This window comes from Anas acuta, chromosome 1, assembly GCF_963932015.1.
Source record: "Anas acuta chromosome 1, bAnaAcu1.1, whole genome shotgun sequence".
NCBI lineage: Eukaryota > Metazoa > Chordata > Aves > Anseriformes > Anatidae > Anas > Anas acuta.
The window spans coordinates 143,747,171-143,819,259 of NC_088979.1; the positions used below are offsets into that span (position 1 = coordinate 143,747,171).

The 72,089-nt window shown below is 38.3% G+C and overlaps 1 protein-coding gene across 1 annotated transcript; it reads right to left on the reverse strand.

The window, feature by feature from the left end:
- Positions 1-5,318: 5,318 nt before the first annotated feature.
- Positions 5,319-48,157, reverse strand: MTPN (myotrophin). The gene is made up of 4 exons (XM_068662653.1): positions 47,782-48,157; positions 22,722-22,835; positions 21,498-21,581; positions 5,319-8,574 (listed from the first exon to the last, which is right to left on the reverse strand). Exons 1-4 carry the CDS (start codon positions 47,851-47,853, stop codon positions 8,488-8,490), a joined length of 357 nt encoding a protein of 118 aa, XP_068518754.1. The 5' UTR covers positions 47,854-48,157; the 3' UTR covers positions 5,319-8,487.
- Between the last annotated feature and the right edge of the window lie 23,932 nt (positions 48,158-72,089).

The window sequence follows — 72,089 nt, forward strand, 5'->3', positions numbered from 1 at the left end:
CCTGTTGAAAGGTGTATACTGGGAAGTCTACAATACAGAAACTGAGTCAGGTAATAACTCCACTCAGAACTTTGTCCTAAATAACCTTCTTCCTCTGCCTTGCACTATAATGGACTGTAGCATGAAGCTCAATTAGGTCACACTATAAAACTCCAGGGCATTGTTCAGGTGATATCCCAGACATATCACAATTCTAAGCAGAAAACAGGCTGAGTCCTAATGATCTGGTTTGGTGGCTGTACTGATGAGTTTGGGAGAAAAACAAACAAACAAACAAAAAACAGCTTCAGTAGAGTCAACTTTGAATATAGCTGTTGGTTTTCCTACTGAAGATGAAGACAAATGGGTGGTTGGATTTTTGCCACAGTATTCTGCCTCTTTTAAAATTAACGGCTATATTTCTAAAAAAAAAAAAAAAAAAAAGGCTATTTTAAAGAGGAAGTGTTTCACTTTGTTTCCATGAACAGCTACATAATTTTCAAGACTTCCCACCTCCAAAACACTTTTGAAGCAAAATAGTTAAACATTGATATGAACTAGAAAGTGGTTTCTTTTATTTTGAAACAAAAACTTTGGTGAACAGACAAGTTTCTGATAAATGTACTGAGAAAATATTTTCAGTTAGAGGAAGTTTATGAGAAACATATATGAAGGAATGTTTTGAAGGCAAGCAATTTTTATACATACAGCAAACTTGAATTTATTGTAGCACAATAAATTTGTGTTTAGCTTGAGATTTTTTCTTCTTTTTAATTGTAAATTTGTTAGATGAATTGAGATATGCTACCTAGTGGTTTTGACTCATTGTCCTGACTCTCAACTTTGTAATATCAAGGAATATCCCCTTGAATAAAAGCCCCAAAATGCTAATGCATACATGTCCCTCCCATCCTGACTTGTCAAAAGCAGGTCCTATTATCAGTGGCATTATTTCTTCAATTAATGACTTCAAGTAATTCTAGAGAAGCTGCTTTTATACATGGTGCATCACTGGAAACACTCCAGATAATCAAAGTTTATGCTTCTATGAGACTGCCCTTTAATATCAAACTGTCTTATCAAGTAATCATATAAAGCTTTAGGGTCTTTAAATTAGAAGGACAAGATCAGTATCTTCACTCAGTTCACAGCCACTAGAGCAGTGATTTAATCTGTTATTATTAGAGGAAATCAATTCATATATATTTTTTACACTAATTCTTTACTTTGTACTTTAATCACACAGGTTACGTGGATTGATTTTCCATTGTTTGTGGACATTCCCTGTTGGTGGTGGATTCCACTGGTGCAGAACTCCTGGGTTTTAAATTCAGATTAACCTATTTAGACAACACTGATTCTCATTTCCTTCTCCAAAATTTACCTTCTCAACAGAACAAAGACTTTGCTGGAAAGGCTTTTTTCCAAAAAAAGGTTTTGCAAATATTTTTTTTTTTAAAGCATTATTCATGACCAGCAAACAAAGATAGCAAAAAAGTGATGAATATTTCAAGGTAGAAGCAGAGCTTCTTCATCTTTTACTTACATCATAATAATAGATAACACAAAGCACTAAACAGAGATGGGGCCTTACTTTCTTTTAAAAATCTTCCTGTTCTCAGCTTCAGCATTTCAGAAGAATCACAGTCTTATATAAATACACATCACACACACTATACGTACATATGCATTCACTACCATTACTACTCTTCTCATTCAGCTCTTAGATTCATCTCATCAGTAAAGCAGGAAAACCAAACCCCACAAAACTATAAATCCTAAGCTGGTAGTTCTCAATTTAGGTGAAACTGAAGTCCCCTGAAACTTTAAATGACAAATTTGGCAATTAAAAACAATAATTCTCTCTCTAAATATCTTTACACAGCTTTAATGAGAACTACCTACCTAATTATAGTTTAGAAAACTGAAGCTTTTTTTACTTACCATCTTAGAGCATTTTTTTATTACTTTTATTTTTATTTTTTAAATTTAGCTCTCTTCTCAAGTAATAGCTAGCACTGTGATACTGATGCACGTTGTTTCCCTTTACATCCACATTTATTGGTAAATACTGCATTCCTTTATCAAACTAGATCTTTGCTCTTAGAATTAACTTTATTCTTAGAGAAAACCTTTAAGTGGAAACAGCTTACCCTCCTCAAACCCCGATATAAAAGCAGATTAAAACCTAACTTTTCCCCTCAGGAAAGTTTTCACCATATTGAAGGAAGCAAGTATTACCAGAAAAGCAAATTCAGGTTGTTTCTTTAAAAGTTTGGAAACATTGTGTGTGTGCAACTGCTGACAGCTGCAAAAAGCTGCCATGAAAGCTAAATGAAATAATGCAAGCACTCAACAGCCTGGTCATCAGAGACACTGTGGAAGCTGTGGTCAGCAGCATGCCCACTATTCCTGACTGAGCTAAAATATGCCTGTAACTTTCCTTCATCTACACATTATTGATCTGATAATTCCTTCTATTCTGTACATTTAAAAACATGCTAACTTTGTCTGGTGAAGACAAACTGTCTACAGTTAAAACCTCAGCACATTTCTCAGCTATATAGGGATAGTTATCTTTATGAAAGCACATCCCGTTTATATCTATTTACTGAAGACTAGTTTTTACCTTCAGGCTTGGGAAAATGCAAACCCTTCATAGTCATCGTTGATTCCTCCTCTACTACTTCCTGAAGTTTCTCTAATGCAGTTTTCATACTATTTTCACGTTATTGTTTGATTTTGCAGTACTAGCAAAACACTAGAAGTAGTGGATGGAGCTTATGGAACTTTTTTTTTTTATTTAAATTGCCTGTAGTGACGATATTTGGTTTAATGTCACTCTACAAAAGACTAAAATTCATGGTACTCTGTTACTAATGTGCAGAAAGGAGCTCCTGCAAAATTTACTTATATCTATATATAAACATGTTCCTAGATAGTGCTGACAACAGGAATGAAATACTGCTGTTTCACACATTTAGATTTAGCAAAGCATCCCCTTATTCTGAAGACTTGGAACACATCTATTTTTAAGTAGTGCTGACCTTTCCTGTAGAGCTCTGTCAGTTTTTTTTTTTTTTTTTCTTTAATACGAAGGACACACTGCAACCTATATTTTACATAGTCATTAGGATTCATTAGGCTCCTTTAAAGGGTAGCTTGAATGAAGTCTTAGAGAAAAACTAAATAACTGTTCTTACTAGAAAAGAGACTTGCTTTTAAGGACAGATTTTTCTAAAAAGTTGTGATAAAACTGAAACTTTCTTCACCAAAAAATACCTATGATCCATATTATGGGTGGTTCTCCTCAAAAATCTTAAATACCTATAAAAAGCATCAACATGTGTTAAGTATATAGTCAAATGAGCAGCATGAATTGATCTGGTATTAAGACTGAAGCGCTCTTCCTCTTACAAGGACATGTATACACACACACACACACATATATACAGTTGGGGTAAAGAATAGAGAACACTTCTGTTTTTATTTCAAATTGGTGTTACTTTCTACTATTTAAGATACTGAACTACTGAAGGCAAAATGAATTGTTTAAAAACATTTGGTTATACTGCTTTTACATCTTTTTTTAAAAAAAAAGTTTATATTTGCTATGTAACAACTATAGAGCTAGATGTGAATATTATTTGTAATTACCTTTAATTTCCTTTCATCTGCTGATCTCCCTCACATCACATGATATCATAGATAACAATGATTTAGAAACAGATTAAGTGTCTGCAGAGCAGCCATCTCCACCAAATCAGTGTCTAGGTAACAGAATCACAGCCCAGTAAGAGAGGCATAGTTAGAGTGAAGAAGTTTAATCTGCACAGTCATGCTTACCACTGTGTGGGACATCAGCTAGACAGACACACTTCCTTTTTCAAAATCATCTCTTTACTTCAAGACTAGTAGCTGTGTATTCTCTAGCAGGAGAATAGAGGTATGCATACAGGTGCTCTCCAGGTACAATCTGAAGAGCAAAGATTCCAGGACTTATCCTATTTAAAGAAGGGCTTTCAGACATTAACATTCGATCACAACAGCCAACTACAGTATTTCATTGGATTTTTTTTTTTTTTTTAATGGTTTTGAGTTACTAGAAATAGTGTTTTGACTGCTGAGGCAGGGAGAAAGAAAGTGCTACTCCTAGGAATTATCAGTCACTTCCCAAGTGGGGTAATACTGTATGCTTTTGAAGCCTTTCAAAGTACTAAAGAAACAAAGTGCTTTCCAATCAATGCAGGTTTTTATGTCTCAAAGTTTACAGAATAACAGTTATAAACTGGCATCTTGGAACAGCTTTCGAGTAAAACAAAAATATTTTGAGGAGAGCTTTGAGGAGAATATACTGTTCTCAAAACAGAGAAACAATCAAGTCATCCAATTGAAAAAAATTGCTTTTTCAGGCCAACTTCCTTTTGCGCTAAGAAATCCATTTTTTCTGGAAGATTGGACAAACAAATATGAAGATAAGTGCTTACACGTATAGATGAATTTGGTTAGCCAGAAAAAAATGAAGGAAATCTACCTTCTAAAGCTTAGCTTGTACTTTGTCCTGCAGAAAAGCTATCTATCCATCAAAAACAAACAATAAAACAGGATGGACACAGGAATCCAAGCACAAATCAGTTGCCACCTGCTATCACTTATTTGAACTGCTTTGGAAAACTATTTATGATGAACACAACCCCCTCTTCTGTTTTCCAATGTCGACTGAAAGGTTGCGCATACAGCATTAAGTCCCTGTTTCCAAAATTTTGCACAGATACTAATTTTCTTTAGAAATACTCACTTTTTTCATATTCATACAATTTTCCCACTTCAATACTTTTTTTTTTAATTCAAAAGTTTGTATTTTAGAAATAAACCATATCAAACAATTGGATATAAATCACTACTGCACGTAGCCCTGATGAGTCAGGAAGCATAACAAATATACATTTGAATATAATTTTATTTACATATCATCTGTGTTCTCTGTAAACAACTGGTTTACTTTCTGTGATAAAGACTAAAGTAATTCATAGTCTCCCTAACAGGTAATAAGAGGGACATCCCTCCACTACAGAATGTCTCTTAAAATTTAAGATGAATAACAGATCTTTAATATTATGCATTACCATTTAACTGAGAAATGCAGACTACAAGACCACAGAATTAATCAAAAGCTTTATATACTTAGTTCTCAAGGGAGCTTCTATTCCACATTTAAATCTTAAGTACCTGAGTATTTTAATCACTGTAAAAGGGAGATGAAGCTTAAATGCCTTTTAAGCAAATACAAAGTTGTAGCCAGATTAATAAAACAGAAGCAAAAGAAGTAAGACTCCAGATTCCCATATCGCACAATTCAAGTTTATTCCATTCATTCTTGCAACACAAACTTAAAAATACAGTATCATTTAGCATTCTGATGTCTATGAACCATGATAATGAACCCAACTGTGTCAAAACAGTTAACGATGGTGAAAAGAGGAAGTCAAATATCAAAATGCACAGAGCACTATTCTTCCATCACTGCGTAGAAAGATGATTGTTTATCCATTTACAAAATATAATTAAGACAAGTTCATTTTGAAATTTTGCATGCAACACTGCAATTGCTTGACCTAGGACACTCCACTCTTGCCAGCCTCTTCTACTAATAATTCAATGTTATATTCAAGGATAAGTTCCATTTAACTATTACATTACTTTTCCAATTTGCTTCCCCCTAACAAAGGAGGGTACAAAATTCAAAATACACTTCAGGTTATAAGTTATTCAGCACAAGTTTCAAAGGAAAAGGTTTAAGAACAGAGTGGATTTCCAAGTGTGTGTGATTCCAGTCTGATAAAGTATTTAAATGTTCTTTAAAGAATGTAAAATAATTTACAGTTTGGTATTTTCATCTAGTTAGGACCTACTCAAAGATACAGGCACCCACCCATTACTTTTTCCCCACAACATAGTTATCAAGAAGGGAATGAATGAACAAGCCCAGTTTCTAGAGAATTACAAAAGAATTTAGCTTTTTTTTTTTTTAATTCTGAACAAAACGATCAATCACCTCTCATGTAGTGCAAAAAGCAAAAAAGAAAAAAAAAAGAGTATTTCTTCTTTACAAATCAAACATTAAATGCCATCTTTTAACGAACTGGAAAGGCAGCTTGGGTGTATATTACAGCCAAATTAATACTTGTCTCACTGAAGTTTGTTTGCATTTTTTCCCCTCAAGTGAAGTAAGAAAAAAAAGATAAGGTGTTCACGTAACTGTAGAAAAAGGGAGGCAAAATTACCTCAGTGAATCACCACAAGGGTTAGTACAAAGATGATGTTTCTTTACTATTATAATGCTCACTGAAGCTAGTTTAAGGGAAGTGCAGTAAAGAATACAGGGAGAAAAAAAAACAAACACTATGGCCAGACAACTTGACACTAATCAATACAAACTTGAATAATCAAATTTTCCACATAAAAACAGATTGCAGTTTTCTAGACTAGTACTTTAATAGCTAAGAGTTGACTAGCATAATATGGAGGTAAATTTATGCCAAAAATGGTTACTTTTATAGCTGAATAGAGTTAAACCTATAGTCTGTGTTCAAACACTATTACAATGACATGACAATTCAGCACTGATCAGAGATAAGATTAAAGAGTTCTCTTTAAATAGTCATTAAACACACTGTTCACCAAACATGCTTCATCTTTTATCAGCAGCTCACCAATTGATTTATCACTGATTTCCAATCTTTCTGCTCTTCCTCGACACCCATATCCAAGAAGCAAGAAGTAATTGCACTGTACTGTTGATGGCCAGAGTTGATTGTTTGCTCCATTGCATTCTTTATGGGATATAGATGTACATGTATGTGTAAATCAGTCTGTTCTCATTTTACAATCTAAATGCAAGGCTTTTTATAGTTGAAACATTCAATAATAATATGCAACATGATTCAAGTAAAACTAAGTCTCCATTAAATATTTATGAGTTGTAGTCACCAACCTATTTCTACATATCCTCTCAATTTCAACAGTGATATCAAAGTAGTATCGGCTACTTTAATGAATTCAGCATGAGATACTATATACATTGTTTTCTGTATTCTGTATATGTTATCAGAAAGTGTGAAATCTGTTAAAAAAAAGAAAATATTTATAGTTTGCGGTACTCAATTCTGTTCAATAAAACCTGTTGTTCAGTCTTGGGTGAATCAGCATTCTAATGAAAATTCTCAAGATGAAAGCCAGAAGCTCAGGCATTCCTGAGGACTATAGGATGTGACAGGAATCTCTAACAATTTCTTAAGTACCTTCTCATGAGTTGTCAAGGCTTTCAATAGCACTGCCATATTTACTGGTACAAAAAGTCATATCTAGAATTCAATGGTTAATGTGGTTTGGTTGTAGTGGGAACTTTCAGAACAAGCCCCATGCTTTAGTAACGAAATTTAAGAGATTTGTTCAGCCAATAATGAAGCACCAAATCAAGGATACCCACAATTACTTTGCCTTCTCTAGCAATAAGAGCAAGTGAAGCTTTCAACTTTTAAGTCTTTCTGTTCTTAACATCTCAACTTAGAGAACTCCCAAGTACTTAAATTACCAGAGAAGTTTAGCAACTATATTCACCTGACATTTATGTCTAAATAATTACTGTTCATTTTGCACGACTTGATTATCTTTGCATACAAAACAGCCTGGAGCTTTCACATGTGGATTAATTTTATGCTGACATGGTGAATAAAGAATAAATTCTATCTTACAATCATTTTTAGAAATAAGTGCAATGATGTTTTTAACTTTCTCAGAAACAGTTGTTTTAAACCTGTCTTGGACTAACATGCAAAGGAAAAAAATATTCAAGCATCCAAAACTATGTTGGCAGATATTCTGGAGTGTAACACCATGCCTCAACTCATCTTTTCTGGTTTACTCAAGAGTCAGAAAAAAATATTAGTGTGACATCCAATTAGTCAATAAAAAGACCAGCTCCAATAACTAGTATCAAAAGTCCTCAAAACTGCAACGTAAGCTTTAGGCAGAGGAAGAATAAAGCTACCCACAGAGAAATGAGAGAAAAGCAACCCAGCCACCTATATTACTACACTTCAGATTATAGCAGACACTAAGAGCATGGGACTATTGTCCCCTTCACAATTAGTTTCAGGTACATAGCACAGTACTTTCCATCTAAAGGAATCTTCCAACAAAAATCTTAGTACTAACCTAGAAGGTTTGCAAGCCAAAAATTCAAGATCATGGTCTCTCTTCTTCTGTTTTCACTAGAAATGGGAAGAGATTGTGCACTGAAAAGAAGTCCTAGAGGGACACTGCTCATAATTGTTTTCAACCCTCTCCAAACAGGTTATCTTCGATACCGGCCCCTAACTAGTCTGATTCATAAAGAATTTCCCTCCCCCCAAAGTATTTAGCTGAAGAAGCTGGAAGATGCAAAGAGTGACAGACAGGCAGCAGTGTGAGGCCACAGGAGAGACATTTAAGATATCAGTCCATCCGTCACTGAAGAAGAGTTTTGATTGCCTGGTTGTCAGTGGCTTCAAAGGCAGTTAGTCCATCTGGGCCTTTCACAGTCTTATCAGCACCCTGTAAAGACATTGAGAAGGACTGTCAATTCATAAAGTTAGGCTGTGGAAGTATCAAGAACATCACAACACTTAACTTGGATAATTACACTGATTAAATTACACCTTTTCAGTCCAGTGCATGTTTTCATTTAGGAAATGAACAGGCCACATTTATTTATCAAGCTATTCAGCATGCAGCTAAACTTCAAACTTTATAGCTAGAAAAAAAAAGCCAAGTAACCTGTCACAGAGCAAATTTCAAGATCAACAATTTATCAATTAACGTAGAACAGAACTATAAGGATTTGTATTCAGTAACTATTCATATGAATGTAAAAATTCAGTCCCATACATTTCTATGAAATCTATGGTGCAGCATCTTTTTCCACATTCTAAATTAGTTAATAAGATCTTTCAGAGCTTACATGAAATGTTTTCTTTTTCTATATCATAACAGATTACATCCATCTAGCATTCTGCTTCTCTTCCATTTTGGAAGGAAAAAAACCTTATTACTACATGGAAAAAAAAATGAAGTCATTCTAAATGAAAAATTGAACAACCTTTCTGAATAAGTTTCTGAATAAGCTAAGCCTACCTTAAAAATAACAAAACAGAACAGGGAGGCATTTTATTTACAGATATGGCATTACTTCACAGATGATAACAAATATATCAAATGGGCAGTAGGGTACCAAATGGGCAGTAGGAGAATAGTAACCACAGAAGCAGCCCCAGTGCCAGAAATATAGAAGAAGAAAAAAACCACAAAAGCAAAGAGTGATTAGTCATGTTTGTTTTGAGCACTGGTCATATATATGTAAAAATAAAAACCCAGAGTAGATCATAAATAGGGTAGTTAAATAAATTAAATAAATTAAATAAAAGGATAAAAGTTAGAGAACATAGAACTACAGAAATCAAGACCAAGATGTTTCCTGAAAATAAGTTAGATTCCAAAATAACTCCTCATGAAAACATGTTCAATTCTCACTTTAAAATGCCTGTATTAGCTCAATCAAATGACAGGAAGAACACTGTGGGTACAGACATGCTTTGGCAAGAACATGTAAGAGTTCTGCCTTGAGTTTCATGTATAATCTGTCTATAAAATACGAATTTATTTTCCAGTACATTAAAGGGAAGAAAGTGCATAGATTAATCGTAAAGGACACACAATAATTTTCTAAGAACATACTGAATCTAGAATTTCAAGGGCTTCTTTATTGAAAAAAGGTTACACACACGAAAACCAGTTGAACTTCTACATGTAATACCTTGTTTGTTCCCAAGACAACCCTTGCCACTATACTTCCCACTGTAATTGTTCCTCGTACTTCGGATCTCACCTTACTGTAACTTGCTGCCAAAGAAGGAAATATTCTACCTGCCATTCTAAGGAGATGTCTTTGCAGTACTTTTAAAACACACTAGTGCTCATCCTGTAGTCCACTGGCCAAACTGACCCTGCTTACAGCCATTTACCTCCTTTGCAGCCCCTACAGACCCTTAACACAAGACATCAACTGAACAGACTGGTGGCAGTCAGCTGTTGGGCAGGGAGACAGGTTTCTGGTATCAGAGAAAGAGCCTGTGAAAATAAAATTGTCTTGAACTCCAGCATAGAATTCCATGGAGGTTACTAATAATTGCAGTAACTCTTTTGATGCTGCTAATGTTCTCCACACTTTTCAGACTGTAGAATGCAGGCATATGTTTTGTACGTAAGCAATAAATCACTGCAGTGACAAGAGTGATAACATTTACCTTTCTCCTCTTGCTATGCAACATCCTTGGACAGAATGGTACACTCTATCTGCTGCAGTATCACTGTTCTTTTGGGTCTGAACGTAAGCTGACTTAGTCATTTTCTGGGGACAGACCATTTGGTCAACACAAATACACCCTTTGGCTGAAATCATTGAAACCCAATGTTTGTGAAAGATTTTCCACTAAAAACACCAACTCTCCACCAGTGTACAGCATTTATAGCATAAAAGACAACTTAACTGAAGTAACTTTTAACAGAACTTTAGTATAGACTTAGGACTGCTTTTCTCCCACAGGTACGTTTGTACTTCAGAACAGCTAGACGTGGTAGACTTGAATTTCTAAAGCAGCTTTACTGAATGTAGGATAAAGAAGGTCACGATCACCTAAGAATGATGTGGTTTAATAAAGTTTAGATTTAATAAAGTTTAATAAAGTCAGTGTTCATAAATTAGGAGAACAGTGTTCAGAAACACACTAGAGTCAATGTTCATAAATTGGGAGAACAGCTCTTCACTATGCAGAAAGATTCCTGCCTGCATTCAATAATAAGAAAATAATAAAGTTCAGGTCAAGAGGACTTCAATTTTCAGAAGTACAACACTGCCAGGAAGCAAATTTAATGAAAAATTCATACAAGAAAGTGATTCCACAGCATTCTCTACTTCCCCAAAGTAAAAAGGTATTAACATCTGTTTTATGTTCTCTTGCTTATGTTTCCTTACTTATACACATTAAAATATACACACACAGACACACACTCTCTTTGGCACCGTGAAACAGAGCTAACATTCTTGTTTGTTGTTAAGACACTATCCAAAGCAGAAGCGTTAAAAATGCTCTGAAGGGAGCAGAATAGTTACTATAGTACAGTTGCAGTTCAGAAGAATCTTGAAGGTGACAGGTAGTCAATGCAGAGCTCTTTAAACCCTGTGAAACTTGAACTGGTAATGCTTGATGAACCTAGCTAATAGAAAACTGGTTTACACAGCAAGCAGTGGACTTTCAGAATCAGTTTCCCGTTGAAGTTACAGAGACAGACGTCAGCTGGTTCAAAAAGGATGCAAGTGAATTCTTGGAGAATGTTTTTGGAAGTGACTTCAGAAGACTTCTGAACCTCTAAAGAGGCTTGCAAGCCTCTAAAATCCCCAATACGAAAGGAATAAATGAGCAAATTTGGTCAAGCCCACAACTTTTTCAAATGGCATTGATCCTGCCAGTGTCAGAGAAAAAAGGTGCTAAATTAAAAGTATGCTATTGAATTAGGTGACACATTTTTAGTAGTAAGCAAAGATCAAGTTGTATTAGGTATTTTACAAAAACGGTAGAGGTATTCTAAAAGAACTGTGCCACAAATGGCAACCTCTATTAGAAGTAGTCAAAACTGATCAAATAACATCTATTGTAACACGAAACTTTTATCTTTTGTAATGTAGAAGAAAAGCATGAAACAATTTTTATAAATTTCTGCTTTTTAAATAAATACCTCTGCTATCTTGGCAAAAACTAAAAGCAAACCGAAGCACAATGACTTATGTTAGCTATTAGTGCACATTATATCTGTTATTTTGTTTGTAGAATGCTTGCATCTTTACCTCATAAACTAAATTCTTGGTACTTAATACAATTCATTTCCAACTTCGTCAAAAACTACTGATAATTCACTTTGCTAAGAGTAGAACATCCTTAATCTTATTTAACATTAATAATACTGAAAAGGCAGAAGTGATAGGACTGAACACAATATATAACAGCTCTACTTCAGAATCACTATATGCTGCAAACCACTCCACTGTTTAAAATGACCAGGAATATTTTTAAAAGTCCTGAAAGAAATATGTTAAAATTAATAATAAAAAAGCTACTGTTAAGGTAGCATCAAGCACTATCTTAGAATCAAAAACAAATTGCTCTTTAGACTAAAACTAATTACTTTCATGTTGCTTTGCTCTCATTTACTGTAGTATATTTTGGGCAAACTCAGATCAGTTTCTGGTATCACTCTACAAACCTCTACAGGTCTGTTCTTCAGCAGGTCTATGGAATGATATTCCACCGTTTTTCATGAACTTCAAAATCATAGAATCATAGAATATCCTGAGTTGGAAGGGACCCTTAAGGATCATCAAGTCCAACTCTTGACACCGCACAGGTCTACCCAAAAGTTCAGACCATGTGACTAAGTGCACAGTCCAATCGCTTCTTAAATTCAGACAGGCTCGGTGCAGTGACCACTTCCCTGGGGAGCCTGTTCCAGTGTGCAACCACTCTCTCTGTGAAGAACCCCCTCCTGATGTCAAGCCTAAACTTCCCCTGCCTCAGCTTAACCCCGTTCCCGCGGGTCCTGTCGCTGGTGTTAATGGAGAAAAGGTCTCCTGCCTCTCGACACCCCCTTACGAGGAAGTTGTAGACTGCGATGAGGTCTCCCCTCAGCCTCCTCTTCTCCAGGCTGAACAGGCCCAGTGACCTCAGCCGTTCCTCGTACGTCTTCCCCTCCAGGCCTTTCACCATCTTCATAGCCCTCCTCTGGACACTCTCCAACAGTTTCATGTCCTTTTTATACTGTGGTGCCCAGAACTGCACACAGTACTCGAGGTGAGGCCGCACCAGCGCAGAGTAGAGCGGGACAATCACCTCCCTCGACCTACTAGCAATGCCATGCTTGATGCACCCCAGGACACGGTTGGCCCTCCTGGCTGCCAGGGCACACTGCTGGCTCATATTCAACTTGCTGTCGAGTTTCAAAGATATACCAAGAATTCCCCAAACTGGTTTTGGGCTACATACATACTGTATAACTGAGGCTTAATAGTTCAGAAGTGATTGATTATACAAAAGAGCAGTTTTGTGGGAATCTGATAAATGGATTCATCAAAAAGCACCTTTTAGGGATATATCAGAGGTCAAAATACTGTAACCAAAATAAGTGATTGTTAGAAAAGCGTGTCTCAGTTCTGACCTAGAAGGTTTATGCTACTGCTGACAAATTTAAAAATTAACTTAGAAATTAACTCTTAAAGATTAACTCATTTACTTTAGTAAATTCAACCATCCCTTACTGAGGGCAACAAAACCCTGCTTTATGAATTGTGTATTTCAGTGCTTGGAGTCTTTCAAACTTGAGAATCAATGATACTGTACATGTACTATTAGCTACCAGTAACAGTAGGTTAATTAAGCTTTTTGTAGGCTTATCAAGCATACATGTAGCAGCAATTTAGAGAACAAACATTAAACTCTTGTTCCCAAATGGAAGATAAAGTCCTTTCTAATGTACAGAAAAGTTTCAAGTACAATACATTCCCTCCATGCACATGTACTTAAGTACATTTTACAGTTCTATGATTAAATGATGATTTCAGACTAGCATTAGAGCTTTAATCCTTAAATGTCTGGAAGGATGACACTATTTGAATATTGTATACATGTTAACAAAAACATTTATCTTTAAGTTTGAATTACCATATTATCAATGTTTTGGTTTAACTGATATTGGACAAGCTTAAACCATCAAAGGCCACAACTGTGCTCTGGTAAAAAACAATTAACTAATCCAATCCATCTAAATCATCACAGTAATTGATTATGGCTGATCACTACAATTAGCACAACAGCAGAGCTTGAACACACTCAAACACTATCTTCAGTTTTGAAGCTTTCAAACTGTATTTAAGTTTCTTATAGTATAATTTAAACTGAGTGCTCAAGATTCCAAAATCAAAGCATCTGAACAAGGTATCAGGAAGTCCTCACTGAAACAATAACTTCAGAATACTGTATGTAAACACAGGCACTTTCGAGGAAGTACCTGTAGATTAGTATAATACATCTACCCTCAAGCCATGTTAGGTATTTACCAGTACCATATATATGCATGTATATACTACACATGCACTGCAATTGTGAGAGCAAAGTCAGGTAACTTTTTTGTTTTAAACAATGCAAGTCATGTTGTTTATACAAAATAACCATATGTTGGCTATATCTGATTTCTCATATAGGAAAAAATGTCTGAATTTGAATATCAACATCAATTACGGTAATGTGTGAAGCTACAGTTCAAAGTAGATTCATCATAAAAGAACAACCTAATAATGTTTTTGCTGTTTCACGAGTAGAAGAAAACACTATAAAAATAAAATGGTGGTGGTTAAGCATATTAAACCATCACATCAGAACAAAGCTTGAAAAAAATCAATCCTTGTAATCAACTTCAGTACTGAACAAAGGATTTACCAAAGGGTAGAATCATAGAATATCCTGAGTTGGAAGGGACCCTTAAGGATCAAGTCCAACTCTTGACACCGCACAGGTCTACCCAAAAGTTCAGACCATGTGACTAAGTGCACAGTCCAATCTCTTCTTAAATTCAGACAGGCTCGGTGCAGTGACCACTTCCCTGGGGAGCCTGTTCCAGTGTGCAACCACCCTCTCTGTGAAGAACCCCCTCCTGATGTCAAGCCTAAATTTCCCCTACCTCAGCTTAACCCCGTTCCCGCGGGTCTTGTCACTGGTAAAAGCAGTTTATAGAGTTGTGGCTTTCTGAAGCTGAAAAAATTACTGTGACAACCTGCTAGAGTAGTCATTTGTAACCACTAATTAATATTGAATCACATTTCAAATACTTCCTATAAAATCTACCAGGAAATTCCATTGCATGATTTCTCCTTATAGTACACTTCACTGCTTTTGATGATTGTTCTTTCCAAGGTCAAATCAAATGTTATGGGGTTACCCCACTTTCACAGATCACCACTCTTTAAATTCTTCAAGGGATTCTAAGAAGAAACTTGGAGCTATATTTCTGGGTTTAGGCAGCCCTTAATACCCTTCCAAAGACAGGAAGGAATTTGAATACTTTTATCCTTCAATCATCCTACAATTTCTGAAGTGTCTGCGTATACAATGGTTACATGGCAAGGTTTTGGTAGCAGGGAGGCTGCAAGGGTGGACTGTGAGAGTGCGGCCCAGCTGCCTTATGTCAGGTAAGTGCTAGTTCCAGCCAGCTTCAAAAGGGACCTGCTACTGGCCATAGCTTAGCCATGAGTGGCATCAGTTGTACCTCTGGGAGAGGCAGATTTAAGAAAGGGAAAAAAACCTGCTGTGCAACAGCAGCTGAGAGACTGAATGATAAGAAACAGCCTGAGAATCAGCCTCACAGAACCCAAGGTGTGTGCAGCAGGAGGTGCTCTAGGCACAGAGCAGAAGTTCCCCTGTGGCCTGTGGAGCAGGCTGTCCCCCTGCACCCATGGGTCCCACATGAAGCAGATCTCCACGCTGCAGCCTACAGAGGAACCCCCGGTGGAGCAGGTGGATGTGGCCTGGAGGAGGCTGCAGCCCATGGAGGGCCCCCACAGGAGCATGCCCCGGGCCAGAGCTGCAGCCCGTGGAGAGGAGCCCACGCAGGAGCAGGAGGTCTGGGGGGAGCTGCCGCCCACCTGTGGGGGACCTGTGCTGGAACAGTTTGCTTCTGAAGTATTGACCATTTGGTATGGACCAATACTGAAACAGTTCTTGAAGAGTTTCAATCTGTGAGAAGTCCATGCAGGACATCCAGTTCGGGAAGGACAGCATCCAATGGGAGGGACCCGACACTGGAGTAGGGGCAGAGATTAAATTTTATGGACTGACTGCAACCCTCATAACCCTGCTCTAATGGAAGAGGTAGAAAAGGGTGGATTGAGAGTGAAGGTGCTTTTAGTTTCTCACTGCTCTAGTATGTTACCAGTAAGCAATAGATTACATTACACTCCTTTATGCTGAGTCTGTTTTACCCATAACAGTAACTGGCAAAGAATTATAACACACAAGATTAAGGAAGGAGCTCTACGCTGCAGTTTTCATAATATTCCAGTTCTAGTATATAACAGAGTGCTGCAGGCAGGACCTCAAGGTAGTTATGAAAATGTTAGCTATTTCATAACTTGAAGTTGTGGCTGACAAAACAACTTAATGCATTTGTAATAGGAAGGAAGAGGCAGGAAAAACAATCTAGGAATTGTAAATTTATCCAGAAGCAATCAGTTTGAGTTTCCTGAAACGGTACTAGAAGAGAGGTAGCAGCATGGCATACTGTGTTTTTAGCAGGAAGATTCTAGACTTTTTCCTACCAGTGAAATCCCCTCCCATTGAGCATGCAGCTACAGCTTCTTTAAGTATCTATTTCACTTTTCACCTCCTTGAAGTCTCAACCCACACAATATTACAACTGTTACTTCCTATACAAAGGCCAAAAACTTGTTATTAACCCAAATTATTGTATATTTGGATTATTTCTGCCTACCCTACTTTTTCATAAAGATTTTCAATATACATTTTTTTTTTATTTTCTTTGCTAAAATGAAGCGATCAGAAGCTTTCTTACTGTTAAAAGATGTAAATATTTCAATGCAAGTTCAATACCCAGGCAATGAGACCGTATATCCAAACAGCATGATTTCCTGTGATCAGGTACTTCCAGAGTCCTCCCTACATAAGCTGCTAGCCAAACGTAAATCTTATACCGCACAGTCAAGAAGCAGATTAATACAAAAACAAAAAAAAAATACAGGTGTGTCAAAAAACATGCAAGGGATAAGTAACCTTTAGCCTTAAGTAACTTTTTTTTTCTTAGAACAGATGCATCACTCTTCAGACATGGAAAAACAGCAAGAGCTCTGTTTTATACACGTTACCAAAACTAATAACATTTTCCACATAGTTCTTCAAGAATAAATATGAATAGTGGCAACAGACAGAACTTGAGCCACTGTAAGTGATAGGATGAGGCAAGTATGGGTATAAAATATACTAATGAGCCAGCTAGACAGTCTATAGCTTCATTCCTCTCATCTGTTCCACATCTCCTATTCTCAAGTTTCAGCTAGAAAAACACATAGACAACTAAGTAAGCAGTTAGTATATGACAACAAGCAAACATCTGCCACTTTTACAAGGCAACGCAGATACAAGGTGAGCAGTAAGACAAAAAAATGGGTTCTGTTGCACATTTGCAACGACTGCAACAAAACCCAGAAGGCCACCCTCTGGAACAGGTATGCCACCATCACAAGACCACTGAAAATGCAACAGAATTGAAACAGAAGGTATTTCCATTCCATCTTGATTTGGCATCAGTGTTTCCCTAATCCCATGAACTAATGCAAGGAACTAAATTTAGAACAACAAATTTGGAAACCTCAATTTGCAGAAAACTAACTACAGGAAATTAACTTGCAGTACAGAAAAATGAAGAGTGTCGATGCCAGGGCTACTGTAAGGAAGCAGTTAGAATACACAAGTAATAATATTACATGACTAAACAGGATCACCTGTTCTGCTGGTAACTAATATTTACATTGGCTGAGCTGTAACACAGGACTGCAGCTTCACCTTCAATGGTGAATGCTGGTAGACATTATTCCCTCGTTATTCTTTGCTAAAATGAAGCAATCAAAAGCTTTCTTACTGTTAAAAGATGTAAATATTTCAATGCAAGTTCAATACCCAGGCAATGAGACTGTATATCCAAACAAGCTCGTTATTCCCTCTTACCCTTTAGAAGAGATATTATGCCATGAAAAGAAACATACAAACATTCCTTCAATCTCATGTGACTGAAACTACTACAGGACATCAAAAATTGAACATCTAAATACGACTTAGTTATCTGGTTGTGCAAAATGTGACTTAATTTTAGCTGTATGCTACAATACATTCCGTAACAATACCTGCTTAGTCAGTTCTTTTTTTTCATCTCTCCCCATCTCCACAGACCCATATTGATCCTGACAAGGCTACCAATTAGGCTGCATTTTGTAAGATCTGGCTGGATTCTTCGTCCATTTCTAAATGCTACCATGTAAAATAATTCTACTGATCTACTGAAATAATTCTACTGTTGGTGATAGTGCAGACTGCTTATGCAACTCAATGTTTTCCCTTGTCATACTATATTCCAATATGTTTCAAATTCTGAGCTGTGTGGAGCCAGCAGTCTAACTGAATATGGGCTGCTAATGATTCCTGGGTAAACAACCAGATTTCACTAATCAAAGAAATCATTTGCATTTTAGAACGTCTCACACATTCAGCTTACATATGTGCAATAAGTATTAACTAAGAACACCAAAACAGCCCTTACTAAGGAATAAAAATAGTAACAAACAGTGCTTTATCACAGGAAAGCCTTTTTGAAAATGACTTGCAATTCCACAAAACTGCTTCTTTAAAGGACAACAGTTAATGCAGTGACTTCAACTATTAGCACTGTCTACAGGAAGTTGTGTTACTGGTAAGTGACACATACATTAAAAACTTTTGTGGAAACTGAGCTAACAAATTCAGAGTCAGTGTAGGTCCCCCATTACTTCTTAGATTAAGTTCTTAGTAGTGTAAACGGTTTCTATTAAGAGCTTAGCAGCCTGAATAAATTCCTTGTAGAACTGCATGATCACAAGATTCAACAACAAGCAGTACATGTTTGAAGCAACCTTGAAGCAACCCAGGCTACGTCAGCTTAAAATCAAGAGGCCACTCAAACCATGCCAATTTGAGAGGTGGTGATAAAAGATCAAAAATATAAATACTTCATCAGCCAGTCCATGTCAATGGAAACTAGCAGATCTAGGCCTCCATGAAGAAATATGAAAACTAATACAAGCTTTCCCAAGCTATTTAGTTTCAATAGCATTTTTCTAATTTCTCGTCCTAGACTAAGTTCACGTTCTGCATATCTTTCTATGATTACCTCGTATTTATGACCATTGGACTTCACCAATTCCAATCAATTTACAGCAATGATAGAGATCAATACATTCTCAAAAACTGTGTGGGGAAAAAAAAAAAAAGGCTGATTCAGGAAGGACTTTAATGCCATCACTAACTGCAATCCATGCATAATTGTTATTAGATGCCAGAAAATTCATGCGTGAACTCAAATTTTGAGGCATTCACAGGAAACAAGTTCAGAGCAACTTTAGAATGCAAAGCACTTCAAAACAGAAATGGCAATAAATACACTGTATGATAGAGGAGATCTTTTGTAATGCATATATGTCAATAATATGAGTAGATATATAAATAACATTTTTAAAAATCTCAAAATTTAGGATTAGCCCTACCCTCAAGGCCTGTATTTCCAATTTCATCACAAGATACAATCACAGAGAGCCACATGAACACTGCTGCAAATCCAATTTTGTATTAAACCATACAGTAAACAAAAACAACATAGAAATCATGAGGTAAACTCACTGACACTAAGATATCCTTTAAAATAAAACCTCTTGGCTCTCTAAAAACTTGGCAAGTTCATCTTAACTCCGGGAATTACTGTCACAGTAGATTAATCAACAAGTAAAAACAGTCACGGGAATATTAGCTATTAACTTCATTAACGGTTAAAAAGCAGTGGTCACAGTAACGTACTGTATCTGACAATACCATACAAAGAATTTAAGTTTTATATATTGAAAAACTTCACCTCTAGAAGCGCTCTCATAATACACTCTCCCTGAATCAGAACTTTTTAGTACTGTACCAAGCGTGTTTAACTGAATCACTAGATGTTACTTTATGTTAGCAGTTTATTGCTCATAGAGGCATGGTACCAAATCTGTAAGTCACCCTAGAGGCATGGTACCAAATCTGTAAGTCACCCTAGGCTGTAAGATGGAGATAGTATTACAGCAATATGCAGAAAATTAAACATTTGTCTTGGCCACTGGCATATAAGGCAGAGAAAAAGTTACTGTCTTTGATTTGGACTCGTTCTGTCTTGAAGAATGAAGGATTTACATGGTAGATGCACTTCCAAGACATTAAAATCTTTCTAGTTATGGACCACATGTGGCAATCTGTTGCAAGTAACAACAGATTTTTACATTTGAGAATATCTCAAAGGAAGTCCTCACTACAAAATATAAAAATAAGCTTTCTAAGCTAGCAATATGTCCAACATCATAGAAAAAAATATCAAAACTGAAAATTTACAAGTGTGCTTCTGAACAAACTAAATTCCCAGAACTGAACTTGTATCAGAAATTACATTGAATCAGACAACAGGACATAAGGACAATAGTCTGTATTTAAGCAAGCATTATATACCACAGTTCTGAACTGTGTAAGAATAGCAGCTCAGAAAACAAGAGCCTAAGTCCCTCTCTTAAATTATTATATACTTCTCCAGTAAAATAAACTAAAATTCCCATACATGCCACGAAGACAAATGTTGAGAAATGTAAGAATTCTACACTAGTTACAAAAAAATTATTTTCTGTACATATGTTTAGTTTATTTAGTCCTAAATGAGGGACCAGTCCTTTCAACAGATGTAAAAGACCAATATACCACTTGAGTCCTAAATTAAAGAGTCACAGCATTTCTTCACTTCTCTGACTCAGTCTGATGTTAGGTATCTTTCTGTGAAGTAGAGATAAAATCCATGCAGTGCTAAGGCAGTTAAGGAAAGCCGTTTTACCTTGGAAACTAATGTTATGCATAGCAGGAAATATATATTCCTTTGTCTGAATAATTTAAGTGGGTTGATGTACTGCAAATTCACTGTTAATCTTCTCTCTTCAAAGGAAATGAGGTATAACAAGAAGGAGCACTTACAGAGACAAAACACTGCTTGAATTAACTACTGCTTTGTAAAATTGATCGCCTTTGCAATATAAATCAAAAGGAGACCAAAATTAGGTAAGTTTATTCTGCTCTGGACAAAATTTACAAGCTCTATAGAAGAGAAAGCTTGCCACCTTCCTACTTTTATTGCCCTCAATCTATATTTCTTAACCCTGATGGGTTTTCATTCATCTCAGAGAAACAGAGGGAAACCACACCTCTGACCAACTTCACAGTGGACATAGAGACACCTAAACAGCTACTCCAGCAAAACCCCACTGTTCTGTCTGCTGAACAAACACTTGTAATCTAGCCTGATCTGCTGTTAACTTTTCAGTCAGAGCTCACAATAAATACCTTTAGTGGTTGCCATTACTTTTGCTACACTGCAGTCCTAGAACATTTTCATTCAACTATCTTTTCATTTACAAGCATACCCTTTCCCTTTTAGTAACATAAACAGCATTTGTTTGATGTTTTGATCTTAGCTGGAGCAGCAAATCCTATTAAAAATCATAGTAACATAATTCACTAATGGGTAACTTGTTCTAAACATTTGTATCTCACCTTTGACAGAAGCAATTTCACACAGGAAACATGGCCCTCATAGACTGCTGATAAGAGTGGTGTAATATTATGTTTGTCTGGAGCCTGTAAATTGAGACACAGTTATTTGAAACACAATTTCAGACAGCATTAAAAGGTTTCGCTTAACTTCATTTTGTTTTTGTCAACCAGAGTGAAGTTAAGGATTTAAGAGTATTTTCCAGAAATGCATTCCTTCAGATTTTTTTGTTCTGCCTTTTAAAAAGAAGTGTATTTAAAAATCGGTCAAGGAAACAGAATGATAGCTCTTCCATCAATCTACTTGGTATTCCAAAATTCATCTTTTTTTTTTTTATAGGCCAATGATAACATTTGCAAGGTTTCAGCTGAAAAGTTTTGCCCAGTTTAAGAACAGTATTCCCAATTCTCCCATTTTTCAGACAGTCTGGCTTTAGAAACCTGTTATGGCTGGAAACATTCTCTGTGCTTTCTTCTCTCTAACCTATGACCCTGGAAAGAGTAAGAAGTGTAGCGACTGAAAAATTCTTATTTTTTCCTCCATTTTGTGCTGAATTAGTAAAAATCCTGAGCAACTACTAATCTTTCTAGGCACCGATGAGAAAATTCAAGCCGTTTTGTTAAGGTCTGAAGCTAAGATGTTTCATACATTAATTTTAGGCAGGTATTCTGAAGCATGGCATCTGGGGTATATGGTTAAAGTATACAGAAACTTCATGGAAGACTGTTTTGAAGTGCCAATACTGCTCAGCCAAATCTTTTCATGACACAAAGCCATGCATGTCAAGCTACAGCAAAATTACAGTTTGTGCAATAAAAATGTCTCAAATCAATAAAATAAAAAGACAAGCACACCCATTTAGACAGTTGATCCTGCCCCAGCTAAGGATGCATTGAAATGTCTTATGAAGTCCCTTTCAACAAATTTAACATGCATTTCATGTCACCCTTCAGATATAATTGCTGGTTCTATTTTTCTAATCATCATCATCAAATAAAATTTAATTTTTGTACATAACAGCTTTTTCTAATGTGTTTCAAAGTGTTAGAACATTTAACAAATGTAATTTTAAGTTTCTAACCTTTAGGAGAATACCTGTCAGGCATTCTTAAATGAATCAAATTGCTGTTCCATCCAATTCTTCCAGTAACCATTTAAGCACTTATACCTATCTCGTATGTGGGAGAAAAAGAGACCCTAAACTGTTTGTAAATTGATGTACGTACATTAATATCAGCTCCTTTCAATAGCAGAAATTCCAGAATCTCAAGCTGTCCACAGTCTGCTGCATAGTGAAGAGGCTTCCTCCCACCTTCAAGTGTCCGATTGACATCTTCACCCTTCAGTGTAAACAAACACATAAACAAAATTTAAAGTTATCGCACCAAAAAAGCTTGAAAAAAAATCTAACAACTTCGAATACATCGAAGAATCTTCCATCCAAATATTTAAGTTATTGCCTAATAAAAATCAAAATTAAGGTGCTTGATTTCATTTTTCTCTTCACCTACACATTTAAAACTACATGACAGCCTCAGTTTCTCCTTCGACATTGAATTTCAGGTTTAGTGAGTGCCCAAGCGCAGTAGGCAACTTGACAACAAGAAGTCATTATAGTATGTGGAAAATGCCCATGTTTGCTTCTTTCGCTTCTCCTACCCCTACCTGGGAACTTAGTTATCTGGCTACTGTAAGTTACTTTCCCTGCTTTTACACATGCTGAGGTGCTGCATGCTAAGAAGCTACATGTACAGAAATAAGTCAGCATCGTAACTACTAGCAAGTGAACACAGACCATCCATAATCTAAAACACAATTACAAAACTTCACTCTTTTATAAATAGCATCCACCAAATCTGTAATATGACACAAAAAGGTCTGAAGGCAGTTAATCAAATCAGGACACAGGAAGTTATATTCTAATGCCCCTCATAATAGTAGATTGAGGCATTCCTTAAGGTACAAATTAAATTTAATTCAGTGAATGCTTAATTAGCTTTGTTTCTTCATCTTAGGTTGTGCAACTAAGGATAAACTGATTTAATGCACTTCAGCAATGATAAGAAGTTACTAAACACCAAATACAGACAGGCCATATGGTAATCTCTTGTTTGTTTATGCAAGTGAGCTTAGTATTTCAGGTCACAGCTAAATTTAGCATCCTACCTCAAGTTTTGTGTCTCCACAGAAAAACAATCAAAACAATTTCAGCTGCAGCACCAATTCATATTTCTCTATAGGACCTTTGCAGTCCACTTACTCCCGTCTCAGCTCTGAGAGTGGAAGGGTAGACTATTAAAAGGAAATCTTATTCTGTGCTTGATGTTCTATATTGTCACAGCTTTGTACTACAGGCCAGTCAACAAGAACACCTTGCCTGGTGTTCAGAATTCTCCTCTCCTTGCCAATAGACTATTTGACTCTTTCCATAATAAATCCCAATGAACGTAAAAGCAGCCCAACAGTGTTTAACTTAACATGCTTAAATAGAATACTCTGCATTTTCTGGTTTCAGAAATCAGGACTTTGCAAGAACATTCAGTAGCATGAGAGCTTCAAAGCAGTATGAAAGAAAAATCCCTGTAGGTGGTATTGTTACTGACCTGAGACACATGACTAGGGCTTAGGAAGCACGTTGAACATTAGAAGAGTTTTAACTAACTTTACATAGCTTTAACTATTATTTATAATTTTCAAAACAGCAAGAATGTACCTCTAAACAGAGTCCACCACAGCTTTACTTTAGCTGTGGATACTCACAGTACAATATGTAAGATACTAGTAAGGCTACTGAAAGTCTAATTATCTTTGACAACTTCACTGCCATGCAAGTCCTGTGATGCAACTTCTCCCTTACTTTGCCAATTTTCAGTACAGATCATTGGCTGCGATATGTTAACAATTGTGTTCCAATTAAAAAAACAAAACAAAACAAAAGAACCCCACACTCATCCAGATCACAGTACACTAACAGCATACAAATAGCCTCTCATCAGTCTGAAAAGCACATAAGGAATCTGCATACTTTGCTTGAATAGGGAGTTAAGCTCTACTGATTTTTATTTGCACCACACCGCTTTTCATCAGTTTAAAAACAACTGGAATTTGAACAGCACGTGCATGCAGATACCACCAAAAACAGGCTCTAAAGCATCTAATGTCTGCCACATGGGAAGACAGGGTAAATAAGGGAATAAGGGAGAGGGTCATGAATGTTAACTCTTGGGACATCACATAGCAAAGCTTCACATTCAGAAAGTTCATGGTCAAAAATGATGTTTTGTACCTTAGAATCATACTGTGTTAAGATTAAGACAGTCCAAAGCTCCCCTTTAAGCATCTAAACGTTCAGCTGCTTGGCTTACACTGTAGGGTATCTTTCTTTTGAAAGGATATACAACATTCTTCTGCGCTCTTCTAAGCCAGTTGCAGGAAAAAATCCTGCTGGACAATGAACTTAATCACTCAAACACCAAATTTTCTAGGATTCCTTTAGAGATTGTTAAAGCTTGCTTATAGGTAAGTACTTCGCAAGTAGTCTCCAAAGATATCCCCAAAAGACATGATGTGGATTTGAATACGAGCACTAAGGAAGTGTATTAGCAGCACCCGAACACAAACTATAGCACTAAAATGTTTCAGCCTGAATTAACGTAACCAAGATACACTATCATTTACAATAATAAACTGAAGAACAAAAATGTACTCCTAGGTTCTGTAATAAACAAAGCCAAATATCCTTTTTTTTTTCTCATGTTTGTGAAAAGCCACCATACTGTGAAAAGCCCACTGGATATTATTAAGCTTCATTTGGCCTTCCCCATCCCTAGTCTAAGACATATAGAAGTAGGAAAGAAAAACAAAACAAATCAATCCACTTCACACACAAGGATCAAATCCTGTAACAAGTAGTTTTAAATTTAGTAGTGCTAAATGCAGTTTATAACGTCAAAAATTGCAGGACTCTTCTTAGGTAATTTATTTCTGGCTTTTAGATCACCTGCTTATACTGCATTCCCAGCTAATAGAATGTGAACATCAGAAAGCACACAATTGATACAGAGCAACAGTTTCTGAAGTGGGGCGCACATGCCTGGAGGGGTGTGCAAGATAATCTAATGGGGGGGGGGAGGACATTTTTTGCACCATAACTGAGGTGTAAAAACTGTTTATTTCATCCTTATCGCATCCTTTAATTTCTATTTTGGGTCTTACATGCATAATATATTAGCACAGTAGTACATGTATATAACTTATAAATAAAAAAGTAGTACATTTATATAACTTATAATCTCTTAGTGGTGTTTGTTCAATTTTATTTATTTATTTTTTTCCACTGATGGGGTGCATAATCAAAACACTGTGGATACAACTGGTCTAGAGTTCTATCCATACACATGGAAACAATAAGTGAACTCTTTCAGGAGGTGATTAAACCATTCCAATGAAAGTTTTACAGGCTAAATAAAAAAAACCCTTAACCTTACCCCCCAAGAATTATTAGGATTAAAGACCAACTGTTAGAAAACTCAAAAATATCATTATAGTTCCACTTTCGCAGAGAAAGTGCCTTTAGGCATGGAAATGATGGCTTTTAACAGAATTTCAATTAAAGATATAAAGCTTCCACCTTAATGTACACCAGCTGGCATTTATGTGCTTAAATAGGTCTGCACATGTAAGTTTCATATAAGATCACCAATAAAATGGGAACATCAAAAGACTGCTTGAACCCTCATGATTCAAACTGGCAGTAGGCTGCTGCCAAAGACAGCAGTCACCACAGCTGCAACAATAAGCTTTTTACTTGGCTAGACAGTGATGTGGAACATATCTAACATCCTAGATAATGTTGTCAAAGATCATCTAAACAAGATGCTGTTCTCCTTTAAACTTCAAACATACAGCCCTGTGAGTATTGATTTTTGTCTTCAGTCGATGAGCACTCCACATTGAATTTTCTTCTTCTTCCATTTGAAATATCCTGGTTAGTAAGCCAGGTAGAGATGTTGACTTGTAGGGAGATGGGTTCTCAGTTTCAGAGAGGTCAGCCATGACAGACCATATTTTGCACAGCTAACACGTTTTATCTATACAGTATTGTCTACAAATTGCACAAATGGGTACTAGAAAATTCAAATATTCATAACTGCAAAGAAATTATGTATTGTAGCTATAGCAACAAGCTCCAAATCCCAATTCACATCTTCATAGGGTATGAAGAAAGTTGGAGTGTAAGGTCAAGACTTGGGTCTCCTCTCTAAGGCAGCTCTGGTGAAGACATGGCTAATTATGTCAACAGAATGAGATGAAGAGCTCAGCCAAGCCCTGCTAACAGGCCAAGACTGGAAATAGCACAGAAAGTAATCTCTTATGTATGTTAGCCAAAAAGCATCCCAACAGCTCTCGCAGAAAGCTTTATAAGATTATTTTTGTCATCTTCTGGACTCTAACACAGCAGAAACAAGATTAATAGTTATAAGGGTACTTTGAAGGACACAAATCAAAATGAAAAAGAGCCATAGTGACTTCAAAATAAAATATACCTTCCCTCAAAGGCCACACTGCTCCTGAAGGAAAATTATTTCCACTTTCTGTAGTGGACCTACAAATTCACTGACAATTGTGCAAATGCTTGTGCAAATTTGGGGAAAGGAATGTGCCCTTGCAAAGGGAAACAATCACTTCTTTTAATAACTTCCCAGAATACATTGAGTTCACTTAGTCAGACGTTTGAGATTAAGTCTGGCGTAAGCCACATCAATAATGTTTTTCTTTGCTGATCAAAGACCTAAGGCACCAACTACTTACTAACATTAAAAACTGGTTCAACACATGAAACATGAGAACCAGCAGTTAACAGGTATCTACTTTAATCCCTTCTACTAAAATCTGATTACAGGTTAAGAAAAGCCTCTCTGTGAATCTCCAGTTACTACACAAGACAGAATAAGAGATGTTTACAACACAGTCATCTTACGTCCTACTTAGAAAACTCACATACACTTATAACTACAGAGTATTCATTTAGAAAGACTAAGTAACAACTTTAATTGAAATCTATCTACCAACATTCAATAAAATACAGGAAAATAAAAATTCAAAGCTCAGTTCTTAACACTTAAAAAGTCTTCTCTGCTTTTGAAATAGCTTACAGTAGGGTTCATCATGAAAGCAAGTATCACGTTAACTTCCTGTAGTGGTGGAATCAAATCCTCAAAGATCTGTTCAAACTAATTTATTGAGTACTGTCCAAATTACTCTTGAACTTAGTTCTCCCACTAACCTCTATCAAAGGACTCAGGAAACATGCTTAATGCAAAATCTCAGTTTAGTGCAAGATACTGAATGACAGTCTTAGATGTCAGAAGTAACAGAATAGAATCACAGGAAAAGTAAGGTCAGCAGCAATCATAGGAGATCATTTAGTACAACCTTCCTGCTCCAAGCAGAACTATCCTTTAAGTTTAATCAGATTGCTTGGGGCCTGGTTCACTTCAATGCTGAAAAACAAAAGCACTCGAGACTTTTACACCACCTTTTCCAGTGCTTAACCACTGCTGCTGTGAAGGATCTTCTCCCTTGTGTCCAATCAATTTCTTTTGTGACCACTGCATCCTGTCCCATAGCTGAGCACCTCTGAGCCAAGTTCCATCTTCTTTATATCCCTGCCATTTAATACTAGAAAGCTGATATTAATCCATTTTCTAACATCCCTTAAAGCTAAAGAAATGCTGTCCTCATATCATAAAATCCAACCCCCCCTTCAACACCAATACATGGCTCTTCTCTGTCCTCACTCCAGTTTGTGTCTCTTGCAAAGAACACCATGCTGAACACACTACTCCAGATGTGGGCTCAGAGGTGTTGACAAGAAGGAAACAACTGCTTCTGTCAAACTTGCTGGACTCTTCTCTCAAACACACTGGACTTGTTACTCAGTACAGTGTGCAGGTGGCCTTCAACAATGAAAGGGCACACTGCAAACTTAGTGCATGCAGCCTGTGTTCTTCCTGGGAAGCTGTTTCTGAGTGAATTAATCCTAAACTTGCACTAGCACATGAAAGTTATTCCATTCCTAGAGAATGGCTCTGTATTTCTCTTTGCTAAAATCTGAGGCTTTGTCAACATGTTCCTCTAACTTCTTGAGGTTGCCTTTGAACAGCATCTGTACTTCCCATGTTATCAGCCAATTCCCCCTCAGTCTGGTGTCATCTGCTGACCCAAGTGGCGTTTCATTCCATCATTTCAGTCATTGATGAAAATACCACATAGCATCAGACTCCGGACCAACTCGCAAAAAGTACAGCAGCCCTTGAACCAGAGTGACAGAACCATTTAGGTTGAAATGAACTCAGGTCCCTGTCTAGATTCCTGCTTAAAGTAGGGTCCACACTGAATTAAAACCAGGCTGCCAAACCTCTGTCTAGTTAGGCCTTAAAATCCATAGGATATTGGTTGAAACCCCTGTTCCAGTGCTTAATTATCTATAGTGAAAGTTTTGTATTTTATACAAATGAAACCTCCCCTATGTCCATCAAGAATGACGAAAAAAAATCAGAAAAATTACAGAAAGCAATCAGGTTGGTCAGGCATGTTTTGGCCTTGTTAATCTGTACTGGCTGCTCCTAACCACTATAATGGGTCTGAAAAAGCCATCCAGGAGGATGTGCTACACAGACTTACCAAGGACTGAAGTGAGGTTGACCAGCCTTCCTTTCTTGCCCTTTTGGGAAATAAGTATGACATGCTTTTTTTTTTTTTTTGCATGGGAACATGCAAAATGCATCATTCCTTGCCATGACTGACAGGTCACGGTTGAAAGATGACAAAAAGGCCTCAATGATGTCAGTGCTTCTGGTCGCACACCACCAGTCAGTCACACGGATTTGTAGATGCCCAGTTTAAGTGATCCCTAACTCTAACCAAAACAGAGAAGACTGCTTCTAACCCAGACTCCAAGCTAGGTATAGGAGCCCACAAGGCCTGACAGCAGAGCTTACTTATAAAGAAAGAGGCAAGAACTGCATGGAATATCTAAGCTTTTTTCTTATTTCCCCCATCCCCCCCCCCATATCATATCATAACTAGGTCATCTGCAAGCCAGGACATTCCTTGTTCCATCTTTTCTTGCCACTATACATGTACTTACACAAAAGCCCTGGCTGCCTTATGCCCTTTTCCACTTTAACTACAGCGAAGCTTTGGCTTTTCTAGTTCCATTCCTGCATACCCTGGGAAAGCTTCTGCATTATTCTTGGGTTTCAACACCCATACTTCTACTTTTCATACTCTTTGTATTTAAGACTTCAGAGATGAGTACACTGTACAACCACACTGCTCTCCTATCATACCTGCTGAATGTTTCAGAATAACCTGCAAGGGTCTGCACCTTAGCAGCTGCCTTGAATAAGTTCTGCTAAGTTTCTTTATGCTTTTGCAGTCCAAGTGATAATAATGACTTAAATTTCACTGCCTGCCTCTAATGAATATTATGGCACTAGCTCATTGAAACAACAAATGAGCAAGTTTAGTCATAAATTATATTCTAATGCTCGTTATTTTCCAGGCAAATTATTTAACCACAAACTGACGCTACCCTCTAGAACAGCCCTTACATTTTCTGTAGGCTCTGATACACAGACTGCATTCCCACACCTCCCTTGATCTAGCTCTGCCCACTAACTCCCTCCTGTCCCAGTTCCTGTCAGCTTCAAAAGCATCAATACCTAAGGCCAGCTCAGCTAGAACAAATTTATCTAGTGCCACTCAAGCAACCCTACAGCATACTCCAAATGCTTCAACCACAGGCTTACTTTGCAGTGGCACTCCAGCTGAGGCTGAACCAGCTATTCATGTGGGCATTGTGGTTTGCCAGTAATTTTGCTCTAGAACATTACTGCCATGCTCTTAATATCTCAGCTCATCAATTAGTTTAGCACTCATTTCTTCTTGTGTAACAGTTACAGTACCACTACTCGTTGTCACAGTTTGATGCTTTCCACTCCTGCATCAAAATTAGTAGCTGAAGAATGAATCCAGTGTAGCAACTAATCAATCTTAGAATTAACTTTATCATTTCATCTTTCCAAATGAATCTGTTTCTTTATCTGATTCACCACTTGGCACTTGAACACAACAGAAATAAGTCGCTTGGATTTACACTGCAGTTCTTTTACGGGAATAGAAACTGAAACTGGTGACCTCATTAAATCCTGTTGCATAGGTTAACTGGATTAGTAGAGCAGTATCTGCAATTCTGATGGCATTAAAATGCTCTTTCAGATTTAGAAACAACTCCATATCCCCATCTGTACTTACCCTACCGTGCAGAAATAACTGTCTCCCCACTTCACGCATTCCCTTCCTTGAAATTTTAATGAAGAAAACCTGATTCCACGCACTCAGATGTCCTTTAAATACAGGAAAGCACCCTACAGGTACTGCACTACTGAGTAATGCCAGACTCGATTATCCTTGTAAAAGATGGACTATACAAGCCATTTCATTACCCCAATCTCTTTGCATACAAAGGATGGCCATACTTAAGAGTGTTAGATAACTGACGTTTTATATAAAGCAATAACTTCAAAGAGAAGTTTAAATCCTCTAGACGAAATTTAGAAAAAAATCTTATTGAATATTGCAAACACTACTTTCAAGCACGTGATATTTTTCTATCTTTCCCACAGGCCTTTGTTCCATTGACTAGATTTATTTTTTTTTAATTTCAAACATTTCAAAAACAATCTCACTGTACATATCTGTAGCAAAACATATTTAGATTTCAATTTATGAAAAACAGCATCTCAAGCTTTGAATATTTATTGAATATTTATTTTCTCCAGGTGTAGGAACAACAGGCAAATACTAAAAGAGAACAGAAAAATGCGGCTATTTTACATTTTTGTTCCCTTGCCACATCGTTGTGTGTGACATTATTGGAAGGATCACATGTAACATTCCTTTATGCAATGTTAGTGAGATTTTGCAATTTCAAGTGCATAGTGTCAACAAACAAAATCATCCAGAAATTTTATGCAGGAAAAAAAATAAATTGAAAACTGGAGAGTTTTCATACAGCATCTGCTTTTTATGTTCTTCATGATATGTCTTTAAAGAAAACTCCTATTAGGTAACTAAATAAGCTCTAACACTCCCAATAAAAGTGATGGAGGTGACCTCTAACTGAAAGGTAAAATCCTTCTTATTTTGTGATATTTTGAATCCAGAAATCCTCTTCTAAATAAGAATACCATGGTCAGGTGTCCCAATTTCACTTACACTTTGTAAAATGGAACTAACAGAACTAAACTGTAATTTATGCTCTTGAATACAATCTGAAGACACATTTCACATCAAAAGAAGTTACGCTGGTATCCAACGAGTGAAGTGTCTTTCCTTACAACCAGAAGTCACACCTAACCCATTGCCTGAAAGACTAAGTTTTATGCTTTTAGGTAGAATATAGATAACATAAGCTTTAAAACCACGTAATAGTGACACAGTCCTCAATCTTCTGAAGGGAAAATAAGTTTCTACAAACCAAACCTTGGAAAAAAACATTAGCCATATTTTCAGAGTTTAGCTGACAGTCTTGCTTTCTCACAATGAGGTAACTCCTGTGTATTCATCTTCCTCCACTACTCTCCTTCCTTTTCCTCAAAGTTTGAATAACGGGGTGTAAACTGACTCATTCCCCAGTATGACTTTTCCCCCCCCCCAAATTCATTTATATAGGAAAAGGCTTTTTTGAAAAAATATCCCCACATTACTCTGAAGATAAAAAATACATTTAGCTATCTTTGTAATTCTATTTAGAACATAACTGTATTTTAAGAATTTAAGCCAAAGTTCACTGCCTAACCTGTATTTCAGTTGTATGTTCATAGTATTTTCAAATGTTTACTGCTGTTATTTTTCAGCTGTGACTGATTTAATCCAAAAGTTTCCTCTCCAGCAACACAGATGTCAACCCCTTGATTAAAGGTCTTCAAGGACAAGGCAAAGTATAAGGCAAATACAACTCCAAAAAAATTCTTTTTTTTTTCTTCAATCATCCTACAAGTTCTGAAGTCACTATGAGTTCAAAAACATCATTAAGTGAAGCAAAAGCTTTTGTCCTTATTCTACATGCTTTACCCTTAAAAACATAAGATGCTATACTAACCCACAGGTCATAAATACTTGAGGTAGTGAGAGGAAACTCAAACACCACGCTTCCTGAGACATGACTAATAATCTAAAAATATAAGGACAGTTCAATATTACACGCTTGTGAGTTTACTAACTCATTGAATCACAGACTATTTAAGGCCGAAATAGAACTCAGGGAGTTATCTAATCCAACATCTTCTCAAAATCGGTCCAATAGGATCAGGTTGCTCAGGACACTGCCCAGCTGAGACCCATGCATCTCCCTGAGGATAGAGAATTCCACAAGCTCTCTACACAGCCCTTTCCAGGGCTTGATCATCTTCATATTGAACTATTTTTCCCCTTATACCTAACAGGAATTTTTCACATCTCAGCTGAACTGTTATCTCTCACACTTTGTGTGCACCTCTACTCAACCTTCTCTGTCCCTTGCTACAAAAAGACAAACTTCCCCCAAACGCTTGCCTCTGAACACATTCTAGTATTTTATTGCTAGGCTTTCGGCCCCACTAAGCTGTAGGTCCACATCTTCCTTTTGTTATCAATATACTACTAGTGCCCTTCAAACTCCTTGACAGTTTCAACTACAGCTGAACTTCAGTTTTCATACCTCCACCCCCTGCACATTTGTGCAATGTTTCTGCATTCCTTCCAGTAGACCATTTCATTTTCACCTTCTATGTAACTCTTATCTGTTACAGATTCCTCCAACTATCTGACCACTGAGGTGTTTGCTGTTTCTAAGTAACAGCCCTGGAAAGGGCTCTCTCAACTCAATGTTTCTCATGCTGTCACCAGTTGGTCTCAGAATGCAAAGAAAGGCTCCTGAAGCATGTTAACCTTCTGTACTTGTGCAGGCTGCAGTATTGCCTCATCTATACTCAAACACCACCAAAAACAGAAGTCTCATCTTGTTTGACTGGAATAAAGTTTTATAGCTCTTCTCTAATGACTTCCTCCAGCTTTCAGTTGCTTAAGCACAGAACGCAAGCCTCAAATACCCTGGTTTTCAATTAACTTCCTCTAAAGATTCAAAACTAAAACTCAACACTGAATTCAAACAAAGAGGATTCACTTTTACCATTTACCAGCATAAAATCTGAGGTTTATCACTGAAAACTCAAGAGCTACTACCTCAGTTTCCTCACTACTGAAGCATTCCTGGGGCTTACATACAGAAAGCCCTGATTCCTCACGTAACCACATGGAGAAAGCTCTTCTTTCAGGCTCCCTCATGAGGGAGGCCTTCCATTTTGTAACCCTTGTTCTCACCTAATGACTGCCACTGAGCTGATTCACATGCTGCTAACCTCAACTCAAAGCTGCATTTGCAGACATCTATTGTTCCAAAATGCATATTTCTATAATGCTGTCAGGCTTCTTTGCCTTTTTTTTTTTTTTCTTTTACAGAATACCAGATCTCACCAGATCAAGTACAGAGCTCACTACACTATATAAAATATTCACCTGGTCTGTGTTGTAGGCCTTCAGTTCAGCGACCCTACAACATTCAAGTTTTTGCAAGTAGCACTGCAGTTCAACTGAATGTTTTCCTCTTACAGAATAGTCTAAAACAGCAGTTTTCATTCCTGCCACGATATAAACCGATTTGGCCAAAATCCACAAGCACTTTCAGAGGTCCTTGGAGATCACCAATAGAAATACCCTTAAAATGAATTCAATAACTTAGGACTAATGACTTTTTCCCAAAGCCTTATTTCTAGTTTTCAAGTGTTATAATTAAAATGACTTCCTGCCTCAAAACACTTTGAAGCAGCAGGGACAACAAATTAGTCTCTTCTCCTGAGCTGTTTATACCATTTTCTCTAGAGATTTTGTCATAGTAACTGGAATGGAGTACGAGGCTGAAGCAGTTTCTGCTGGGTAAAGCAGAGAGGTTGCATATCTGCATCTGTTACTGAAACTCTGTTCAGAATTGCTACAGCAAGCATATCCTCACATCAGCTGTCCTAATAGAAGCCTGAAGCTAACTGAATCACTAGTCTAGCACTTCAGACAAGAACTATTTCGTAAGCTGCTCTGTATTTCATCACAATCATACCCTAATGCAGTTTCCACAAGCTTGTCAACTGTTATTAGAAAGAAAAATAAAACAACCAGCTCATAACACAAGTCAGTGCAGAATATTGCTTAAACTTTTATACATTTATTCCATAAGAGAAAATCTTGACATACAATGACTTTGGGATTGTAGAACTAAGAACTGGGCAGAGCAGACAAAAAGATATGAAGTCCCCATATTCACTCAGACTTGTGTTCAAAAACTACATAGCAAACAGCTTATCAAAAGAGAAGGCCTAAAGAGGAACTAGTTTCCTATATTCTACTCAACAAAATTACCAAGTCTCAAGTTTTCTTGTCTCTATCTTCTGGTTCACAAGGAAAAATAACCTTGTTGCTCCGGCCAATATTTAGCCTAAGAGTAGAAATAGTGAATATTTAAGTAACGGATAATTCAAAGTTTGAGAAAAAGGGAAGGGGTAAAAAACAGTAAGTGTTGTGATTTGTTTATGATTTTAAAGCAGACTTCTTCAGTTAAAAACCAATATTAAGTTCCTGCCAAGGCTAAGGAATCAACTCATTGGAACTGCAAGTAGGCAGTTTACCATGGCAACTGCAACAATTTTGTGTAGGATCCAAATTTTCATTAACATGTTCATATCTTCAGAAATTACCTATTTTCAGTCCACTAAATAAATTAATGTAATCTTGTCTCATTCAGCCTGCAACAGGAAGACTTCTGCTTCTGCTCAGTGGTTAAGCAAATGCTGATCATTCCAGTAGTTTTCCAGTTGTGGTCGCAGTGGTCCACACACAACTGTGGTCAGACAGAAGCAAGTGACCTAGACTTATTGTGTGGGATACTGGCTTCCACTCAGAGAATTTAAGATCTAGAAGCTTGTTGTTGTTTTGTTTAAAGACTGGAAGCAGATGCATTAGCTAAGCCTTTCTACTGGTAATCTTCGTGTTCATGATAGGAGATTTTAAAATGCCTTTTTGCTACTGCTGTATTTTTCATTTCTCTGCTTCAAAATGTCATAACCTGGAACAACAAGTAATTCTCTCCCAGCTGCTGTTTTACTTCCCTGTTCACTTTGGGGAATATCTAGGACAAACCGTCTTTACCTCCATCTTTTGCATCTTACCAACATAAACAGCAAAAGCGTCTCCACAAAAACCCATAGAAAATTATCAAAAAGTGAAATTCTGTTAATAGGTATTCAGAAGTGGACTTTTTAAATACAGAAAGTTAAATCTGTGGAAGAAACTGCAGACATCAGTAGCAAGTGAAGTTTTCATTGCTGCTCTGGATCTAACCCAGTCTTTTTTTTCCCTATTAGTTTTCCTTACAACATCCATCTGTGCTCCAGTATTTAACAAGCTGAAAACTGCAACTCAAAGAATTTCAGCATAACGTTCCCTATAAAAGTCACTGGTTTATCAAGAGAGGTAGCTGCTCTCCTGTAGACATTTTGCAGCAAGTGCTACGACCAGAGCAAACAAATGTAGATGTCCAAATGTTTAGAACAGGTATCTACTTTATCACTGATGTATGTAGTTCTGATTTAATAGATGCCTCAGCTGCTGATGGCACGACCAATACTTGGTCCACACAAGTTAAGAAAATGAATTCTGAACATGATGCTGGACTTGGCCTATCTTTATATGGTATTTAAAATACTCAGTGACGCTTTTATAAGCACTCTTCCATTTATTTTTGATTAAGGCAACAAAAAGGTTGTATACTAATCTACTTTTCAGGTTTTGTTAGTGGTAAACAAATATCTAGCTTATCCACTTTATTCAAATGCAATCTGGAGCTCTTTCTCTCAGTCAAAATGACAAGTCCAGAAACAAACTGCACTACTGAGCCATCTGTATTTGTTGTTTTATCAGCATTTTTAAAGACAAACAAACCTGATAAAAGAGTTGTTCTGCAGAACAAAAATGAACCTACTGTTTTCTAGTAAGAGCTTCTAGAAATGTGCTACAATCCCAGCCTTGTAGATGTGTATCAGCTATTTGCATTGTTGAAAGTAGTTGCTCTCCCCTCAATCCTTAACTGTTTACGACTTGAGTTAAAAACAGTGGAAACTACTCAATATTTGCATTAGTAAGCAAGATGAAACAAGAATATAAGGGAAAGTTTTGCATACTCTCTTAGCTTTTATGAATTCCTATTAAAACTTTTTGTCCAAAAGTACTTGTCTTTTAGTTAGGTAACAGCTCTGGGTAATGGCAGCAACTAATCCTGACAGAACAAGCTGCTGCAGACAGAGGTATTATTGCTCCTAACAAAAGATTTGGTGCAGAGGTCTACAGGATGCCAACCATAGAAAAGAACTATGAACTACGAATGACTAAGTCTTTTTCTTTGCTTAGAAAAATTGTTAGAATTTGGAATTAAAATTAAAGTGCTTTAGTTACAGAACCAGGGCTTTTCTATCAGACCTGATTTGGAATACAGAGAACACAACTCAAAATAAAAACATTTAACAATCTGTAAGGTATTACAACCAAAACTTATCACCGTATGCCTTCACTTGGCATAAAACCAGTGTCTGCTCTGAAAAGATGTGTTAATTATGCATCCATGGAATACAGTGCAGTGTCCATTTTCACAGGCAATGCTGAGCTGGCCTTAAAAAAAAATATTTTTTTTCCCCTCCAGAAGTGATTGGCCGGAGTCCATATTTTAACACTGCTGCACTTTGATCTGATTTGGAAGATTTACCATTTCAATGGTGTATCAAGAAGAAAAATATTCCAGCTCACATGGGTGCCAGGGTGATTGCTAAACAGAAGACAGGAACCACATTTGAATCAGAAAGCAGGTAATTCACTACTATACTATCAGATTGACAAAGGATGACATTATCAAATCAGAACAATCTCCTACAAAATACCCATTTACGTAGTTTCACATGACTTTAACTCAAGCTTAATACATCAGATCATCTAGTCATGGTATTCTGAAAGCAAGCTTGGACAGATAAAAAACAGCATAACATGCTTCACCTCCTTTCCTGATACCACAAAGTTAAAATATAAAACCATTTAGAGATTCAATAAGAGCATTCAAGAAGTTTCCATCATTAGACCATTGCTCTAGAAGTTAACCAGGTCATGAAAGTCTAAAAGCAATTATCCAATTTCCACTTAGTTTCTACCCCTGAATTAAACCATTTTCAGTTGTTGTACGAGCACCAACATCAGCATCTGTATTTAAGTTTTTGATGATGTTGTCCAAAGAATGCAAAGGAAATTACCGTTTTCCTTCTAGAACAGTAGGGGTGGCCAGCTACTGAGTTTCAGGTTCCACTGATGCCAGCTTAGTATTTTGATTTCTGTCTGATCTAAAACCTACTATCAATAATTTAAGAAAAAAGAACATGACAACAATCCTGAGTTCTCAAAGTTAAGGTCATACTCCACCATGAAGATATGACAGGCTAAGTGGGAAAACAAGTACATCTTCCAGAATTAATTGCTGTAGTTTAAAAGGTACCAAATTTAATCTTTATAATTTGGGCTAGACATCAAATGCATGACTTCCTTCTCCAGAATATAAAGAAAGGATATGTCCAAAGCAAGATCAAATGTTCTGTCAAACCCAAAGCAACAAAGTTTAGCTTAGCTTATTTACAAGTATTTGTATCTCATTAGCAGAGAAAAATAATGCCTACATGTTGAGTTTACATTGCCTTCATACAGAAATGTATAAAAATACATAAAATATAAAAAGCAGTATTAATAATAGAGTTTCAAAAGCTCTGATAATTAACACTGACTTTTGGTTAAATAATTCATGAAATGAAATCATGAAAAAACACAATGCAATGGAAGTAAAAATTTGATCAGAAAAGCTATTTTTAAGTGCATGAAATAAATGCTGAACCATAAATCCATGAAATACATACTATGCAGCATGAAAACGTGTATAACATTCACAGAATGCCTTTGTAAACCACTTATACTTGGGGTATTAAACTTTATGGCAATGTTTTTTTTTTTTTTTTTTATTAAAATATACCAATAGAGATATTACACTTGTTAAAGAAACCTTTGATCTTTTTCATGAATTAGGTTTCCTAAAATAAAAACCTTGACCGTAAGTGTATATACTGTTTGTTGAGCTGCTATGCCCAAGGTAAATTTAGCTAACATAAATAATGCTTTACTACAGGTCAAATCTAAATTTTTTTTTTTTTTGTAAGCCATGATAACAGCTCTTCCTTACCGAAAGAGATAGGTAATACTATTGAAGGTATTGAAAAGTTAAGAATCCAAGGAAGCGATAATCCCAAGCCTTACTTGAATATGAAGGATCCTGCAAAATTCTTTATACAGGGTGTGCTCAAACAGAAATGCAGATCTCACTTCACAGGAAGGAACTCTCCTGGCCCACGCCCCCTCCCCTTCCTTTTTTTTTTTTTTTTTGGTAAATAGGACTTGAAACTTCCTCCTCCTAATTACATTACCTGAATTGAGTATTGGAAGTGCTTTTGAACAAATACCTTTTTTAAACACTTGCTGCCTACAGTATTACAGTATTTATATTCATAGCATTGTTAAGAAATCCGTTTAGAAGAGAGATGCTGATGATAACTGTTCTATAGACAGCTCTTTCTCTTTTGTCTCAAATGGCCTTCTAGCTCAACTTTCCTCCCTGAAGCTAATCACTAATTTATAGGCCACAAGTGTGTTAAAAAGAATCTTCATAAATTACTGGAGTTTGAGCAAACAAAGTATCAGTCATTCAACAATAATTATAAAGACTTTATCTCAGCTCATAAGAAACTTTGAGCACACGATTCTGTTTTATATACTGACTCTGTAATTAGATACACATCTGAATATTCTTTGAACTTCATCTGGAAGTATGACAGGCAAATCTCCAGAAAACCTTTCTACTGATGTTTTGGTCTGTTCAGCTTATTAGCCACTGCATGCAATTACTCTATTTGATTTTCAAAGTGTAGCTGGAGGCTAAGTAAAATGATTTCACCATTTCCCTTTTGGCCTGTAACCACTAAAAGCTGCAGCAAATGTATATAAGCAAAGACAAAAAGCTAGACTGTACTATAATTCTTGTTGCAGCTACAAAAATACTTTACTCAGAGAAATGCAATGACCCGTGTTGTACTATACATCTGCATCAAACTATAAAACACTAATAAAAGAACACAAAGACCATAAAAGCAGCCAAAGCGTCAAAAAGTACTAAAATCCAAGTCCCATGAACTAATTTAAAGTCACATTCAAGTGCATATACATTATAATAGTGAATTTACAATATAATGTTTCTCTTTCCCCTTCTGCTCTACCTCATCAGGAGGTCAGCTGCTTTCAGAACAAACTTTTTTTTAAGGAAAAAAATCCAACAAGAAAACACAAGTACCTTCCAATCTAACCAACAATTGAACAAGAACAGTACCTTGTTCAACAGGACTCATTAATACTGATTACTTTCCAAGTCAGAGAGCTACAGACCTTCACTGCATGGAACAGCACCCCAGAATAATCCCCTAAACACTGAAAGGAAACCATTGTTTCCCTCTCCTCTCTGCCGTATGATTGCAGAATTTACCATTGGTGGCTGCAATCAACACAGGCTTTAGCATCGGCTTCAGCCACTACTAGCATCTCAAGCATGCAATAATTGCAAACTCTTCAATACGAGCTGTGCTAATTTGTACCTGCCCATCCTCACAAGCTAAGGGAGAAAAAAAATTAGTTAAAACTGCTGAAGCAGCAGTTTGAAGAAAAACAATCATTATATAACTAGCTGATCACTTATTGGCACTTAATTCCAGTTAACACTTTTGTCTTAGTAACAGATCTTCATATCCAAGCAACAACTACTTCTTTCCACAGAAAGGTGGTGGCAGGTAAAAATAATGTCCCAGATAAAGTTCTTGCTAGGAGAATAAGATAAGTTAAGAACAACTTAATATAAACCTTCAACTTTGGAAGTGTGCAGATTAGGCAAAAGTAACTTCGTTCACACTTCTGTCTGGGCACATATCCAGAAGCTGAAACGAGCATAATATTAAAAAACATAAATGTTAAGAACACAGGGACACATACAGAAATAAATATGCGACTTAAGCAATATAATTTGATACATCCCCCCGCTTTCTGTATCTTTCCTCCACTTTCTCTTCTGACTTTTATATGCATCTTTAGAGACTTTTAGTCTCATAAGAATTCTTGTACTTGCAAAGCCTGTATTTATGAGTCCAGTATGTTCTCCTTAAACTTGGGTAGATTATTTGACCTTCATGTCCCGATTCCTTACCTATGCTTTTTGACACTACTACAAGCTCTACTCATTCAGTATTTTTACTCATGAGCCTTGCATGACTCACCCATTCCATGGTATCCAAGTCAACATTCAAGTGCCTAACCTTCACAGCTAACACAACTTTCCACCCATTCTTCCAAATGCAGACATAATACAGACCACTGCAAAACTCTTCTCTTTGGTTTTAAGAAAGCTTAGCTCATCTTCCATATGCCCTCCTGTTGCAGTCAACAACTAACAAAATCAGAGTACAAAACCTAGGCTTGAAAAACATGGATTTAAAGGGAAAAAAAAAAGAATAGAGGAGGGAAAAATGGGCTTAGAATGAGGAAGGATAAGAAGAAATACAGTGGTACCAGAAGTAAATATTTTCTGAACACCACCGAATTCTCTGGTTGTTATTCATAACATATTCCTAATTTATAGTGTTGTAGTTAGTGATATATGTGCTAGAGACTACCTCAGACAAAAGATATTTTATCCACAGCAGAGGCAATTTTCTTTCATTTGTGGAATTGAATATATTAAAAATTTCCAGCAGCAAACATTTAAATTCAATGCTTTATTAAAAACTGGTCTTGATGTCTTTTTTTTTTTTTCAAAGAGCAATTAGATACAGGATGAGCACATCAACATAATAATAGCCCACACAAACAAATGAGAAAGAGCTGAATTTTTTAATTTGTGCAGGGAAAAAACACTCTTACATAGGTCACGTACTTTGGCAATCTCTTAAAGTGACCAAGAGCTTCAGGGTGCAGAACCCAGCTGATTGAACAGAACAATCACAGGCCCTGACATCAATGATACCGCTATAATTAGCTGTTCCAGACATGTTAAGGTTCTTAAAGTCTCCATTTATATTTCAGGTGAAAATTGCTTCAGAATCAGTTATACCCATATCTTCATGAAATGGACAGATCAGAGAATTCTGGGACATCCATCCTGTCAGTGAGTCATACATTCCACTACAATGCCAAGTTTATATTTTAATAGACCCTATTTTCCCCTGGAAAATATTATTCTTGGCTGATTCACTCTCTGTTAAGTCAGTATGACTTTCCTGATACTTGTCCTATTTTTCCTTTTAATGTTATCTTAATTGGTAAGATTCAGTGGGGACAACACATTCAACTTCAAAAACATCCCTTTTGCTAAACTTCAGATATCTTAATGCTAGTTCTCCAGAACTGTTTCCTACACATGAACAGTAAGTGCTGACCAGTTGGACTCAATGATCCTTATGGGTCCCTTCCAACTTGAGATATTCTACGATTCTGACCTGTAGCCCAAAAGAATTAAGAACTAGACATTCAAAAATTGACCAGTTTGAAAATCAGTTTGCAACCAAAGCCCACTGCATACGTTCCTAAACAGATGCTCTTTGTACCAGGTGAGTTTGTTACTCCTTGATGTTCCTATACAAGTACTTAAAGAACCAATGCATGAACCAATAATATTTGTGACATGTCACATGTCTTCAGACTCTTTTGAATCCCACTGGGGATGCTAATCAGCCACCTTGGGACGGTGTTTTCATTGACCTCATACATCTCACTGTACTCACTACCAAAAAGTAGCAGCCACGCTATGTATTTCAGAAAATTGTTCTAGTATATTCATGGCAATTTAGTTAAGAACTATCACGAACATGCAGCCTGCTAACAGCCTCTCTTCTATACCATTCAGTAGTGCATGATGGTCTTGTTTCACAATTGAAAGATTTAGATTATTATATTCAAATTGACAAAGCAAACTGAACACCGAATTTCAGTTTTGTTTTACTGCTTAGTTATACTATCTTAAGTGATCACACTCCAGCATACTCAAAAGTAATCATGAGAAAACGAACAGAAGGCCTAGCATACTCCACAGAGACAAACCCACACAGTGCAAGTATTAGCACAACACTGGGGAGCTACATCACAGAAGCATCTGAACAGCTCTACAGGGGATAGCCCCAGACCAGCAGCTTCAGGTCAGTGCTAGTCCTGATGTGTTCTTGCCCAACTATCGCAGAGCATTTACACTTCACTCTAAAACAGCAAGACTTTGAAGCCAAGCAACTGTTTCCATACTAGATACAAACTGGCTGTCAATATAGCCATAATAATGAACTACACTTTAGTATTCTCTACACATTCAACTAACGTAGATTTCAGTGCATTAGCAATAGGGTTAAACAAACTGAAGTAATCCACCCATATGTAGTGGCTATTTAAGTGTTTGTTTTCATTTAGTTTGCTCCTGAAGGAGTAGAAATATCAATTGACATTCAAAAGAATAGAAGCTAGTCATCAAAAGTTAAAAAAAAACTATTTCTCCCTGCTAATCATTTTTCTCCCAGACATATTTAAGTCTCTTCTCTTACCCCTCCACAACACTCAGACTTTAAATATACCTCTGACTGCTGTCCTTTTTACAAAAGAGTATTTCTAATTTCTGAACTATGTTTTTTTGCTTTAGTGTTTCCAGTTAATTTTGCAGCAGTCAACTTCTCTCCATTTCTCACAAAATATCCAATCAAACATCTTTATATCCCAAAGTGCAAGAATTTTTATAGCATAACAACTTTGTGAAGGATGTATAGGTGGTTGCTCTGTTTTCCAACCATTTGAATTATTGAGGGTCTCCTAGCTTTTTTTTTTTTTCTCTCTTTTCTTTAAGAAGTTAAAGTGAAGACTCCCCATCAGAAATGCCCACTAGGCCAGCATAGCACAGCATGTGTTTTCCAAACACATTCTACTCTCAGCCTACTACCATTTCAACCTCCCTGTACTCTTAGCAGCAAAAATCTGGTACTTCCAGTCCGGGACTGTCCTATCTTCTTATAGTATTAGGTTAGTTGATTGGTCAAATTCATCTGTAAGCAGTGCTATGTTTAAGAAGCAACAATGTAGGGGATTACAGCAGCTCGTGAATTGAGGAATTCTCAGTTAAGCCATGGAAAGTGAAATTACTCCAGGAAAACAACATTTATTGTAGCCTCTTTCTTCTAAATACAAGTTTATCTTGAGAAAATTCTACTTAGTCTGAGAAGTCTTATTGCTAATTGGAAAACTTACAGGTACATGTTAAAAGAGGAGTCTTTTTAAGCAATTATATAACTTACTTCATTTTAATGGGGAAGGAGAATGAAGAAAGGGAAAAGCGCAAATACCACTCACGATAAAAAGTTCTGCAGGCTTAATATAGACTGCTCTTCTTCTAACCAGTACTTTTTTACCCTCTGTTCCCTCCCCTGAGGGAATCAAATTTCTCTAATCTGCGTGGGTCCTCCTCACCCATTTGAGTGCACATTTGATTCATCTGTTCATATGAAAGCTTCTGCTTTCTTGTGGAATTTTAAAAATTTGAGTGGATGTATGTGGGAAGAGCGCAGAATTCCTTCAATTCTAGCCCTACAAAGATACTTCTGAAGGCAACATATGCTGGCTATATTCAAAAGGAAGACATCAAAGAAAGCAAACAGTAAAAAATACTTTTTAATCTAGTCATCATAAACATAGATGACATTATACTTATCAGCTAGCATAACACACTAACTGCTGTACTTCAGTAGAAATTAACATTTACCATAAAAAGTTAACATGATTACAAGTTTAGAAACGATGAGACTAATATTTCCTACATAAAAGAATGAAGTCTCACAGAACTCTTAAAACTATACAAATCATCTTTCATATTTTTATCAAGTAGAAGCAAGCTGTCTTCCAAAACACACAGATAGGAACCACTAAGAACTTCTTTGCAAAGTTACAAGGAAATATTATGTGGCATTTGCCTGTTTCATCGTCGTCCATGAGAACTACTGTTTGTGAGAACATGTTCTTTCTGAAGAAAATATCCTTAAGAGAACACAAGATCTCTTCACACAGAAAAAAAAAAAAAAAAAACAACACATAAAATGAAAATGGAGACTCTTCCTTTTGCCTCTGTACCCTTTGCTTGTCTAAGAACCATTGAAGTCGCAGAAAATTTCTCTAGAGAACAAACCATGCCACTGAAAATAAAGGTTTTCACATCGTATCTTGAGTTTCACTTATGTCTGAATCTGAATGATTACGGTTTTCTCCATACCTACTAATCATACCTGAGATGAAATAAAAGAAATGCTAATAATTCCAAATACAAAACCTTTGTAGCTTAAAACACACAAGTGAAGAAAATACATGATTATTAAGAGTTCAACCCTCAAAACCTCACTGATGACGCCCTTTTATACTATTATTTTTAAATCACAAGCGGTCATTTGGTTACCACTTCAAGACCTACCACTCAGATACTGAACAAAATCAAAGGTCAAAAAACTTTATGATGTAATTGGCAGCAAAACCACACAATTATAAGCTGTTTTGTATCCATTCAAGTAATGGGAAAATAACACTAGAACAAGAACTTAAAAAAAAAAAAAAGCTGGAAGTCAAAAGGTCCAGGAAAACAGATAGGAAAGTTAGAAATTTAGGAAGGTGAAGACTGTAAGATGTAAGACTGCCTCCCACATTGCTGGGAGAGGAAATTCTACCACTACAAAGCTTATAATTCTAGCAAAATTCCAAAACATTAAATCATACTTAAAACAGGAAAGCAGCAGGAAGAAACTACATAACTGCTAAGCAAGACACTCAAAAAGAGAACACACAGAATGGAGAAGATATTTTTCTGAGAACTGTAGCTATCAAAGCATGATTTGACCTCACATAGTTCATTAATTTAGGAACTAAGGTGAAATAACTGACGCTTTTCTTACAGTCAGAAGGCTTCTAGAGTTTTCCTGCACTCCCTTAACTCCCTTTTGTCACCCTTGCACTCTTTTCCTCCCTACAGGATCTCCCTTTACTTCATTCAGTTTCATTAAAAAAAAAAAAAATACCTTTGGAAACAACTGCCCTGTGAAACTTATGAGAAATTGACCAAAAAAAGATTAACAAACCATTAGCAAGGAATAAGGTCAGCCAAAATTTGCTCTTTAAGTTTCCACAGGAAATCACACTAAAGGTTTACCTGTCCACCATCTGTCAGGAAAACATAGCGCCTGAAAAATAAAACATTATATTTCTTGGTTTACTGGAAAGTAGGATGCTTAACAGCTGAGGAAAAAGGACTTATTTGCAAGTGAGGGAAAAGAATGAATGAGATTTGACCACAAAGAAATTCCCATAGTTTATTCACCTTCTACATTAGAAACCATTCCAAAATGTAAGTTTCAAGGACTGTAGGCGTTTTTTATTGTAATCGTCTAACCTTAAACCAAATTTCTCTTTTAAAGGTTTCTAACTTATTAGCACAGGCAGAAGATGCCCTTTATCTTCACTACATCATCCACCACCCTGGCTCAAACAACTTTCCATATTTGACTTCATACTGAAGTAGATGAAGAGTGATCCATTTGCTGTATCAGCTGCAGAGCCATTTGGGAAGGGTCAGAACGTTCAAACAAACCGTCTTACTAACTAGTATTGCAACAACCTTGTGGATATAAACTGACTCAAGATGACTACTGCCAGACTCTTTGTGTGAGCAACAAACACAGAAGAATCCATTACCAACGAGCATGAAGCAATTTCTCTAGGTATGCATATATGTAATTCCTGTAAGAGCTGTAGCAGGAATCCAAATCTCCTACTGAAACATTTTGGAGGCCTTCAAAGCTGAGAGGAAATAAGAACACGTCAATGTAGCATTCAACTTTATTACAAAGAAAGAGCTACGTGATCATTAACAAGTGGCTGAAGCAGGATAATAATATTACTCCTCATTACTACCTCTAGCACTTTGCAGATAGAGCAGAGCATGTGAGCACACAGCCACTTTGATGCAAAGTCCAGGAGCTTAGCTGAAATTGTCAGAGAAGACTATCCAAGCTAAGCTGTTGGACTTTGCACTAAAGCAGCTGGAAGTACTTGTACATGTTTCTTTCTGCCAAGAGTGCTACAAGTTTGGGTAACTTTCAACCAAAGCTGACAAGTGGAGTAGGAAGAACTTCAGTCATCAGAAGGTATGTCAGCATGCATCGAGTTCCCAAAGACAACCATTTGTGTGTTCAGAGATCTAAATAATTACAGCTAAATTACATGTAAACCAAAGAGCCTGTGAACATCTGCTCTGATGTAAGCTTGTAGACAAAATATTCCTGAACACTACAGACTGACTGAAGCAGAATTTTGTCTTTAGATAGAAGCTCTTTTCCCCCAGAACTCACTAACAACTGCAAGCAATCGAGGATGGAATCCAGACTCCAAATATGAGGATGTGTGTGAAGATTATTTCAGCCATTACACAGGTGTCTGCTGTTCCTGTAGCACTTGCCCTAGCTAGATATCAAAACACTTGACAGAAGGTTAATGAATTAAGCCCCAACACACCTGGCAGCTTAGCATCACCCTATTAAGGACAAGCCCTGAGGCACGCAGAGGATAACCAAGCCGAGGCCACACATATGCATAGCCACATGAGCTCAGCGAGGCAGGACCGAGGCACTGCCTGTCAAGTCCCGACGCTGCCCGTACTCGCAGCAAGCCCCCCGGGGAGCAGGCCCAGGGGTCGGCGGGGGGCGCAGGGCTGCGGGTGCGGAAAGGAGGAAGCAGAGACACGGAGCGGGCCGCCGGCAGGGGGAGGGGAAGCCCGGCCTCGATGCCCGGCCCCGCAGGAAATCCGCGTAGAGACCGAGCTCCGCACGGGCTGCGGCCGCCGCCCGCCACAGCCGGACCCCCGGGCGGCCGCGGGGAGGCCCCTGAAGGCTCCCAGCGCACCCCTTCCTCCGCCCCTCAGCAGCCCGCCGCCGGCCCGGGCCTCCCTACCTTGGCCACGTAGTCCTTCACCTCATCCAGGTCCCCGTTTTTGAGGGCCCACATGAACTCTTTGTCGGACATCGCGGCCGCCGGGCAGGGAAGAGACGCGGGCGAGGCGGCGAGGGGCCGGCAGCGCCTCCAGGCAGCAACGAGGGCGGCGGCGGCGGCGGGCGGGAGCCCCTCCCCCGGGCGGGCGGGGCTGGGCTGGGCTGGGCCGGGCAGGGCCGGGGCCCGGTGGCGGTTGGGGCGGTTGGGGCCGTTGGCGGATGGGGCCCGGCGGCGGTTGGGCCAGCAGCAGCCGCCCGGCCGGAGGGAGGCAGGGAGCGAGCAGCGGGTTACTGGCGCGCGGCGCTTCCGCTTCCGGTTTGCAGCCGAGCCCCCCCGGTCCCCTGCCCACCGCTCCGCGACACCCACGCGGGAGTGCGGGGGGGGGGGGAGGGAGGCGCGGGGCGCATGCGCAGCACCCCGCCCCCCCTCGGGCCCGGAGATACCGGGCAGGGGGACGGGATGAGGGCGGAAGCGGCACTGCGCGTGCGCACTGCATCCCCGAAGCCTCGCCCCGCCCTCGGCGGCCCTGTGGTTGCCATGGTAACGGGGCCTGCGCCGCGCCCCAGCCGCCGCGGGCCTTGGGGCGAGAAATGGAGGCGCGGGCAGCGCTGCGCTTACCGCACCCAACGCCCGCGGCACTGCTGAGCCCTGGGGCTCGTGTCCTGGGCTCCTCCATCCCTGCTGCCCGAGGAGCAGCGTGTCTGAGTGTCTGTGCTCACCCAACCGAGCGTCTCAATACCTCTTCTTCAGTGCCCCGGGCACTGAAACATGCTGTGAATAATTACCATAATACTTCCAAAACATGAGCGGCGAGACATAAAAGGAAGTGTGTGATAATTAATTAGTAGGCTGGCACTTGGTGGTTGCATCTGGGTTGTTTTTTTGAAACCGCATGTTTTGCGTATGGAGCGTGCGGCCTGTTATGTGAGTCAGGCTTGACTGTTAACAGGCAGCCGCTCTTTCTAAACCCCGCTGGCAAGCATCAGCCCAAACACCCTTGCAGCTAGAGCTGGGATGAGTGTACCCAGTCTGGCAACAGTATGCAAAAGCACAACAGTGTTTGAAGGTAGTAATGGTGTCACTAATGGCAAAGAGGAGGCACTCCATGGCCAAAGGAAATTTATGAGCTTGCTATAAAGCTCATGATGTTTCTGTGTTTTCTTTATACTTCTGAACACTGAAATGTTAAATATGTGGGGATCTGCCAGAGGGTAGGAAGACCCTGCAGAGGAATTGATCCAATGGGATGAGGTTCAACATGGCTAAGTGCTGGATCCCGCACTTTGGCCACAACAATCTCATGCAGCGCCACAGGTTTGGGGCAGAGTGGCTAGAAAGCTGTCCAGAGGAACAGGATCGGGGGGTAGGCGATCCTCTCTCTCTACTCAGCCATGGTGAGGCCACACCTGGAGTATTGTGTCCAGTTCTGGGCTCCTCAGTACAGGAGGGACATAGAACTACTTGAGTGAATCCAGAGGAGGGCTATGAAGATGATTAGAGGACTGGAGCAGCTGTTGTACAAGGACAGGCTGAGAGAACAGGGCGTGTTTAGCCTGGAGAAGAGAAAACTGAGGGGAGACCTCATCAATGTGTATAACTATCCGAGGGGAGGGTGTCAAGAGGATGGAGCCAGTCTCTCTTCAGTTGTGCCCAGTAAGAGGACAAGATGCAACGGGCACAAACTGAAGCACAGGAAGTTCCATCTGGGAGGTTCCATACGGGAGACAATTTCTTTACTGTGAGGGTGACAAAGCACTGGAATAGGTTGCCCAGAGAGGTTGTGGAAATATTCAAAACCCACCTGAATGCCATTCTACGCAATGTGCTCTAGGTGATCCTGCTTGGCAGGGGGGTTGGTCCAAGTGACCTTCTGAGGTCCCTTCCAACCTCAACTGTTCTGTGATTCTGTGTTGGTTGTTACTCACCTGAACATGAGCCAGCATTGTGCCCAGTTGGCCAAGAAGGCCAGATGATCTTGAAGGTCTTTTCTAACTTTAATGATTCTATGATTCTATGATCTGCAGAGTTTGAATAGGGATTAAATGGTATTTAAATGAAATAGCTAGGATATTATTTGCAAGGAAATAAAAATCTATACTCTTTCAAGTCAGAATCCTTATTGATTTCACATATAAATTGAGATGCTTTGAAATATATATGGTTTTGTCGATGTTCCTTCTCCTAATGCAATAAAAGAAAAATTCTCTGAGAGACACAAATTGTCAAGTGTTATTGCATTGCTTTGTAAGTGCTCCCAGTATACGTGTAAAATTTTTCAATGCTTAATTTTCAGTCGGCAAAAATGGTAAGGAGGTTTGGATTTTTTAAATAAAAGTTAAATCCAATATCTTCCTTATTTAGGCAGACTAAATAGTTAATGCATCTGGTGAAACATTTTTTATATTCTGGTTACTTACTTAAATATTTGAATATGCATCAAGGAGCCAATTTGTGACCACCTTTTTTCTTTTAAATGTTACCAGACACTTCAGTTGCCATATTTGTACTACCTAAATCCAGTCTTTCAATTTGCCTATGTTTTCCCTACTCCTACCTTATCACTAAAGCAGAAAAGCTTTCACACTTACCTCTTTCTCTACAGGCCCTGTTACGTAAAGTGCATGGTTTACTCAGACTTTTCTCCCCTTCTATCTGATACATGTCTTTACTAGATGCCTACTCACTGGTTAGCTTCAGGCCCAAATTATGAATGCTTTTTATCTGATTAGTGACTAATACCAGATCTCTCAGTCATGCATCCAGGAATAAAAAAACATACCTCATACCATTTTCTAGCTATGCTATCATATGTACCTTAAAAGCTGTATGGACTGTGTTAGCCCTCATTAATTTTCTTTTACATTTTTCAGGTTTAATTCCAACTCCTAGAAGCCTGTATGCATGTAAGAACTTTGTTTTTTTAGACATATTAATCATAAAAAAATGAGAGAAATACATTCAATACACATTTAGCACAGGAATTTCTTAAACATATACATTTTTCTCCTGAAATCACTGAAAAGTTACATTTGAAAATAAATGTAGCTAAACATATAAAGTCTGTGAGACTTGGGTTTGACTGGAAGTCTTAAAATATGAATTGCTTAAACTAGTAATTTTAAACTTCTCGCTGTTTTCTTTGTCCTCCTTGTAATCAGTAGTGGAATCACTTTGCATTTGTAGAACTACTCTTCATACTGTATTGAACCATACGAGGCAAAGCTCTAAGTGGGTTGTAAGTTCACCATCCAGAGAATTAGTTCATTGCCAAGAGAGTCATGATTGTTAGCCATAGAATTTATGCTGGCTTCTTGGATATAAGCCTTCACTTGGTGACACTCCTTCTTCAAAACAGTATTTTCAGTCTTACTAAAATAAGTGTCAATACAATGTGCAAGTCATGCTCCTGAGGTTATACTATACTGAGGAACATTAAATAAAATAGCATTTGTAATTAAGTAAAGATATAATCCAAATGTATTACAAAAACAAACATTCTTTCCAGTCAGCAGCTTTGTATGTTTGCTATGAATGTGTGCTTCAACAGACGTAAAGATGATTATTTATTTTATATTCTGCATCCTACCAAAAGCTCAAGAAGAAGCACAAGATGCTTCATCCCATCATTTGAATGGCTGGAGTAGACAGGAAGTTAAGGTGTAGGAAAAGTGCTAGATCATTGAACTAGAAACTATGCATTCTCTAGCTCAGTTATTCCTGTTGAGATGAAATTAATATCTCTGCTCTCACTTACAAGTTAAGGCTTGATTGGAAACATACATTTCCAACCTCTTCTCAGTGGTTTGTGGGAATAGGGCAAGGGGCAATGGCTGCAAGTTAGAGCACAGGAAGTTCCGCACTGACATGCGAAAGAACTTCTTCACGGTGAGGGTGACAGAGCACTGGAACAGGCTGCCCAGGGAGGTTGTGGGCTCTCCTTCTCTGGAGATATTCAAGGCCCGCCTGGATGCCTACCTGGGCAGCCTGCTCTCAGGAGCCTGCTTTGGGAGGGGGGTTGGACCCAATGATCTCCTGAGGTCCCTTCCAACCCCTACAATTCTGTGATTCTGTGACATTCCCTGTCTGAGTCTTCCATAATTCAAATGCTGTTATTTAATTCCTCTCTCCTATCTTTCCGTTCGAAGTCATCATTAGGAAGAGCATCCGCAGTGCATGTGGCATGCAGACATTTTCCAGTCTTTTACTCTCTGTGGCTAAGAACCTAGAGAGCTGGTCTGTTCTGGAAAACGATCCAATTGATGTTAGAACAGTTGCTTCTACTTCCTTTTGAGAGACCAAATACCAGTTCAATCGGAGATTTCCCCTTTTAAGAAGAATACAAAAAAGACAACTGGAACGGCAAAAGTTTTATTGTGCAAACAGACTAAGTCCAGAGCAATCAATCTATGACCTAACTAAGTGGAACTGGGAACGTTTTCTTATTCTAACAGATGAACTCCAGCACTACCAACCTATGAACTAAGAGACTATGAACGTGTGAGGGGGTGCTGCTATCCGTGCTCTGTCTAGCGGGTGCCATGCCTGGGTGCCATTGTGTCTCCTGCAGCTGCCCTGTCTTGTTCGCAGGTGCAGGTCGGGCAGTGTGGGGCTGCCAGGCACTGCCAGCTGTATGGCTGCAAAAGGGCTGCAGCCGAGGCGACTGCCAGCAAGGCCAGTGGAAAGGGTAGCTGACGGCACGGAGGCAGGGCAGCCGGGGGAGCCTGCGGAGCTCCTGCGTTTGGGCACAGGGGGATGTGGGAAGGGAGGACGTGGTGTGGGGAGGGAGCAGGAGCGGCAGCTGAGGTGTGGCTGCTGCCTGCTAGCAGCAGGGAGGGGTCCAGACGCTGCTGCTTGGCCCTGCCTGCTGCTGCAGCAGGATCTGGCAGGGTGGGAGAAGCTCCCTGCGAGGCTGTCGGGGCACCGCTGGCTTCAGGGGTGGCTTTTGCCCAGTGCCTGGGGACTGGGGACCCTGCGCGTGCCGCTGGCTGTGTTTCTGCTGGAGCTGCTGCCATGGGGTCGTCCTCCTCCATATCAACGTCTCTGCAGCCAGGCTGGGAATTTAGGCTGCTGCTGGGGCAGCTCTCATCCAGCCCCGCCTGCAGGGCCTTCCTCTTGGGGGCAACTCGTCGCTTGCAGTTCTTGAGCAGGCGGGGAGCAGCTCTCTTGAAGTTGGGGTTATAGTAGTAGAGTAGCTAAAAAATGCAAAGGAGAAGAATTAGTTGCTCCGTGTTTGGGACTGAGAAACAGCAAGAGACAAGAACTGGGGATTTTAATTGGTAAAGGCAATCCTGGCTTAGCAAGATCTATTGGTCGGTTTAAGCCTACAACTTAATGATCCAGTCCTGATGATACAGTCCTGGTGCGTTGCAAATGGCTGAAAATAAAGAGACTCCTCAGAGCCTGATTTATTGATCTTTGTGTTCCATGGGTTCAAACTCATTGGGTACCACCCAAATGAACGTTATCTGCATTTCTACCCCTCAGCAATGCTAGCTCTAAAACACCTGGAAGTAGCCTGAACAAGCAAGTCAGATCAGAACATCTGCTGTTATCAGAATACTGTGAGAATTGGTTCACGCGTGGAGCAATGGAGGTACCTTCCTAGGAGCAGAAAATGCATCCTCTTCTTTAGGAAGATCAGGAAGCGAGGCAGATCTTTGCGGGTCCTGCTGCAGTTTTCTGAATCCATAGAGATTAAGCTGACGGATGAAACTTTGCATTCTCTCAGTCTCAAAAACTCTCGGAGGTCTTGTCCTTCCCAGCACTTCCGCTTCAAACATTTCCTTGTCGATCACGATACAGTTTCCAGAGGGACCCCACCAGATGGCCTTAAATTCCTCACTTTCAGCCAGTTGCCAGAGTTTCCTTGGGAAGCTGAGGGATGAGCAGACGTTGTCCTGGCCAGCGTCCTCCTCAGAAGAATGATGAGGAAGGTGTTTGGTCTCAGGGTCCTCAGGGAGAGCTTGGGGATCTTTTTCTCCCCTTGTTGGTGCTCCAGGAGCATCACAAGCTGCTCCTTTATCCTGTGCCAGAGGCTCAGGAGCAGGGGAGTCCGAAGACTGAAACAGCTCGTCTGGAGCAAAACCGTACGACATGTCTTCTGGCAGTGGCTCCTGTTTGATGTCATTTATCTCGTTGTCACTCGAGTTTCCGTCTGCAGCCATTTCTGCCAGAGGCTACTGCTGGTGCTGCCAGTCAGCCAGTGAGGCTCAACGGACTGTCTGGGGGTTCTGGTGGGGGAAGCTCAAACGTCACCGTGACGACCCAGTGTCACCACGATGACATCACAGTGTGGCTCTGTCTGGAGCAGCCGGAGCAGGCATATTGCTGGTCCTGCAACGTAGCTATGGGTGTTTTGACTCAAGAGCCAAGAAGCAAATCAAGCCATTTAAAAGGCATCAGCCCTCACCTGGCCGTTGCTTCCCCTTCCCTGTGTGGTCCCCTGAATAGCCCCCTTCCAGCCTCCTTGATGTCCCTCCGGCTTCTCCAGCTGGGGAGGGAAATCAGGCTCCCAGGCAGGCAAGGTTAACACAAGCAAACAGCAATCTCTTACCAGTTTGTCACTGTTACTTGCAAATGCTTAGGGACTTCAATAGCGCTGCTTCAGCAAGGTGATGCTCTGCAATGCCAGTGGTCTGCCAGAGGCTGCTCTGTAGGTCCAACTAGAACAAGACACTACGTACATTTTGAGAATGCCATAAAGGGAAGATGTGCAACCCTTCCTTTCTTGATTCAGTTCCTATGCTTTGATTGGATATGTTAGCAATTGAGAAAGCAAGCCAACACACTCAGTGTGTTCTCTTAGCCTTTTAAATCACACCCCCCCCTTCTGCAGAATTCTCTTCATGTATCCTCGCAATGCCAACAAAGTCTACGAAAAAGGGTTTTCTGCTTGAAAGATAAAAGCAGGAAACTATTTCCGTAAAGATTTAGTAGAAAGTACAGGTCTTTTCTGAGCCACAGTGTCAGCAAAGAGTTCAATGTCATACTAATTTCAGAGACTGATGTATTCCATCAGTTTACCCTGATAAACTAACCACAACTTTTGTCTTCTATGAAGAAGTTAGTCAAGCCACTGAAATCTTTAGACGCGTGCACAGGTATGTTCTTATCCACTTGCTACAGGCCTGAGCAATAAGCTTCAACAAAAGAAGCCTTCAGTGCCATCCTTTCTGCGTATGACTGAAAGACGCAACACAGATGCCACTTCAAAATCGCCAAGGTTCATTGCGAACAGCACACCCCGTCTGGAAGAATGTCTAGGGCTTCCTTGCCAACGTTTTCATATCTTTCACTCACCTGTGCAGCAAACAACAAATATTTCACCTGGCTGTGCATTCGTATTGCTTCTACCTCCTTGGAAAAGGGCCATACAACATAAACAAATGGAAAAGCTTACAAGGGAAGCAAACAATCACAAGCAACAGAAACATACAGTGCTCTTCTCCATACACCTCTGACTAAAAATTCATTTGGAAGAAAGCAGACTAGTCACAGTTCTATGACCAATGGCAGTGTGAACTAAATCTCCAGAGCGGCAGGAACAGTAGAGCTTGCCTCTGAGACTGATAATCCCAGCCTCAGAAGGCTAATTTCTGCAGGACTTGATCAAGAACAAGGACAAAGCTAGTTCCATCTCCAACTTCTTGCTCTTGCATGTGGGAAGCCTTCACAAGTATTTTTGCAGTAGGGTGCTGGACCTTGAAAAGCAGTCACACATCTTGGTCACTAACAGCTCACCTGGACTGCAGCTCCTGGTTTTTCCTGTGCGTCCAGTATAAGCTCCCGAATTTCAAGCTATATCTAAAGATACGCTGAATGCATGAAGTAGGAAAAGAAAGCAATGCGGATTAACATCACTGGGTCCGTTCTCTAAAAGCCAAAACGACAAACATCTATGAAAAAAAAAATCACAAAGACCCGAACGTCTCCCCTGCAACATACATTGGACATCCTTGTTATTGGTTCTGTGCTATTTTGACAGCGTGCAGAGGTTTCACTGTCGCTTCTGCAACATGAGAGAAGCCTGAATTTAGACCTATAAGCTGAATTCACATATGTGTGTCTTACGAACAAGATTTCTACATTACAGTTTAATTCTAGTGTTTTATCTCCCCTGGGAATGTACTCATCTCACACCAATTTTATGTATTTTTTTCCCCAAAGTGTAATAACAACACTACGTTCTTGAAAATAACTGGAGCAAGTGTCACCTTATGCCAGAGAGTAAGGTGCATGACTTCATTAGATTAAGCAACTAGTCTTCAGATATTTATTGTTTTTTAAAATCAGAATGGAGACTTCCGTACTAGCCCTACTTAGACTGCATACATTTAGTAAGGAATTACTACTGCTTTGAAGATGCTGTCCTACAGCTGGCCAGCTTTCTTGATGATTATCCTAGAAAATAATTTCTGTCTAGAAATGTGTCTAGATCTTCTGTCTAGTGTAGAACTCAGTATTATTTGCATAGTAATATAGACACACTTTGCACAGTATGAGGAAAAAGCTAGAAGTCAGTCTTTCCACAATGTTGACTTGACTTTATTCAGAAGAGGATGCTGTTCTATCCCCAGCTTCATATCTCTGATTACCATATTGTGTGCAGACAAAACGTGGCAACCACCAACATCAGGAGATTAATACACCAGCTATTTCAGTCAGTTTTCCAAACACTGCATTGTCTAGGCGTACTCTCTTCTAAATCTGCAGTGGTTTGGGAGAACAAAGTACCCAATGACTAAGCGTCTTCTGCATCTGCTTGATGGCCATGCTGGATAGAGCTCATTTACTTTCCTCCAATCCAGTGAAGAATGTAACAAAATGGCATACACAAGTCCTCTGGCAGGGTGACACACTTCCAGTTAGCATCCAGAACTGTCTGGACCCATGCTAAGAGAAACAGTAGTTTACAGCCTTGAAGGCTTCTGAAGCAAGAATGCTAGAATGCACGGAAATGGTGAAAAGCTGCAAGGGTTAAGTTCAGACTGCACATTAGGAAAGAATTCTTTACTGTGGGGCGATCAAACCCTGGAACAGGCATCCTTGAGAGGTGCTTGACACCCCAGGACTTCCAGTGTTCCAGAGGCATTTGGGCAATGCCCTCAAGAATGGGCTTTAGCTTTTGATTCTCCTTGAAGAGGTCAGACAGTTGGACTCGATCTTTGAAGGTCCCTTCCAACTGAACTATCTTATTCTAGGAAAACTCGCTTCCAGCTCTCTCAAGATAGTAGCAGCATCATTTCTAACAAAAAGCTTGGCCAGATGATTGTAGCCGTTTTGTTCATTGCTAAAGGGGAAAAGAAATATCCATGAGGCAAGTTTCCATAGTGTTTTTGTTTATCTTACACATTAAAACATTAGCCTCCTTTAGAATTTAAATAATCAAGTTTTATTTTTTATTTTATTTTATTTTATTTTATTTTATTTTATTTTATTTTATTTTATTTTATTTTATTATTTATTTATTTATGTTGTGAAATAACACCTAGGAATGTGCTACATCAAGAGGAACTCATTCATTTCTGCATTAGCACAGCTTGTCTTCCATGCCCTTTCACAATCGAAAGCCAACAGGCACTGGACAACGCCAACATTAAGACAAGTGATGAGATGCTTGGTGAAATGGAATGAGCAAAGGCAAAGCCTCCAGCAGCCTGATCGTGTATGATGAAACACAATGCACTTCAGCAAAGACACCTAGAACACTGCTGTACGATTCTTGGTTGCATGCGAAGCAGTCATGCACTTTTGAGACTTATTTGCACAACTTCTCTGTGCTGTTTTGCATGTTTTGAACTTTTGGTGCTTTTCTATAACAAGCTGGAATAACCAAAACTTTTTTATAAGATTATCTGAATACTTACTTTTATTACTAAATCTGTTTTCGTTGCACTGTATGTTGGTGGGTAAATGACTGGGGGAAAAAAAAAAAAAAAAAAAAAAAAAAAAAGGAGGTCAAAAAGTTGCATGCAACTCATTATGACTGGATGCTATGGTAGTACCAAAATATTTACCCACATTTCAATCTGTTAGATACCCTTACACCAAATCTCTTTACTCTTTGTGGCACCTGGCTTTTGGATTAAATAATGTTCTTGCTTTCCATCGAAGGATCTCTAATATTGCATTAAGAATGACCTCTTTCATAGAAAGCCTAGCAAAGTAAGCTGTCTTTCAGATTTCACGACTTTGGACTCCTCACATTTTTATCTCTAGAATTTGTTTATATTTGGGATTTGGAGTTACTTTCCTCCAAAATGCGCATACCAGTCCCTAGGAAGAAAAAGAACCCTATCCTGGCTGAAACCCGCACAGCTCTTTACCTGATTTTCCCCAAGTCTCACAGCAGAAGATCCAAAGCAATGGTATTTGGCATGTTAAAGGAATGGGGTTTTACAATTTAAAAGACTTCTCCAATTTGTATCCATTATAATACTCTGAGAAGAGTAAAGGCTCAACATGTCTCTTTTCATAGCTTCTGAATTCTCTGTTTTTTCAGGTTTGGACTCTCCAAAGCCATTGGTTTCTCAGCTCCTTCATAAAAGTTAGCTCAGAAATTGAATCAAGGGTTGTTCCTGCCTGCCAATAAAGTGTGAACTTTGCAAGCATTCACCCGAAGGTGAATTGGAGATGGTATTAATGTTACACATATCTTAAGCGTGGGAGGCAGAGGGATTTGGCCAACCTCTTTTGGGTGGTTTGTGGGGACAGGACAAGGGGCAATGGCCACAACATGGATGACAGGAAGTTCCGCAGCAGCGTGCGAAAGAACTTCTTCACAGTGAGGGTGACAGAGCACTGGAACAGGCTGCCCAGGGAGGTTGTGGGCTCTCCTTCTCTGGAGATATTCAAGGCCCGCCTGGATGCCTACCTGGGCAGCCTGCTCTGAGGAACCTGCTTTGGGAGGGGGGTTGGACCCGATGATCTTTCGAGGTCCCGTCCAACCCCTACAGTTCTGTGATTCTGTGATAATTGCTCAGTTGTCTCATAGACTCATCCTGCTCTGCTGACCAGAGTGAATCTCACTTTCTGGATACAAATACTATTAATTTTTGTATGTATCATGTATTTTCACGTATGATTTTGCATGTAAGTATTGTTTTACATTTTTTCTATTTCAGCAAATACATGTAATTCACTTCAAACATATTCATTTATACAACAGTATATGTAATATAATGTATGTAACATATTATGTAATGCATACACTTGTATAAATCATAAATGCAATACAGAAATAGTCTAGAACAGAAGACTTAGTTATTAAAATAAAAACCAAAACAATATCAAAACACAAACAGAAGACTTGCATACATGATGGTCCTCTTCAGGCTTTATATAAAACCCATGTTTGATGACACAGTTGCTGTATTCCCTTCGAATAATGCCAAACAGCTCATACATAGCAGTTGCTAGTTTAGCAACAACAGCCAAACAGTAGTGTTAAATATCATAATAAACAAAAAATTCTGTTGAGGAGAAGATAATAAATTTTAAACAAAATAGTAGACTGAATAAAATTACAGAATTAACATGAGATCTAGGAATGACAGGTGAAAATGGAACAATTGATTGGTTTTCTGCGTATTAGTTTGCAATACTTATACTATTTGATACAGTTGATTTGCCATGGAGACCACCGGAGAAGAAAAGTTCATATCTTACCCTTGGCCATTGAATCCAGAAATAACTGTACTTCATTTTAGCCAAAAAATATGTGGGGTTTTGGTCTACACACCTTAAACTTTTGCATACAGGATATGAAAGGCAAGTATCTTCTCTCTCCTGAAGTTCTTTCTTTAGCTGCATAAATCTCTGGTGAAATAATTGAGTATTTGCCGACACTACTGCAAATAAATTTATTCCTCACCTTTTCAAAATCTGTGTAAATATTTGAAATGTAAACATAAGTCTAGGTTTCGCTTTGCCTATATGTGAGGTGAGGTGTCTGAAGGAAAAGGGGAGGAAAAGGAAGTAAGTTATTTTTTCCTTCCTGAAGTCAAAAGATTGCAGCCAGGGAAACCCAACAACTGTTGACTATATTTGTTGTGGTGCTTGAAATAGCACTAGAAGCAGACAAAGACATATAGCTCTAGCTTCTTGGCACTTGTTCTTCAATCCTAATGAGACTGGACCTTGGAAACTAATATAGTAGTGGGTGCCAGCCTTTAGTAGTAATGAAGGGCAACATTTGTGGAAATGAATCTTCCCATGGAGTAGAACTGCCATTTCCTTGGACGCTATTTAGTAAACATGATCTAGCACTCAATTTAGAAATTGCTAAACAAGTGGCTGTATCTGAAAACTGAAAGGAGTGTATCGGTGTTGACAAATACTTTCAGGAAGATCAGCAGGTGAATAGTGGTGTAGAAGTTTGACCCATAAAGAGCCAGGCTGGGTTTATTTATTAACACAGCTTAATGTCCTTCCATCTGTAGGCTTTCTCTTTCCCAGAATCATTAGATGTCATTACTAAATGCCAGTAAGCTTTTTTTTTTTTTTTCTTTGTTTATTTCACCTGTAAGGACTCATTCTGGGAATTGTTAATAGAAAATGAAAATACAAGAAGTTATCTCTTCATAATCTCAGTTATATCTCTAAATTAAAATCAGCAAATTATAGAAATACAATAATTCTTGCTGGAAGGAAGCTGGGCGAGGTTATCTGACACCATTCCTGCTCAAAGAAGTGCTAACCTACGTGAGATTGCTCAGGGTATTCTCCAATCAAGTTGTGAGCGTAACAAAGTATGGCAAAACTTAAGTTTTCCTGGCAACTTATTCCAATGTTTGGTTCCTTTTGACAAACAACCCCCCAAAAACAAACAAACAAACAAACAAACAAATGCAACAACCAACAACAACCAAAGAAGAAAAACTTTTATCTAATCAGTGTTCCCCTGTTTCAGCTTTCTTTGTTACATCTTATCCTATACCCCTTCAAAAAGAGTTTGGCTCTGGTTTCCCTTTGCATTCTCATGAGGTAGTTGAAGACAACATTGAGATCTCCTGCTGCAGCTTCACACCTCACCTCCTCAGCCCTTCCAAATCTTGCCATCTCAGGGCTGAACAAGCCAATTTCTTCCAGTGTTTTGTTATTGCCATATGCTTTGGCCAGCTTATTGTTTTGGTTTGTCTGATGGACTCGTTCCAGTATCAACATCTCTTTTGTAATGGGGAGCCCAAGACTGGGAGCAGTATACCAGCTGCAGCCTCACAAGTGATGACTAGAAGGGATCAATCACTCACTATTGATTATTCCTTTGAATGCTGAAATTGCCTTCCAGCAAATGGTTGTAATGAAGGGTTAAACTCTGGAGAGCTCGTACTATCATGGGTGAAAACACAATCTATGTTCTAAAGCAAGGGACTGTACAGGATAGCTGAGAATCACAATCAGGAGAACCCAGCCCAATGCTTTGTTGATTGTGCAAGAGTCTGAATAGGTTGCAGTTTGCATTTTGACAATAGCATGGGCTATGCAGTGCTGACAAAGGTGAAATCTTTTGCTAGTAAGCACATGAGAGTTGGACGCATTAGGGACTGATGCTAACAAAGAGGAAACTTTAGGAACATCATTTTTTTCTCACAGTACTCAAAGCATTAAACAACTGTCTACTAAAACTGATACCAGTGTGATCTTCTACACTGAAAACAAGTGATTTTTGAATTTGCATAGCTGCATAGAAATAATTCTACATTGTAATGCTCTGAAAAAAAAGAAAAAAAAAAAAAAAAAAGAAATTGCTCAACTCCACATTGAAGAATTCCACCTTTCGTAGAAAAGACAGCCACTGAAAATAAAAACTGAAAAATTACATCCACTCATGCATTGTTGCCCTAATTCAGAGAAGGTGTCTGTGTGCAAGTTATAGTTTGAAAAGTGAGTATAGGTTGGTGTAATATATATTGGGTGAATGGACAACTGGAGCAGTTGGCTAATACCAGGAGCAGAACAAAGTTTTAAAAAGTTTTAAGGTAAAACAGAAGCATTTTAACATTAAACTTTTTTTTTTTCTTTTTTTTTTTTTTTTTTTTTTTTTTCTGCTGCCACTTATATTTCCATCCAGATCAGTACCTCAAGGTAGCATGTGGTTATGTGCAGTCTTCCAGGTTTTATCTGGACGATAATCATAGGTCTACTTGCAGACTGAAAGTTGTAGAAAACAGCTCTATCTTAAAAAAAAATAAAATAAATAAAAAAACAAAACTAGAGATGCTACCGAATACTTCATTTTTTACAAATACAGCAGAGAAAACTGCCTCTGGAGCAGCTGCTTCTTAGATCTGAATTTTTCCACTCACTGACTATGTAGTTTGGCATATGGTGGGGCCTCATTGCCCTTTCTAAGCTGAGAATTTTATAGGGATGCCTATGTCTTTTTTTTTTTTTTCATGGTGCCAAGATCTTACAACTGGGAGGGGTATTGAGTGCTGGCTTACAAATCTTGTTCATTTTGGAACAGTCTCATCATTTTTTAGTGCTTTGAGCACTGTCTGAATCTCTCCACTTTTAACCCAAATGGAATTTATTGTCTGAACATTCAAAAAGACTGATGAAACACATACTCTAGTGTTCTGTCCACTACCATAATAAAATTTGTGCCACTGGTTCCACACTGAGACATACCATTACAGACCAGTATGGCCCTGATTTTATGCAGATGCTTTGCTGCTATACGGGTTGTCCTGTGTGAATCAGAGGATAAACCAAAGGTCTTAAATATAATAAGATCTTCAAAGCAAATACCTTCAATATAACAAAACTCATCAAGCTGTGTTGATTTAAAAAGTGTAACACTTTGTGGAATATTTTGTATATTCTGATGTGTTTGATAAACTGAGTCACTGTCTATAAATCAAAAGGCAAGGAAGATAGCTTCTTTTCTTTCTTGGGTATTGAATTTTTCACTGGTGACATTTAACTAACAAATGTTAACAATAACAGCCATGGTGCCACAGGGAGACACTGTTGTCCCAACCATCATTTCCTATGCCTTCGTTTTCCTATCCATAGTCTAATGTATTTCTGTAATTGTAAAAACCCCTGAAAATCTTGGCTGAAGGAGGCTTTATAAGTGAAAAGTATTATAAATATATGGCAGATTTTTCTTTTCTGACAATTGTATGACAAGATGATAGACAGGTGTAAGGAATCAATTATGATTGTTACTACTCAGCTTTGGAGAAGAATTAAAAAAAAAAAAAAAAAAAAAACTTTGCTGAAAGGTGAATTTGTCCCCCAAAATGAAACATATCCTACTTTTGCAGACAGTTCATACCAAATACGTGCTTTTCAGACATACATGTTACTTGGGTAGGTATTCAGTTTTTATTGACAACCTTCCCCTGAGTTTGAAGCAACATTTTTTTTTTCTTCCTTTCATTTTTTATTTATGCTCTTTCTTTCCACATTTTTCCACTTTCTTTTCTCCATTTGCTATTTAATATATGAACTATCCCTTAATAATAACAGAGGCAGAACTTGAGAATGTTCTTACCATAATCTATTTATACAACAGTTTGTGTTATGTTCTTCATGCTTTGCAAAAGGCAATAGCTTCCTTGAGTTTGGTGTACATCTCTTGTTACATGGATTATGAAACATTCTCGTCTCAGTTTGATGAAGATCTCCAGTACAGTACAGTCTGATTCAGTGTTATGTTGCAATGCTGCCCCTTCCATGCTAACTGGGTACAGTTTTGTTGTATTCTCCATGGTCTTAGCAGGGGGTGGGAGGAATTTTAAACAGTTTGAAATGATACCTCTCCCTTTAATTGTGCAGAAGGCCCTTGCAAAACTGTAGCATGCGGTATTCCAACATTGTGTGTGTGAATACTGCAGGAGCCTCACAATAGTCTCAAGAGGACAGCTAAGTATTGCTCAATGCACTTGGCCAGATTGCTTATGTCCTGTATAGGTCACTCTGGAAACAGGGCTACTCATGTTTGTGATGATAGGAACAGTATACAGCCATTCCTAGAGTTAACAGACTGTAACTCTGTCATTGCCCATCCACTCTTTATTCAGATTTGTAACAGCACAAAAACATCTGCACAGGTTTCTCATTTGAAAAATGTGAACAATTCTGTCTTGCTGCATTCATTGCACTGCTGTGGCTAAGCCTTGTTGCACCCATATTAGCTTTAAAAGCAAAGTCATTACTTCTGCATGGCACTGATCCATATTTTCATGGAGCACGGGAACCAGCTCAGATGCCACTGCACCATGCAGTGCCTCCTAGAGTGTCTGCATTGTCCTAGGTAATGAATTTCAGACCCTTCTGTTCTTCCACTTACAGTTTATTCGTGCTTTTAATTAACCCTGCACGTGCTAATGAATATCTGTGTTTAATTTCTTGGCAGATTCATGAGATCCTAAAGTCTCAGGTCACACAACAAGGGGGAGCAAGATACCTATGCCCAGAATATTTCTGCAGCTCTGGTTATTTATAAAGGTTTATGCTCATGCACCATGAGTCTGTAAAGCCACTTGTTGTCCATGCTTCGCTTCATTCAATCAATATGCCAAGGTGCTATGTCACTATTCTTGTGAAGATGCATAGCCTGTTTCTGCTCAGGAAAATGAAAAAAGAATCAGCATGCCAATACAGCCTAACTGGATAAATTGACACATGCTGACCACATACTGACTGTGCCTCATTCTGTATCTACCCTTTCTTTTTGTTATGGTCTTTATTAACGTACAGAATCACTAATAGCAGCTTATTGAGTATTAACAGTATTTTCTCACAATTCACATTTTAAATGTAATTGCAGATTGTATTGTGTGCATGCTAATAATAAATCTTGTGTTGTCCTATGCGCAGAGCTGTAACATTTACTTCACTCTCCATTCACCAGGTGTTACTCTCCAATTTATAACTGCTGTGCAATATGAAATTCAGGGCTTTGCAGTGCAGGTGGCAATAAAAACAAGTGGCAAACTGCATTTTCCTGTGCCTTTGTATTTTCTTGTTTCTCTGCATGGAAGCTGATGAGAGATTGGCCCTCTCTGTTTCTTTGGAAGAACAAAAGAAACTGCGGGATATGTGGGTATTTGCCTATGCATCTAGTAAAGACATAATATGCTACAGGCATCTACTCTAAAACAGCAGTGCTATGTATATAAAATATATAGAGACAAAGGAACAAGAACAGATCTGTGCTATCTTTCAACCGTCTTCTGTAGTCCCTATTCATGGTGGTAATAGGTAGATCATTCCTACTATAAGTAGGAATAAAATAAATATAACATCTGCAGAAACACCATTTTTTGGTACACCTTTACAGGTTGCACTTGTACATAAATTTTTGTTTGTCACCTCAGATACAAGTTCCAAGATACAGGTTCCCAGTTTACCCTGCTTTGTCTGAGTTCTGACACTGAAGCAACTGTACAAAAGATGCAGGTCTTATTCCTTTACAGCTGTTACAGGTGATGTCCGCTGTTGAAGGAAGAAAAGGTTTATCAGAAGCTACATATTAAATATTAGCAGGCTCTATTAAATAACAACATGTATTATGCATATCTTCCTTTACTACTACTACTACTACTACTACTGCTACTACTACTACTATTATGTTTTATTTTCTATTGTATTGTTGCAAGTGAGTCTAAATTTACTGTATATCATTTTGCCTAATACCATAACACAACTGTCTCACAGTCCAGTAGATGGCAAGTGCCTATAAAGATTTCGGCTAACCCTAATAAAATGATGTTTCTGGCTGAAGTGATGGCTTTGATAGAGCTATCAAGGACAACATCTGTAACATCTGTAAGAACAGATTTACAGATCTATAAAGAATTAACAAAACAGGAGGTACATTCAAGTGTGAAGTCTTAGTAAATGTTACCAAATTTTCAGTCATTTCTTCTGTTCACTTTGGGTATGGTATCCAGAAAAACATAGGTATTTGCAAGTAAGCAAGCTAATTAAAGTCACTATTTTTTGTTTGTTTGTTTTGGATAACTGATCCCACCTTAATGTGAACATTGGTGGAATTATTTTAAATGTGACCAAGAAAATGAGCTGTCAGGAAACAAAAAAAGTTCCATCAAAGATCTGTATTCACACCCAGCTACACATCAAACAGGTTGAGCTTGATGGTTTGGTGGCAAAATGTGGTTCTCTGTGCACCCACTGAGCTTAACTCATCTATTCCTACTGAAGGAACAGACGTTCCTGAGGAGCTCACCAAAACAGTGACAATTAAGTGGGTAATTCAGGGGAGTAGCTGCTGAACTGTTTTGAATATTGCAGTGTCGTATCTTCAAAGACTGGGATGGTATTTCTCATTCAGGCAAGAAAAAGAGAGAATGTTTTTCTACTTTCAAGTATTTTTTTACTTTGTCCATCTCCTCTTTCCTTCTGTAATGAAAGCAATATGGATAAACTACTTCATATGGCAACTGAAGATCCACTAAACAGGTAATTTTTTGGTGATTTGAACACGTTCTGAATTAGGTGTTTAATGTGACCAACTTCTATTTATATCATTGTCCATATTTAACTGTACAGCTGTTTTCCAATAAAATTGGACTTCCTCACCATTTACCTACTACCAGCACAAGTCATCTGCCTGAATTATACCGGTTTTCAAATCATGGTTTTGCTTTCTGACATGAAAAGTAGCAAATATTTCAATCTTACGTAAGCGTCACTCCGGTCACTCATTTATCTTGCTAACAGCCTTTATAGAAATCTCCCGTCTGTGTGGCGATGAAGTGCCACACATGCCTGACCTCTAGTGGTTATGTTCGTGAATTGAGTCTCCTCCTGCCTACGAAAAGACTACATTCTTATTTCTGACAATCAGGAAAAGAGGTGACCACAGATTTAAGACTACATCACGTTGAGGGTAAAGAGGGTTCAACACAAAGAAAAGTCAAATATTATTTCAGGCTATATCCAAATGAATGTTGTAGCGTGAAGGAAGTATGTGGTTAAAATCTTCAAGATCACTGCATTAGTTTAGTTATTTCTCTTACACCTCTGTGAGTTGAAATAATCTATCCATCTTTACAAAGTCCTTTGAGATCTAAGGATCAGTTTTTCATGAATTTAGATAGACTTGATCTACACGTGATAAAGAAGTAGGGCACAAAGGAGATGCTATCACACAGAATCACAGAGTAATTTGGGTTGGAAAGGATCTTAGCGATCATAAAATTCCAACCCCCTACCATGGGCAGGGACACCTTCCACTAGTTCAGGTTGCTCAAAGCCCTATCCTGACCTGGTGTAAAGCAGCAATTACAGCTTTTGGATCTATGTAGTAGTATGTATGTGTGTGAGCGCATGTGCTTTTGGTGTATTGCTCTGCACATACACATCACATAGCAGTGTATGTATAGAAAAAGAACGTCTCTGTTACTTATAATATCAAATGAAGAAATATTTTTTGTTATTTATCCTACCCCTTTGCTGGTAATTATGAAGCATGCCTGTAAGCATACAACTACTCATAGGTTATGTAAATATGTACATGTATGCACTGATTCTGCATGCAGATTTCTGTATGCTGTAATACTATTTCTGTGAGGGCAAAATCAGTATGGTGTCCCAAAACCTATTTTTTCTTTGGTCATTAATCATGTTCCTACTCTGTACGTTTAAACATTCCATAACTATCTGCTTACATAAGAGTTGCTATAACAAGCAGGTATTCATACTGCTCTTCCAGTGACTTCTATATCAGCAGATCAGCCCCATCAAATTCCCAGATGCTGCTACAGTTTTCTGTTCACAATCCTTTTGGCTAAATTTACTTTACTAATAGAAAAAATAATCTTACTACTAAATGTGCATCTACTTCTAAAAAGTTATTATTTTTTTTTTCCTAGCTTTTACTTTATAAGAATGAATGTGGCTTTAGAATGTTTAATGTCAGTACATATAGATATTTCTCTTGATAGTGACTTTAACATAGGCAGTTCTGCTTCAAAAATTCAGAAGTTCCAGATTTCCTTAGCCTGATATAGAATCATAGAATATCCTGAGTTGGAAGGGACCCACAAGGATATTAATGTTTCCTGTCTGTATTACAGATACTGAAATTGGTAGGAGATGTCTTCCTGTATTTGAGAAAATGTTTCTGATTAGAAGACCCATTGGAGTGGATAATGATGTAAAATCTCATTGCGCCAATGTCTGAACACCTGAGAGGGAAGTACGGTTTTCTCTGCAAGTTACAAGAGCAAATAAGAAAAAGTGTGGAAATGTACTTTGAGTAACAGTAAATAGCCTGTCACTGCGGTACCTAACTACTGCTTTAATAGATTCAGTTTTAAATGGAATTTGCTGCTGTTCCGCCTTGTTATGAATCAGCTATGATATTGGAAGTATTAACTTAGCAAAATGCAGCTCTGGAGCAGAACTGAACTTCCTGTATAATATTCCACAGTACCATCAGCAAGTAACTACTCTATTTGTTTATGATAAGGGGAATTTTACTCTGTGATCATCTGACATAAAAATAAGAGTACTAACTCATATTTCAAAACAGTATTATAGGATATCAAGAGAAGAGTATCTGAATTAAAACTCTTTTAATACACAGTACTAATAGATCTATCATTGGATTGGAGATAAGAAACACCAGTAATCCATTGGCAGTTTTGACATTATCTACTTGTATAACCTTGGGCTAGTAATTTTAAACGTATCAAGATTTTCTGAGTCAGGAGATTCTGTAACTCACGTATATAGTAGTATCTGTGGAGTGTTTTTGACCATGATAAGTAGGCTTTACCTGCTCAGGATGAGTAGGATGAAAGTAGATTACTATTGCAAGGTCAGGCACTTCTAAATTAGGCTACACCAGACTGATTATCGTCAACTTTACATTAACCGGTAGCTAAAATTCAGTAAACTTAAGAAGAATTGGGATGATGGACAGGCAGCTGTAACTAAAATGACTGTTCACAGCTGCTCTGAAGAAAATAAATAAATAAATAAATAAAAATCAGATACAGGAAAAGGATAAGTCCAGCTTTAGGCTTGCTACAGATAGATATACAATGAGGTGTATTTGATGGTAGCATAGATCCATTTTCTAAGAATCTTAGGAATGGATTTAATATGTACTGATATTTTGAAATGATTGTTTATTTTACTAGTGAACCTGAAATAAAACATATAATTCCCTAGCTTTGACTTGTGTATCCAAAAAGATACAGGGCACTTTATTTGGAAGTCATATACTTTTCTCTGCAGTCCTTAATGGAGAAATTGAAATTCAAGGAAACATAAAGAGTTAATTTATTGATGTCAGCACAGCACCTGTAATGAGCTGCAGTGGTATCCTGACAGTAAACTGCTAGTACATAGTTCAAACAGATAGATTCAACATTGTCTTCCTGTCACAGTAGAAAGAGATGATGGTCAGCTCATACTACCCCATTCGATGCAATTTAAAGCATTAATTTTAGAGAACCCATCACTATGGGAGAAAGTGTGCAGATATCTTTGGGGAATGACGTGGCAATTTTGTACTTTTTAAATGAGATGCTGTTAGACTGAGTTTCAGCTGCTGTTTATTCTCCTTGGAAGGCATTCTGCACCAGAGTGGCTGGGGGGTGAGAAGAGAGAAGGGCGGTGTGAATGGCTCTGTTTGGAGCTCAATAGGAAAGGCCAGACAACAAGTGGCTTAATAAAGTAATTGCTTTAATAAGACAGAATAAAAAGAGGAATGCAGAGTGAATAAATCTTATGTTCTTTTAGATGCTGGACACTCCAGGTTTGTGCAGCATCAGACAGAGCCCTGATGGATTTTTCTGCAGTGTGCTGCACATAGCAGAGCAGATCTTGTCCGTGGAGAGAAGCTTTCCCTTTGGACCATTCAAGGCAATATATAATCTCATTATAAGAAAACAACAACAAAAAGGAAGTTCTCATGGGGACTTCTTTCTGCACTTTTTGATAGCTGCAAGGCCACACAGGTGATGAAATCACTGAGTGGGAGCTGCCTGCAGGATGCTCCTATACAGACGGCTGGCTGAGTTTTTGCTGCAGCCAAGGACTTTGTGCAACACAACACATATCTGAAAGTCATGCTGTACAGGAGGAAAAAAAAAAAAAAAAAAGCCATACTTATTCTAATTTGTATCCCTGTGAATAACACCACAGACAAATTAGCATGACTTTTTAAAAAGAGTTTTGCTTGGAGTGAGAAACCAAACCCAAAGGATTCTCACGTCTTTCAGTTTTTCTCCTGGCCTTCCAGTAAGCAAATTTTTAGTTAATTCATATATAAATGCACATTTTCTCCCACTGTCTGTTTTTGATTTATTAGTATTTACTGTGTAAACTGTATCTAAAACATTTTCCTGACTGAAAATTGCTCAGACCTTTCAGATGCTGGAGAATGTGCCAGGATCCATAGAAATAATGCATTTGCATTAAGCCATTTAGATCTGACAAGTTGTAGGTTTTTCATGCAGTGTTTTGTATATAGCTTTAGTATTTTTTATTTCCAGATAAGAAGCTAGGACTTCTCTCCATGCATTACAAACAATCTCTAACAAAAAATCAAGCATAATCTTTTGAAAAGAACATTTAAAAATTTCTCTGTAGTATGCCAATATTGAAGGAATTAATTTTCCTGAAAAGTTAAGAGAAATAGTATACCAATATTGAAGGAATTAATTTTCCTGAAAAGTTAAGAGAAAAAGTAACACGTGAAATTTTAAAAGTCTATTAATATGATACTGGATTATCAAATAAACTCCCTGCAAATTTAGTGGTCAAGAATCCCCAGACTGCTAGAGGATGCAACATCCCTCCCTTGGTTTCCACAGTTTGAAGGGAACATTTCAATTCATACTAGGGGAATGGAAAATCAGATAGCTACCACTGACAAAGTACATAATGAAACCTACAGTAATGGGAAGATTGTTGTTAAAAGGCAGACTTCTACTCCAGAAAAGCACGGATTTGCTGACAGGTTCCAAAAGAAGGCTGGTCACATAAAGGGACCAAATTCACTAAAACCAATTAAGGAAGGTAAAAATAACACCTCCTGTTATTACCTCCAGGTCTTTTTGCATTGCAAAGGATTCACATTCAAGGAGGGCATGAAGGATTATTGACACCAATATTTTGGTGTCAATAATTATTTTGTCCTGAGAACACACCTGCATTTCTGTCAAGTCTGATCCTCTAAGCACTTGCATCTTTGTTCACCTCTCTCCTCCTTCACACCCCAACACAACATGGGCTTATTCCTCCCATACTTGCAAGGTTTGTCTTGCATCAACCCCATCTCTCTTTCAAGGGTGACTGTGGAGGAGAGGCCCATTAGGTTACGGGCTGAGGTCATGAAGTGGAGGAGAAGTAGAGACACTGTGCTGCTGTTAAGGAGACAGTTACCAGCAAGATCTAGGATTAAACATTTCCCTGTAAGTGGCACAATCTGCAACTCTAGGACTCTGCTGTGGTTTTTCCCAGCATCAGAGGTGCCTTCCACCAGGTGAGAAGCTGAAGTGCTTCCTTTTGCACAGCAGAAAAAAAGAAATCTGAGAGGTTTGCATAGGCCCATAAGAAGAATGGCTGAACCTAGTTTCTAGCATAAATTTGTTTAACAAAAGCATTTATATATTCTACCAAAATGGGATCACATTTTTAATGTCCACAGAATCTGAAAGGATTCATACTTGGTTTCTGGGCTGTGGCTGGAACCATCTCTTGTCATTATGGATCTTCATTCTTTAGTTGTTGTTGTTGTTGTTCGTTTTTTCCTACAAAATTCCCCCAGAAGTTATAGCTCTGTGATGTTATAGCTGGCAAACTTCGACATGGAAAACAAAGCTCAGTTTATAAATAAGTAGAGCTGTGAAGAGGTTATAAAATATATAATACTGTTTTGTGTGTATTTTTTTTTTTTTAATCTAATACAGTGTTTTATCTACTGACTAGTTTTCTTTGATCTATATTTATTATCTGTCACTTGCCTTAAAACGAGAAATGTAACTACTTTGATAAATGGATTTGAAGGGTTATTTAGTTCTATGGTAGCTTCTCTAAATTACCATCACAAGCTTTGCTAAAATGTTATTTGATAACTTTCTGAAGGAATACTTCTTGGTGAGCTAAATTCAATGCTCTGGGTTCATAATAACTTTCTCGTTCTCACTGTATGGATAGATGGGAAAGGACCTATGCGAGGCAGGAACTGTTGCAGTTTCCTCTGTGCAGATAATCATTGAAAGTGTCCTGTACTCTCTTTACAAGCAAGTGGAGGTCATGCATTTAAAGGTCCCACT

What these genes read in the sequence shown, in the direction of transcription:
- MTPN (XM_068662653.1), bottom strand. Translation starts at nt 47,853, where the DNA reads ATGTCCGACAAAGAGTTCATGTGGGCCCTCAAAAACGGGGACCTGGAT. An exon ending in TGAAAGGAGCTGATATTAAT is followed by an intron (nt 21,582 to 22,721) that starts GTACGTACATCA and finishes CTCAATTTACAG; the next exon opens with GCTCCAGACAAACATAATAT. An exon ending in TGAAATTGCTTCTGTCAAAG is followed by an intron (nt 8,575 to 21,497) that starts GTGAGATACAAA and finishes ATGTCTTTACAG; the next exon opens with GGTGCTGATAAGACTGTGAA.